General features: G+C 44.5%; 5 protein-coding genes and 1 pseudogene across 6 annotated transcripts in view; 4 read left to right on the forward strand and 2 right to left on the reverse strand.

The window, feature by feature from the left end:
* ccdc30 (coiled-coil domain containing 30) overlaps positions 1-22,715 on the reverse strand; it is a gene marked incomplete at its 3' end in the record, with an annotated part of 22,792 nt that extends 77 nt beyond the window's left edge. The window contains exons 1-27 of the mRNA XM_083641244.1: positions 22,637-22,715; positions 21,288-21,470; positions 20,312-20,432; positions 19,693-19,883; positions 19,225-19,311; positions 18,334-18,411; positions 17,234-17,390; positions 15,929-16,000; positions 15,535-15,647; positions 15,262-15,392; positions 14,929-15,121; positions 13,825-13,920; positions 13,090-13,218; positions 12,499-12,636; positions 11,345-11,523; positions 10,800-11,073; positions 10,437-10,559; positions 9,537-9,707; positions 8,112-8,321; positions 7,347-7,504; positions 6,955-7,120; positions 2,982-3,103; positions 2,630-2,771; positions 2,270-2,406; positions 1,056-1,173; positions 660-724; positions 1-119 (exon numbers count right to left, since the gene is read on the reverse strand). The exon at positions 1-119 is cut by the window's left edge and continues 77 nt beyond it. Of these exons, the coding sequence (XP_083497370.1) occupies positions 1-119; positions 660-724; positions 1,056-1,173; positions 2,270-2,406; positions 2,630-2,771; positions 2,982-3,103; positions 6,955-7,120; positions 7,347-7,504; positions 8,112-8,321; positions 9,537-9,707; positions 10,437-10,559; positions 10,800-11,073; positions 11,345-11,523; positions 12,499-12,636; positions 13,090-13,218; positions 13,825-13,920; positions 14,929-15,121; positions 15,262-15,392; positions 15,535-15,647; positions 15,929-16,000; positions 17,234-17,390; positions 18,334-18,411; positions 19,225-19,311; positions 19,693-19,883; positions 20,312-20,432; positions 21,288-21,470; positions 22,637-22,651 (3,688 nt within the window). The 5' untranslated portion in view covers positions 22,652-22,715. The remainder of the gene's footprint in view (positions 120-659; positions 725-1,055; positions 1,174-2,269; positions 2,407-2,629; positions 2,772-2,981; positions 3,104-6,954; positions 7,121-7,346; positions 7,505-8,111; positions 8,322-9,536; positions 9,708-10,436; positions 10,560-10,799; positions 11,074-11,344; positions 11,524-12,498; positions 12,637-13,089; positions 13,219-13,824; positions 13,921-14,928; positions 15,122-15,261; positions 15,393-15,534; positions 15,648-15,928; positions 16,001-17,233; positions 17,391-18,333; positions 18,412-19,224; positions 19,312-19,692; positions 19,884-20,311; positions 20,433-21,287; positions 21,471-22,636) is intronic.
* LOC310781602 (serine/threonine-protein kinase OSR1 pseudogene) lies at positions 3,688-5,262 on the forward strand (annotated as a pseudogene). The gene has a single exon. The product of its transcript is annotated as a serine/threonine-protein kinase OSR1 pseudogene (transcript).
* A 2,242-nt stretch (positions 22,716-24,957) lies between the features above and the next one.
* Positions 24,958-29,832, forward strand: LOC310781040 (epithelial membrane protein 3-like). Its single transcript, XM_083641574.1, has 5 exons — positions 24,958-25,048; positions 27,364-27,451; positions 27,567-27,669; positions 28,760-28,900; positions 29,192-29,832. The coding sequence occupies exons 2-5, from the start codon at positions 27,374-27,376 to the stop codon at positions 29,365-29,367; spliced, it is 498 nt and encodes a 165-aa protein (XP_083497700.1). The 5' UTR covers positions 24,958-25,048; positions 27,364-27,373; the 3' UTR covers positions 29,368-29,832.
* Positions 29,833-35,372: 5,540 nt separating this feature from the next.
* Positions 35,373-40,950, forward strand: LOC310781009 (epithelial membrane protein 3-like). The gene is made up of 6 exons (XM_083641545.1): positions 35,373-35,482; positions 37,423-37,510; positions 37,626-37,728; positions 38,888-38,980; positions 39,918-40,010; positions 40,310-40,950. Exons 2-6 carry the CDS (start codon positions 37,433-37,435, stop codon positions 40,483-40,485), a joined length of 543 nt encoding a protein of 180 aa, XP_083497671.1. The 5' UTR covers positions 35,373-35,482; positions 37,423-37,432; the 3' UTR covers positions 40,486-40,950.
* A 610-nt stretch (positions 40,951-41,560) lies between these two features.
* On the forward strand, positions 41,561-51,916 carry zmynd12 (zinc finger, MYND-type containing 12; the record flags this gene model as incomplete). The annotated part of the gene is made up of 8 exons (XM_083641245.1): positions 41,561-41,700; positions 43,664-43,805; positions 44,539-44,710; positions 44,933-45,102; positions 45,481-45,603; positions 45,718-45,814; positions 48,492-48,637; positions 51,812-51,916. 8 exons carry the CDS (start codon positions 41,561-41,563, stop codon positions 51,914-51,916), a joined length of 1,095 nt encoding a protein of 364 aa, XP_083497371.1.
* A 7,357-nt stretch (positions 51,917-59,273) lies between these two features.
* The window catches only part of rimkla (ribosomal modification protein rimK-like family member A), a gene marked incomplete at both ends in the record, with an annotated part of 21,466 nt that continues 15,739 nt past the window's right edge, over positions 59,274-65,000 (reverse strand). Inside the window, 3 exons of the mRNA XM_083641576.1 lie at positions 59,274-59,812; positions 61,300-61,503; positions 64,645-64,731. Coding sequence (XP_083497702.1) covers positions 59,274-59,812; positions 61,300-61,503; positions 64,645-64,731 — 830 coding nt within the window. The remainder of the gene's footprint in view (positions 59,813-61,299; positions 61,504-64,644; positions 64,732-65,000) is intronic.

Raw genomic sequence — 65,000 nt, forward strand, 5'->3', positions numbered from 1 at the left:
GGTAGCCCAGCTCTGATGGTTGGGACTGGGGGATGGAGAAAGAGGCTCGGGTGCCGTCCACCTTCGCACGGCAGATGGCATCCAGGATGCCCAGTGTGTCACACATACCTGACGTGAGACTGGGGACAAACGCAGACACACGGTGTGAAATGGCAGAAAGGTCACACGCAGTAGCACTCATGTCCATGCAGTGGAATACTATCAACAGTGTACCATGATAACAGAAACACCTTAAGAGAGAATAAATCCTCTAAAGCAGCGGTTCCCAGCTTTTTCCAACTCAGGGCCCACTTGAAAATCTCAAAACTGTTTGCGGCCCACCTCCGACCCCAATAAAAAAATATAGAGGCCAATATAATGCTTTCTCAGAGCACTTTTTATTTTCCACTGTCACTAAAACAGCATCTCAAACATGTTGCAGCATTTTCAGTGTTACAGTTTTGAAGGAGCTGTCCATGCAGTAATTTAAAAAAAAAAGTTTTAATGTTAAAAAAAAATCTAATGATTTGGCTGCTTGACAAAATTATCGAAATGGGTGTACCAATTTCCCCCCAAAGAATAGAAGAATAGGTAAACCGCATGTAGCATAAATATCAACCAAGTACCGTAATTGTTTCAAACAGAAATCGGAGCCTTCTCAAAACTCCACACTGTCCTACCTCAGAGAAGACGTATGCAGGATCCCGTCACCAAGACTTTCAGAGGGGAACGATTTCTTGACACTCTGTTGAGAAGACAAATATCAACAGAAAAAAATGAGATCAAACCACCTTTTGAGAAGGTATACACCCATTATATACAGTATCATAACCACACATTTGACATTATTTCACACTGGTTCTCTTACCTTCAAAACACCAACTAATAGACAGCAGTGACAGAATCCATCTCGAACCATTTCCAATCAAACGGCTAACATTTAGATTCCCTACAGCAACTGCATAACTTGAAATTCTCAACACAGGCCACTATTGGTATACTAGCTCTTTTAAAATGTATGTGAACTTGTGGAACTATGCAGAATAGGTGGCATGTCCCTTAACAATTACTGGTACCTCTAGGTTGTAGAAGGACTGGACGTTCCTCAGGGCACGCTCCAGGGAACTGACTTGATTGGAGAGCTTCAGGGTTCTGTCCTGCAGCTGTCTGTTCTCCACCTCCAATACATGGACCCTAAAACAGCCGTGCATAGTTACGTCACACGAACGGACCAAAGCCAGCGTTTCCCACCCCATAGACTTTACTTGGGCAGGCCGCCCAGGTATATTAACGGTAGATGTAAAAAAAGAAAAGAAAAAAAAAAGTATTTTTAAATATTTTGCATTTCACAATGCACACAACATTCAGAAGTGAACTAAAATTATCAATAGGATCTTGGGAAGCAACGGTTTTGTACAGTGCTGCAGAGATATAGTCGATATCTACTTTCCTATAATATCGCTTCTATCTCAAGAGATGCTAGTGAGTCACTATAGCATTAGCTTTGAGTCTGCCCTCAGTCCACAAAGAAGAAGAAGTAGAGCTGGGGAGAGCTGGACAGACAGCAAGACTCACAAGGCGGACATTTTTGGACAAATAAACTGTGACGACCATATTGTCACGGCATTTATGAGTTATCAGTGTGTATGATAGATGTGAACAGCCGTTTAACGTTACTGTTCCCTCCCCCCAATTTCCCCCTGCTGCCCCGGTCGCTGATCCACCCCTTCTGCCGATCTGGGGAGAGCCGTAGACTAGCACCATGCTTCCTCCGACGCATGCGCAGTTGCCAGCCGCTTCTTTTCAACTGACAGCGGGGAGCTTCACTGGCAGGACGTAGCACGTGGGAGGATCACGCTATTCCCACCAGTTCCCTTCCACCCCGAACAGGCACCGCAACTGACCAGAGGAGGCGCTAGTACAGCGACCAGGACATATACCCCTAATCCGGCTTCCCACCCGTAGACAGCCAATCCTGCCAGTATGGACGCCCAGCCAAGCCGGAGGTAACACGGGGGCGCGAACCTGCGACCCTCATGTTAGTAGGCAGGGAATCTACCACTACACTACCCGGATGGCCTACTGTGTGTTGTTGACCCTGAGCAACACTAGTCATAATCTTAGAGGTTAAACAAAGAAGTATGGCCCCTTTTCTTTCTCTCTTCCCTCCTCCATGAGGCTAATTTAACCAACTTTCAGCCAAAAGAAAAAAACACAGGTTTGCAGGAATCAAACGGAATGTCCTTAAAAAAATAATTCATGATTCAAAGTGAATTCCAAGCTATAATACCTGTGTTGGACAGTGGAGGCGGTCCTCAGGCCGTTGCTGCCCATCTCCTCTGCCTCGCTCATCTTCCTCAGCAGCTCTCTCTTCTCCGCCAACAGCTTCTCATTTTCCTCCATCACTGTATGGATCCACTCCTTCTCCTGGATGCCAACAGGGAGGAATAGAGAGGAAGAGGGAGACAAAGAGTTATAATGATAGTTATAATGATAGCCCCCTCTCTCTATATTGCATACTGTGGCAATAAAAGTGATTCTGATTCTGATTCTAAATGGAATATTGTGTGCCATTTAGCCAGGGGATCCATCCCCATTGCATCTTTAGAACAGTGACAGGATTGCCTAGTGCCAGAGCCAGGTGTCTGACCTTGTGTGAGAGGTTGGAGGCCAGTGCCAGGTCGTTCTCCAGTTTCTGGATAATTCGGTCTCTCTGTGCTGTGGCCTTCAGGAAGATGTGCTTGGCCTGACGCAGCTTGGTCTTGTGCTGACACTGCTTTTCAATGTACTTCCTGAAGTCAAAGGAAAAGCACCAAAAAGTTAAAACAGGAAAAAGCAAGAAAAAATGGAGGATGTCCCCCCCCCCCCCCCCTCCCATGTTGATCCATTGATCGTCTATGAGACACCGCCTGAATGTATAGACGCATTGGCCACTAGTGGCCACGTCATAAAAACTGAGATCCAGAAGGAAAGAAAGTCTGTGAGTGTGGTGTGATTCTGACCTGATGTGTGTGTCCAGTTGGAGGAGCACCTGCTGCAGTTCCCCCTGTACTCTTTCACACTCCTGCTGACTGGACACCAGCTCCTCCTGCAGCTTGTGGTAGGCCTTGTGAGTGTCCCTCTCCTGGAGGGAATGTAATACAGATTTCAATCTATATTTAGAAAAGATAACGGATAAAACCAATCGTGATTAAATCTGCCTCTGACTGACTCACAACCCTGAGGACAAAGAGTGACATCACTGATGACATGACATCACTCACTGATGACCTCACAATTGCTCGTTACATCACTGAGGATATCACTGCTGACATCACAATCACTCGGCGACAGCTGGCTGCCGGCCTAAATCTGGTGTCAGTGAGTGATGTCATCAGTAATATAATCAGTGAGTGATGTCATCAGTGATGTAACTCGAGCATTTTGAGGGTTTTGAGTCAGCTTCCTTCCGACCTTCAGACAGAGCCAGATGTATGTCGCACTAAGAGCGCATTGAGGAAAAGAAATGCAAACATTTTGTTCACTTGAGAAGTGGAAGGCACTGCCTGTCTAGTAGGAGATACAGTCGAAACATTTGGCAATATTGGTGATATGATCAGTGATTTCTGACAGACACTGATGATGTCATAGACATTGTGACATCATCAGTGATGTCATAAATCCTTCCCTGCAGAGGCTATATACACTCGGTGTCCAAACAGCGAAACAATGGCAGATGACCAGAGCTCTCAACCCTGGTCAATTGACAAGGATGACTATGTCCTTAATGAGGTGATAGGGAGTGGCGCCACAGCAGTGGTGCAGGTAGCATACTGTGTGCCCAGAAAGGAGAAGGTGGCCATCAAACGCATAAAGGCGGAAAAGTGTCAAACTAGCTTGGATGAGCTCACGATAGAGATCCAAGCTATGAGCCATTGCCACCACCCAAACACTGTCTCTTACTACACCTCCTTTGTGGTGAAAGATGAACTCTGGGTGGTGATGAAGCTACTCAGTGGTGGCTCAGTGCTGGACATGATCAAGCATATCATCTCCCGTGGTGAGCACAAGACCGGCGTGCTGGATGAGGCCAGCATAGCCACCATTCTTAAAGAAGTCTTGGAGGCGCTGGACTACCTGCACAAAAACGGGCAGATTCATCGGGATCTGAAGGCTGGAAATATTCTTCTTGGAGATGATGGCTCAGTTCAAATTGCAGACTTCGGTGTGAGTGCCTTTATAGCAGTTCATGGAGACATGACCAGGAAGAGGGTTCGTAAGACGTTTGTGGGGACGCCATGTTGGATGGCCCCTGAGGTCATGGAGTCAGTCCGGGGGTATGATTTCAAAGCAGACATCTGGAGTTTCGGGATAACAGCCATTGAACTGGCCACTGGCTTTGCACCATATCACAAATTCCAACCGATGAAGGTGCTGATGCTGACGTTGAAGAACGTCCCTCCCTGTCTGGAGACGGGCATCACGGACAAGGAGATGGTGAAGAATTATAGCAGGTCCTTCAGGAAGATGATCTTCCTGTGTTTACAGAAAGATCCGGAGAAAAGGCCAACTGCCGCTGAATTGTTGAAGCACAAATTCTTCACAAAAGCCAAGAACAATGAGTACTTGCAGGAGAAGCTTGTACAGAATGGCCCAACAATAACGGAACGATCGAAAAAGGTTCGTCGCGTGCCGGGTTCGAGCGGTCGACTTCACAAGACGGAGGACGGCGAGTGGGAGTGGAGTGACGACGAGCTGGACGAGGAGAGCGAGGAGGCCAAGGCTGCTGTGGCATCTCTCCGGTCACCCAGAGTGAAGGAATTTGGACATTTGGAGATTTTGGACGAGGATTCTGATATTTTGCAGCCCCCTGGTGCAGCACAGCAGAACGTTGATGACATTGACCAGACAGGGGGCGACACTTCATTACAGGTCCACATCCAGACAGACAGCGCTGCACTGGACCCACCTGCAGCCAACGACAACTTTCCCATCAAACTGGTGCTGAGGATGAGGGATCTGTGTACCAACACACTCAATGACATCCTTTTTGAGTTCATGCCTGGCACAGACTCGGCTAACGGCGTTTCGCAGGAGATGGTCTCGGCACGTATGATTGATGGGAGGGACTTAGTCATTGTTGCTGCCAATTTGCAAAAGATCGTTGATGATCCTCAAAACTATCCAAGTGGTGTGACCTTTACACTGGCATTGGGCTTGGATGATTCGGAAATTCCTGATGAGGTCGAATTAAAAGGATTTGCAAAGCTCAGCATCAAAGCAAATGCCACCGAGATGATGTAATACCCACTGATGATATCATGCGTCACAATCGAGTGATGATGTCATATGCACTGATCGATTCAAGATTCACTTTAATAGTAAGTAATCAGATTACAGGGGGCGGGGTAGGCTCTTATTCAGCCTGAGCCTTCACATGCCCCTGCTTGGGAAGTAATTGTGATGTCATCAGTTATGTCACTTATCTGCTAAATGGTAGCTTGATGCCACCATCAGTCAGCCAGTCATTCATAATGTCACGGAAAGGACACTTATCTCACAAGTCCCCAAGCAGGGGCATGTCGAACTTTAGCTGGATGTCACGACTGATGATATCACAATTTATATAACCTCATTAGCATATTGTGGGGGGCCTTGTGTGAAGTGACATCATCGGTCTGTATGAGTTCTCATGTTGTCACAATGGCTCTGTGCATAAGTGATTTATGACAGACATTGATTATTGTCATAGAGATTGTCACATGATCATAAATAATGATCTCATCAGCGATGATCTCATCAGTTATGTCACTTATCCCCTAAAATGGTAGCTGGATGTCACCATTGGTGTTAAGCAATGATGTTATAAACCTCGTAATCATTTATGAAGTCATGATCGTGATGATGTCATGGCGCCATCATGTCATCTCCTTATTTGTTACTCTCATTGTGATGGCATCGCGACTTGTTCCCTTTGTGATGTCATCGGTGCACATCAGTGTATATCCTATATCACTGATGATATCACAATTGTTTCAGTGACATTGTTAGTGATATCACATTTGATCTCTTGGCCGCTCCTCTGTCTCTCTCCCCCATAGACACAGATGGGTCAAACAGCTCACAAAACGCTTTTGACTGATGCGGAAAAAAAAATGCAGAAAATCGAACCTGTTCCGAAAAGTAATGACGGACGAAGGTTTCGGAGTCAGTGTGCAAACGTGAGTGATGAGGTATTTCTTTTTAAACGTGCAACAATTTCGGACGAAATATATGGACTTGGTGTGCAAAAGCCTTAAGGTCTCATTATAGTCGAGCAAGGCAGATCACGTGCGCACTGCACGCTGGGGCCGATGCTTTTATAGTCAGAACGGCAGCCAAGTGATCACAACAGCCCATGAAAAGTCACAATGAAACGCTATTATGTGCAGTACGGAGTGCGCTTTCACTCTCAAACGACCGTGTATCAGCACATGAATGAATCACCAAACTTGTTTTTACTGAATAGCCGTTTCAGTTCTCAGTCCTGATAGCCTGCTTTTAATCTCTCTCAACACAACACATTTACTTGTTGAAATGACTAAAAACGGTTGAAAATCAAGGTTTACCACATGGGTCAAGAAATGTGGCGAAAACACAGCTGTGTTCAGGGCTCAGTGGCTCGAAAGCGTCCATGTTTGGAGAGAAGCCGTGCGGAGTGTCACGCTGCTAGAAAAATCTTCAGGTACACGCTGTGCGGCTGCGGGGGCGTGCCCAACACATTGACGTAATTTTTGTCTCGCGAGTCGCGGCCCTCGCTCCTCCCCCGTGCCTGGCGCGGCGCGGCGGCCATAAAACAAGCTTTAAGCATTTATCAAGTACTAGTATGAACTGAATCACGGCTACCATCGAATATAATGTGAGACAAGCTTAGGAGTTAAAACTGCCTCAAAAATATCCAAATATGGTGTTGCAAAAGCGATAAGGTCTGATGAACCTGTGCAGGGTGTTCCTCACCTCCTCTCTGATCTTGCTGTGTTCGGCCTCCAGTATAGCCAGGCGCGTGTCCAGCTGCTGGGCGCGGTGGCTGAGCTCAGAGTTTGTCCTGGTCAGTGAAGCCTCCTTCAGTCTCAGGGATCGCACCTGTTGCTGCAACTCCTCCTCGCGCTGCTCCAACAGCTTCCTGGGAGAGGAATGGAGAGTGTCAACAATGATGCTTGGCATGATTTGACACCCTTAGAGAGTGTTATATTCTCCAATATCTGTTTGGAAACAACCCGTGACAAAGCTGAACTAGCACAACTTCCAGAGCTCAGGATGAAACGCTAACAAGGGATCTATCTACGGTACTACTGCGGTCAGTAAAACACTTAAGTGCGCGCGGTGTGGCCATTGTAGTTGGTTGTGACCTGGTGATGTGCTCCTCTTGCTGCTGGGCTCTCAGGGCTGACAAGGTGTCAGACAGGTCCCTGCTGTCCCTCTCCAGGCGGATGCTCTCCCCGGCCCGGGCCTCCTCCACACGCACACGGTGCTGGGCATTCTTCAGCTGCTGCTGCAGCTCCAACACCTGGCATGGGATGAATCAGTCAGTCAGTCAGTCAGACAGACAGACAGACAGACAGACAGACAGACAGACAGACAGACCCAGACACACAGACAACACCAGCTTCTTCCCCCCTCAGCTCATAACAGTCGTCATCGCTTTTTTTGTATGATGCTTTATGCACTCATCTCATAGCCGCCGAGCCGGAACTTCCAGTTTTCTTCAGGAAGGTACTTCCGCCATGTATTTGCTTCGTAAATTACAATGTCTTGTAATTAGGTATTCACAGCGAAAGCGAATGCTGGGAAACCTATTGTTCTTATTCTTATACGCTAAACTTTCTTCTTCTAATGGCTTTCTGGCAGACTGAATGCCTTGCGGGCACGCCACACATTCTAATGCAAGCACAGAGAAGAGAAGGGAATCTATCTAACTCGTCTTACTCTCGGGAAGATGGTAAATAGGCGAATCTCCCAAAATGTCTGTGTTTTTCCTTTAAACCACAGTAGGGGAAGTAATCAGTCAAAACACTTTGGGTATAGGTTTTGGTTGGATTGTAAATCCGAGGACTCGGGGCCCTCCATGGCACACGATCGCCTATCCCTGGTCTACGCTTTTCCCCCACACTGACCTTCTTGTCGGCAGCAATGAGCCGCGCCCTCTCGGCTTGCAGCTCCTCCTGCAGGCTGGTGGTGGTGTTGCGGCTTGTGGCGCTGCGTGCCAGCTGCAGCTCCAGCTCCCTCAGTCTGTGCTGCTGCCGCTCACACTCGGCCGCCTGGCCCTGGACGCTCTGCTCCACCTGGACCAGCTTGGTCTGGGCCTGCTTCAGCTCTGCACAAAGCTGAAGGAAGCACATGATACAAGTAAACACTAATAACTGTATAAATATTGAGGACTATATTTAACCGCACTTTCCTTAAAGTGATAATATGGAAGATTTCAGTTTTGCTCTCTTGGGTGACACCTATTGGCAATAAGTGGTAATTGCAGGTGAGATCCAAACAGCGTGATTATGTGACATTACTCTGTTTGTTCGGCCATAGTAACCAACCGTAATGCTAGCAGAGACTGGAAAAAAGTAGCTTGTTATGTTATCCCACTTCGCACAAGAGTTGTCGGGAACCTACAGTAACCGGCAGAGTGAGTCTATTGTGTTAGCTCCGCCCACCCTGTGAACCTACAGTAACCTACAGAGTGAGTCTGTTGTGTTAGCTCCGCCCACCCTGTGAACCTACAGTAACCTACAGAGTGAGTCTGTTGTGTTAGCTCCGCCCACCCTGTGAACCTACAGTAACCTACAGAGTGAGTCTATTGTGTTGGCTCCGCCCACCCTGTGAACCTACAGTAACCTACAGAGTGAGTCTGTTGTGTTAGCTCCGCCCACCCTGTGAACCTACAGTAACCTACAGAGTGAGTCTGTTGTGTTAGCTCCGCCCACCCTGTGAACCTACAGTAACCTACAGAGTGAGTCTATTGTGTTGGCTCCGCCCACCCTGTGTCACCACAGACACCAAGTTCATAAATGCTGCAATACTGAAAATGAAAATGCAAAGGCTTCCATCAATGGGCCATAGGCTCAATCACCCATTGTGTTAACTCACTATCAGATAGAGAGTGACTTAACAGACATTTATTTAGATGAAAATCTTCCGTATTATCACTTTAACAACATTGCAAACGGCTGTAAAATAGAAGGAACTAAACAAACAACAATCTGCTATAACAAATGGGTGATTTGTGCCTATAGCTCAGCAAACTTCAGGGACAAAACACTAATCTTACAGCATAAAAGCAATAAGGTTAATGCAAGTTTATAAGCCCTTGTGTTTTTTATATATGTTTTCTGTTGCATGGTAAAAGAAAGTGGAGAGAGTTGTGTGGTAAAGTAAAATCGACAGGAGAGATATTTCCTCGCGGTTGTTCATAAGTTGATGTAATTCTTTACACATTGGCTGATGCTGATGAACATTCAGAGTGAAGCGGCCGACTCAATGATTAAAGCAATGACCTTCAGTGGCACTCGGGACATCTCAGCCTGCTGGAGTTAAATGCCAACCTTGAGCTTTTCCTGGTCCAGCAGGGTGTTGTGTCTCTTCAGGTCCAGGTTCTTCTCCCTCTCATAGCGCAGCTCTCGCTCTGCCGATGTGAACAGGCTCTGGGCTCTCTGCAGGTCCTGCTTCAGCTGCTTAGCCTCCTCTGCCTTCTGGCTCAGCACTGAGTCCTGGGACTGAGAGAAAAATGCCAAAGGTATTGGCTCGACAGGAGAGAACGCGAGCGAGCTTGATTTGATTAGAAGAAATGTTGAGGTGAACTGTGGCAACACTGAAGCTGTGTTCACACCGAGATATTTATTTTTCGCTCTGTCGCTCGATTCAACCCTTTGGAATCGCTCTGTCGCTGTGTTTAAATCGCTCGTCAACAGGCACACGAATTGACGGGCTTCTGGGGGCTATAACGTTACGCAATGTCATGATGTTTGTCCACTACGAGCCACCGTAGTTGTTTACAAGCTAAGCCTATCAGCGTGCTCCTAACGCGAGCTCTATACCGGTAGTACAGACTTCACTTCATGTCAGCTGTCAGCCTGACAATCAGCTGTCAATGCGGTTTGTTGCCACACAATAAACCAGCGGTTTGTTCCAAGCCAGTGTGATCCTTGACTCGCTCTCACACGGCAGCCAATCAGCGTTGAACAGCGAGCGACTGATGCCAGCGTAATTTCGCTCGAGTTGGGATATTTCATCTCGGGCGACGAGCGAATTTTCTCCCTATCGCTCTGTCTCTGTCGCTCGGACGCCCAGCGATTTTTCTCCTGGGCGATATACGCTCAATCTCTCGTTTGCATTGACTTTGTATGTAAACTCGATGCCAGCGAAAAGCTTTAATAGGTCGGTGTGAACGCAGCTTGAGACCACGTTAGGATGTGTTAAGGATGCGCTGAGATACTTGTAAGGACCTTGGTGCGTGCCTGGGCTTCATTGACCTGTGCCTGCAGGGCCAGTTGGTGCTGAGAGGCCAGCTGCTGCTCCTCCTCCAGAGTGGCCTGCAGATGACTCAGCTCCCGCTTCAGACAGAACAACTAAAAACACAATACAGACAGCCATCAGAAGTCTAGATGGTACGTAATGTCACAACATGCATCAAAACCAATATCAGAAAGTTTTTTAGATTTTTGGTTTAGAAGTAGGAATTCTCTTATCACTTATCCACCCCGCTGCCCTAACTTCTATACATCCGTACAGCTTTGCAGGCGTGCAGGACGATTTCAGATTTGTACCGTTCCAAAAAATGAACCATCTGTACCATGCTCTCCTGTTACCTGATCAAAGCCCTCGTCCTCGCTCCTCCCCGCTGGACTGGGGCTGGACTCTTGGTGAGCCGTGTGTGGTTGGGGGCGGGGCTCCTGGCTGCTGCTGGATGCCTCCAGTCTAGACGAGAGCTGTTCCCGCTGCCACTGGAGCTGCTTGTTGAGGCGCTCCACCTCCAGGCCCATCCTCTCTCTTTCCCCCTCAGCCGCCAGCTTCTCCTGGACACTGCAGCTCAGCTGGGCCTGGAGCTCCGCCTTCTGCCGCCGCTCAGTCACCATCTCGTCCCTGGACAGTACGCACATGTATGGGGGGGGGGGGGGGAGTAAGCAAGTAAGGCTGAAAAAGGCACATTTATATACTGTGAATATGGTATGTGTGAATCTAGTAGAGATAGTTAAAAAAGTGTTTGTCGTCGGAGTAAATCACATGATCAATTAATCCCGCCTTGTTATTGGCTAAGAAGCAAGATAGCTGTGGCGAACCAGTACGCAGCATTGCCATCGCTTCTCTCTCCCATCTCCATGGCAACCCACAACAACGCTGCACTGATCAGCACCTCAGTGTATTGTGCGCTATCTTGAGGCTGGCGAGTTCAGCGGTCAGCCGGTCCGTCTGCTGTCGGAGCTGGTCCGCCTGCAGCCTGCTCTCCCTCAGGTCCTCCTGGGTCCAGCCGCTGTCCTTGTGGCGCTCGAGCTCGCTCTGCAGCCGGGTCTGGGCGCGCTCCAACTGGGCCACCTGAGAGGGGCGGCGGAGGGACAAAGACAGAGGGATGTAGAGGGGAACGGACACATTTTTCACATCCTGTATATATGCTGTAAATTCACATTGCACATAAACGCATTAGGTATTCTCATCCTTTTTTAAGGCCTCATTTGTTTATATTGCATTTATCTTGATGTCGTTACAATGCCAATTTATTTTCACACTACATATTTCATATTTGTCCATCAACTTTTATAATCTATATTTTCTTTGTCTCAGTATGTTCGACAGTTGTTATTTTGCACTCTGCATTCCTGCTGCCATGTATATATTGTCATTTTTGCTTAATTCATATTTCTACTTCAGAGAATGAGAGATTTATTTCACTGGCAAGTTCCATATAAAGATCATGACTAAAAAACTAACCCCCACGCATTTCGGCGTCAGAGTTAAGGCTTTTAAGATCCTTGATGAAAGAAAGATGCCAACCATGTTCTGTTTGTGTAGAGCACTTGCCAATGAAATAAAGGCATTCATTTTTTCCACTTCAAGTTGAGTGCCTTGGCTCCTCTCACCAGCTTAAATGGAGTATTTGTACCCTCTGCCAAAGGGCACCTTCTTGCTCGGCACAGCTGTTAGCTCTCCACTCCTATGGACCCTTCTCACGGGGGCCATTTTTTTGTGTCGAAAAAGCAGGGTAAACACAGGTGCAAGCAAAACACTAATGAGGGTTTCCATCTTCCATGATTGGAAGTTGGAAACCCTCATTAGTGTTTTGCTTGCGCCTGTGTTGATTCTGCCTTTTCGACACAAAATGGCCCCCGTGAAAAGGGTTGATTGGTCTCAAATTCTTCTCTCTTTTTTTTCTACTTAAATATTTCCTGTATGCTATTACTATTTACCGCTGCAACAACACAACTTCCCAAGAGTTTCATCTTATTTTATAAAGGACTCCTATGTAAGGTATATTAGTAACAGCAAGTTCACGCATAAATTCAACATGCAAACCTTTTCCTCGAGAACTGCCTTCTCGCCCTTGACCTGGGTGAGGCTCTTGATGAGAGTTTTCCCTTGTTGGCACTCGGTTTGAAGACTGTTGACCTCCATCCTCAGCTTCTTCAGCTCCCTCTCACCTATCTGCAAAGCCTTTGGTGTGCACAGTCACAATGATGCACAGTCACAATGATGCACAGTCACAATGATGCACAGTCACAATATGACGCACAGTCACAATGATGCACAGTAAGAGAAATAGTGTAGTTAGTAACAGGTTACCATTGACATGATAAATAATATTTATAAATACACGACACGAAACAACATCATAGCGGACGTGCATGAGGTCATGAGGCACTGTTTCCTGTTTTTATGGTCGCTGTTTTGGTTGCAGTCACCACTCTAGTGCATGTTGCAGTGCTGATTTTTTTTTTTACACTTCCAAGCGAAACAGTATTGCTTCACATTATGACTACACTTCCTTGAGTTTTAGACAGAAATTTGGCAAAATAAAAAAATATATATATATCAGCAGTGGTATTGTTCTTGCTCTGGCGAGGCACTACTAAATCAAGAGGAAACACTGGATAAGCATGGACTTACCTCCTTGTCCTTTTTGAGGGCGGCCTGGGCGGCGCCGAGGTCGACCTCCAGCTGTTTCCTCCAGTCCTTCTCCTCGGTCAGACGAGCCTCTAGCAGAGCCACTCTCTCCTGGCTGCCGCCCCTCAGCTGCTCACCACAGACCACAAAACAGTCCAACTTTTTATGTGCAGTATGGAGCCAAACGATTTGAATTATATAACCAATTTTTATGTACCAACATTTAATAACTGTAGCTGATGGTCAATGTTTAATTTAAGATTCCATTTGAAGCCAGATGTGATTCAAGCGGGGGATATTTGGACTGGTGCTTCCTCTCATTTGCAGCAGTGGTGCATGTCCTTCCCTGTCTTGGTTACATTTATAGTTTATAACCTATTTTATCCTAATTTAAAATAAATTTAAGCCTTAGGACTACACAGCTTTTCAGTTTTAGATGGAGGTTTGACTAAATGATAGTGATTTTCATTTGCCATTTTGCCGAGGTGAAGTTGTAGTGTTCTTGTTTTGTGGTGGTGGTGGTGATGTGAAGTTGTAGTGTTCTTGTTCTGTGGTGTTGGTGATGTGAAGTTGTAGTGTTCTTGTTCTGTGGTGGTGGTGATGTGAAGTTGTAGTGTTCTTGTTCTGTGGTGGTGGTGATGTGAAGTTGTAGTGTTCTTGTTCTGTGGTGGTGGTGATGCATCACTATGAAATTAACACAAAGGAAAAACTCATGTTCAAGAGTGAATGTTGGCTAACCTGCTGTAAGTAGCACTCCTCTTTCCCGTCTTCTCCGTTCTTCAATAACTTGTCCTGGATGCCCGGCTTCCTCAGCTCTGCCTCCAGGCTTTTGATCTGCACAGCCATGCAGGTCATTAGAGACACAGTAAGCCTAGCGCCAGACTCAATTATATTGTCAGATGGATTCTAGTCAAGGACTGGGATTATTTCATGTCTGGGAAAGCTGTTTTTCTTCGATTTCTCAAGTATGAACTTGATTTTCTAACACGACTCATATGCTATGTATTGCTCAATTCTCAAAACCAAAATATTTATCAATAAATAATTCATCAACCAAATAATTTGTATTCATTCATTCAGGAACTTTCATACAGATTTTCTCAGCACGGACTTTAAAGGCCGCCTCCAGTCAGTTTTCCTACCTGTATAAGCGTTTGTGTTCTATGAAAACCTTCTAATATTTTTATTATTTGCATATTTGTACCTCATCTGATTTTCGCTCCTTCGTTCCACGACAACATCATGGTTGCACCGCAAAAAAGCAGATGAGCTTCGTCTCTTGCTTTCATTATAGTCTTTGTTTGCGCTACAGCGGGAGGGAACGGAAACAGTATGGCCGTCCTGGCTGTATCTCCTCCTAATCATATTGTTTAGAATCCACAATATTGCTAGATTATCAACAAACCGGCCAACAGATACCAAAGCTGATGGGCTCAATGGAAAGAGCGTGACTCGAACTGGTTAACAGTTACGGTATATCAAATTGGTCATTCAGTGCTGTTTTGAGCACAGCAAACATTGTTACAGCAGCAGGCAGTGGGCTTAGCTAAGGTAACTAACAGCTCGCTAGCTAGCATACCAGGTTGCCCACAGTCTCAGTCTCTGGTCAGACCTGAATTGACATGACGTATCACTAGTGGTCCATTGAGGCATACTGTATGTCATCACCCCTTTTAGCAACAGCTTTTCTTTTCTTTTTTTACTTTGAGCACAAAATTAGGTTATTTGTCAAAGAAATACTGCCAAACAGTGTGGTTAATGAACAGACCAGGACTCAGAAACACATGAAATATCTTAAAAATGACCAAATACACTGGAGGGGGGCCTGAAGCTGCTCCTCACCCTCCTGTGCATTCCCTCCAGCTCTCCGTCGTGGCGCTGCCTCTCCTCCTTGCTGGCGTTCTGGGCCTCTCCCAGCAAGGCCTCCAGCTCCTCGTTCCTCTCCACAAGCTCGTCGTGGTCCTTACGTTGCCTCTGCAGGCGCCGCTGCAGCTCCCGCAGCTGCACCAGCCCATCCTCCACCATCTCACGACACCTGGCCGAGGGACAGCAGAGAAAGGGAGAGAGGACCGGGGAGGTATGGGGAGAGAGATGGTGATTCACGTCAAGAGTAAAGTCAAGCATTCGTTTATCAGACTTTGAACCAGAGAGCAGGTGATGAGGAGGAAGCTTTACCGTTTATGAATGGGATCCTTGTCCTCAGCTGACGAGCCAGCCAGGTTGTTTTGAGGCTCACTGCCAATGCTCTTGTCCTTTTGATCCCCTGCTCTCACTACAGCGTCTCGGTCTGCGTCTTTCTTTGCCAACTACACAAACATAATGTAATGTAATGCACTGACGATTAGGCCAAAGGTATTTATCAGTGCAGTACCAAACAACGCCATGTTGCTACAATAACTTTAAGAGTTTGTATTTATTTAGTACTTATATTCAGTAAATACTAACCACCTCCAGGAGATTTTTCTTCTCAGAGTCTAAGGTGCGCACTCTGTCCCTCAGAGCTCTGATCTCAACATCTAGCCTCTCGTTGCGCTCCTTGGCTCTGTGCAGCTCCACCATATCTGGGGAGGGACATACAGTAAATGAAGATATTAGAACATCTAGTATCAGACATGAGATGTACTCTATCCCCCCCCCCCCCTCCGCCTTTTGCATATTCTTATAGGCATTATGAAGATCATATCTATCCACAGTGGCTGGTAAGTTCCAAAATTCCCCTGGCACTTCTACCATTTTTTTTCAAGCCGACTAGAATTTTAGAATAGAAAAAATAAAAATAACAAATCCAAATAGTGCCTGGTGTTAGCTTCAAATTAATGAATTTAAAGTTGAACTCTCTCACCACAGTGTTTCAGTTTGTCCACCTCCTTCCTCAGTTGCTCCACTTCTTGACCTGTTCGCTCCAGCTCAGGTCCTGAATGAGATTAGAAATATATTTTCAGTTATGTATAATGTTTATGCCTTTGATAGCACCGTTTCTCATGTTTACAATCACTTCCTGCGATTGGCTGTTGTCACAGTCAGATCGCTCATGGATTGGTTAATAATGTCTGTCAATCAAAAGTGGGCGAAGCTTACGTAGATGCCGAAGCCGATATAGAGGCTATAGAAGTTTTGCCCTCCCTCTGACCTCAACCAAAAGTAAAGATGATGACAGCCAGTTGCTATGGTAGAGTCACTATTAAGTTTATTACATGTGTCTATGTTTATAACCGTCTTTTGTTTTCGTGTTGAATCCGCACTAAACTAAAATGAGATCATTCACCGAGACGGAGCGCTGGTGAACCAGAAGTGTGAGCTGGCGAGAGATGAGTTGGCCCACTATAGTCTCGTAGTAGCCAGCCGTAGATACGATACATCTACACTACGTCTGGAACACAACTCTTCAAAAGTGGTTAACGCCCGGCCCCAAGACAAAAAAAAAAGAGGCGTGACAGACATATGAATTGACCAACCACGGATGGCATGCCGGACTTCCATAAATGCTCAGCCAATCAGATTTCGCCGCGGGATTCCTGTTGGCGGAACCTGGAAAATTGACTTGTGATTCCAAACCTCCATCTGACGTAAGGCGCTGGGTCTCACCATGTGAGACTAGGCCTACGCTAATCAGGTAAGCTTTGTTCACTCTAGTCTTGACAGCCTGTTTCATAGTATGTTCAAGGCGACCACGCTTGCTGGAAGCCTAGACGAAAAGAGTGCCTAAATAGTAAATATTGATGCTCAGAGCAATCTGCCTCCTAAATTAATCACAACTAAATCCTGGCAACATTTCAGTCCTGGAAGATGTTGGAGCTCTGTGGACATGAATATGTTTTCTGGACCTGAGACCAAGACAGCAAGCCAGGTATGGAGCTAAGGGACATGAGCTGTGTCTGCAATGGTGGGCTATGATCACCCTAACCCTTAAGTCCACTTTGAAAATGTTTTGACATACAGCTGAATAGGCATTCAATGTCATCTGGAGTGTGTTTTACCCAAAAGTATACAAATTAATCATCCGACAATGTGAACAATGAGTATACAATCATGCCTTCACCTGTGATTGATCTTTAGGCAATAATATTTAAAAATGTTGGATCAAAATCTAAAAATAGACTCATATGTGTTCATCTAATTCTGTTGCTTCAAATCTTTGCAACCTTACCGCTGAGTCCCGGGTTGTTGTTCCTGGCAGCATCCAGTTCGTTGGTGAGCCTGCGGATGTCCTGGTGAGCCATGGCCAGCCTCCTAGATGCCTCCTCCAGGTCCCGCTCCAGCCGCTGGCGCTCACCTCGCTCCTGGGAAACCTCCAGAGTGTGGACCTGATGGAAAAAGAATGAGACAAGAGGCTGGAGTGGGAGGAGTACAGCAATTGAGGAGCTTCTTAGTTAGATTGGGTGATGCAAGTGGCCCAGCGTGCGGTGTTGTCAGGGACATGCGTTTTGAGGTTGAGGTTGTAGGCCTGGAGGAAAAAAAGGGGGTTGCATTCCCATATCTTAGCATTAGGATACACCTGTGAAGAGACAACTGGCCTAGTACTAGGCTACATGCTGTTGCCTGTGACATGCCGTTACCGTTTCTCCCTTCCACCCTTTTCGAGCACTAATCAATATTAGAATATTCAATTGACAGATGCGTTAGTGGGACTAGCAATGCAATATGTTTATATATATATATATATATATATATATATATATATATATATATATATATATATATAGGTCATGCTGATGTCAAAGTACATCGTCAGAGAGGCCATTTACACCTGGCGTTAACATGCGTTTTCTGCCATCAGATTGCAATCAGATTGTACTTGACAACATTAACCTGATTCCATTTACACCTGGCGTTAACATGTGTTTTCTGCCATCAGATTGCAATCTGATGGAAGAAATGGTTGTCCTCTCAATCCGCATAAAGTTGCTGTATCCAGATTGAGAGGACACATTGCATTTACACTTGTGTTCAATGTGTACACAATGCATCCCTGACCACCTCCGGAGGTGGTTTGGCCGATCAGATTGCAATCCTTCTTCAATGCGTTTTGGGGGTGTTTACACCTGGCATTTCAAGTGATAAAACGCAATCTGATTGCAATCTGATCACAGAAAACGCATGTTAGCACCAGGTGTAAATGGCCTCAGAGTGAAATGAATAAAAAAATAAAATAGCATTGCTCAAGCCAATCAATAGTGTCTGAACTCTGAAGACAATCCAAGTTGTGGGTTTTAGTTAGTTAGTATTAGCTGTACAGGGGGAACCTACAGGGGCACCATTGTGTTTGCTCTGACCAGACCTGCGCAGCCCAAAAAGCTTCTTCCATGGACTCTGCGATGAACACTGCTGAGAGGAGAGAATCAGTGTGCATAGAGTAACATCAATACATGTCAAACATACGTGTGCTTTAAACTGGAATCAATTTGGTTGCTCTTTCCTTCACAACTTCAATTCAACCTAAACTAGTCCATACCTGGGGATGCGCATGCCACAACTGTGTGCAGAATTGGGGGGGGAATCTAATAAACGGCTTAATTTGGGAAATTGAAAAACCTGCTTCGTCAGTCCATGTCAATGCCCAATGCCCTTGTGCACTGCAGTTTCATATTGAGTTTCATATGCCGTTTTCTGAGTGAACATTTGTCAAGTGTTGACGTTTATGTGTGAGACTGAGTGCAATCGTGATCCCCCCCCCCCCTTTTTTTCAATCAGATGATCAACAGTGTGTGATGGTTAAGCTTTTATTTTGATGGCAAAACCTCTTCTTCTGTCATTATAGTTAGCTTGATACAATTATGGATGCTGGAAAAACTTTTTCCCCCAGGATGGCGACGGCATGTCCTGCCCGCGGTCTTTTTCCCCCTGATGGCAAAGGCATAAAAAAAATCTGCTTTGTCAGTCCCTGCCTATGCCAATACTCAATACCCATGTGCAGGTTCAGATTGATTGGCCAACCCACTGGGGAGATAAATTGGTTCAGACAGACAGGACAGTTTCCTTCTTTGCAGCGTTTGCTAATACAAACTGCCAGGAAATAAACGGGTCCAAACTGTTCCCTAGCAACAGAACTCCAGTGAAACCGTCGACAGTAGGATAGGATAGATTGAAAGGTGTGAGAGGTTATACAGTAGTACTATGACTAAAGTAGAGCTGCCTCACCTTGGTAATGTTATCTTTGGTCTTCTGCATGTCCTCCCTCTGCTGCCGTAGTTCCTCCCCCATGGTGTGGCGGATGTGCTCCACCTCCTCCTGTCCAAAGATCAGACAGGGACAGCGAGAGTGAATATCAGTTCGCTGAATTTATATGTTCTTTGTATTTGCATTGGATTCCTAAAAAGTCATACATACAGCCTTTGCATATGTTCATTTACATTTTTATGAGACTGACGCTTCAAACCATATTATCTACAATAATTCACTGTTTATGACAGTAGAGGTTTTGAACCATCAGCCGAAACATGATATTCACACTCCAAATGATTGGAATTAACGACACAACAGTATGCACGTTGGCTATTGAAAACATTTCAAACTGGACGTGTATGGTTCTTCATATGAATGCTCTCTCTCTGAAGAATTCACATCCTTGGGAACCCTCCTGTCCTTTGACACAGGCCGGTGCTGTACCTGGAGGTGGACCTCCCTCAAGTTGCCAGTGAGCTCCTGGGGGTCCAGGCTCCTCTCAGCGGCCTCCAGTCTCTCCAGCAGCGTGGCCCTCTCCACCAGCAGGTAAGCCACCTGCTCACTGGGGCTGCTCAGTCCCATCTCCCCTAGGTCCTCCTGTGCCAGCATCTCCGCCAGCTCCTTGCTCTGGTTCTCTGGAAGAGAGCGAACACAACACATTCGATTTGAAATGACACCAATGGTAATAAAAGTGTAGCAACGACTTCACAATCCATTTCATTTGCCAAGCAAACGATGCATTTGGATAATTGATGCTCACACATGATAAGACAGCAGGATTGACACAAGGTAACAACAAGACATCAAGTATAGTGAAGAACAGATGTAATGCATGACACCAGACAACATAAACACAAGTATCCAAATCCCCAGAGCTGATGCAGTGTTAAGAGATTCACAGACAGATGTGACACATTTCAAAACATCTATATCAATATGGCAACTACTAAACAGTTTGAGGCGTATGTTCAAATCCTCCTGCTTAGGACTTCTGGGAGATCAGACTAGGCTGCAACCCAACGGAAATAACGCTAACATGATACTAGTGGTACAGTGTATGCACCTTGCTGGAGTCTGCTGTGTTGGAGCTCCAGTCGCAGCTGCTCATTGTCCTTCTCATACTCTGCAGTCAGACACTCTCGCTCCTCCAGCAGCCCACGGATATGCTCCACATAGCTCTCCACCTTAGACAGACATTAAAGACAGACATTAAAGAGTGACTCAGCTGGGACTGAGATACCAGTCGGCGCTGTCCTTGAGACTCAGATATGAAGAAGGGCAAGTAATGAAAAAGAAAGGTTCTATTCTATTTATACTGCAATGCATTGCAACTAAATATGGACACTCATTTTGTGCACGATGGAAATTAATCAAATACACAATTTGAGCCTAGTTCAGGGACGGGTGTGAAAATCCCTCAACCTGCTATAGTTATGGGCTATAGCACTTTTATTTTTCTGTTGTTTCAATGAGAGAAAGGAGCGTACTATCTCATACTGTCACCGGGCGTTCACACCAACCACGATTTCACAAATCGTGGCGAGATTACATACAAAGTCAGAGGCCATTTCGCTCCGGGCGGCACGAATGAAGCGAAATTCTGTGCCGTGAATGATGCTAAATTAGCCTCAGCTGCTATTCGCTTGAAAAGACCCTTTTCACGGGGGCCATTTTGTGTAAAAAAGGCAGGGTAAACACAGGTGCAAGCAAAACACTAATGAGGGTTGCCAGCTTCCATGAGTCTAAGTTGGAAACCCTCATTAGTGTTTTGTTTTTTGCACCTGTGTTTACCCTGCCTTTTCGACACAAAATGGCCCCCGTGAAAAGGGTATTTTGAAGTTTTTCAACTTGAGCAAATAATTTGCGCGGTCAAACTTGAGCGAGTACCGTTATTTTCGCTATTGTTGTGAACGTACCATTAGACTGGAAGATTGGGAATCTCCCATCATAAACAAAAAGTTCAAAAGGTGATGATAGTATGATGATGATATGATAAGTGTTGCAACAGTTGGCTAACTGGAATATGAAAACTGTCTCACCTCCTTCATCTCACTGGCCTGCTGAGCGCGTACGGTCTGCAGCTCCTGGGTGGCAGAGTGAAGCTTTGCCTCCCTGCAGAGCAGCTGCCGCCACAGGTGGCGCTGCCGCTCCTCAGCGCTGGCACCGGGAGCCAGGCCATCTTCCTGCAGCCGCACAGCAATCTGGTCCAGCTCCGTCTGCACCTGAGGACCCAGAGGAGGTTTGAATATTTTGGGTCTAAATATCAGACATCGGTATAGTGTTGAATGTTATTATGCAGTGAAATATGGTGTTATTGTAAGTCAATAGGGATCTATCTACAAATTAGGGTTGTCTGTGAAAAGCCTGTTGTCACAGAACACGGATAGACTAAAAAATGCAGCTTGAAGCTCATAACTCTCACTTTCAGAAGGATGGAACAAAACACAAACACAAAACTTGTGAGTAGCCGAGGCGAGAAGATATTGCCTACCATCATAAAACTTTGCTTATCATGTCATATGAATATTCAATTGAAGTGTCATTCAGCCAAAAGATGACAGGCATCTTTTGCTCTAACGCCATAGTATATATTGCATGCATTATGCTGTTATAGACTCCTTTTTCAAGGATGTGCCACACCATGTCTGCAATAGAATTTGCTTATTATTTTTGTCCTAATGCTGAACAATGAGCTTAACACATGCAAGCTGCAAATGACAGTGTGTTAAACATCACAGTTGTCAGTCTAGCTGCAAACTGATCCCTTGCGTGACACATGGGAGAAGGACACAACATAAGAGAGGCATGCCAACGCTAAGCACCTGTTGCTGAATTCAATGCTGTAATTTGCAGACCCTGTAACCTGAGTGGGCCCCTAATTCAACGATTAGAGCACTGCGGGAGAGGTCACCACCGCACTGCTCCAACATGCTGGCTATTGTCTCAACCGGCTGCGATCAAGGGCATCAGGTCTCATGTGCCTTTTGCACGATAACATGACACCAAATTGTCGATGCTTGCTCTTGAAGTGGTGAATTACATGATGGGGCAATCACAGGATTTGTCCGCTTTACCAAGCCACTGGCATGTAAGTTGCAACCAACCATCTGTTCTTTTTTTTTTTTTTTTTACAAAATGTTTTACTTGTTTGGCTGGTGAAATAGTGAAATTGCTTTTTTCCATCAGTCACTGTGGGCAGTGGATGGAAAAGTTAATTACCTGCCCTTATTCGACAACCATCCTATGTCGATATGCCTCTGAGAATAACAAACAAGGTCAAAAACTGTAGTAACTTCAGTAAGTTCAATAGTTGGTGACGTGTTGAACTGAAGTGATCTCAAACTGACTGGCAAATATAAATAAGAAAATTAACAGTTAGGGATGTTACCTCTTCATGATCCATGGTCACACATTAGGTTTGAGGAAGTTGCATCTGTGATGAACTTTTCCCTCGGTGGTGAATCTAAAGATTCCAAACAGCAGTCTAGCCTACATGGTATCCCATTGACAACGATATTCAATTCGAAAACATGTCAAAGATGAGTAGATCCTTAAAAGTCAGCGCTCCCATTGTTGCTGTAATCGGCCCATGTCTGCTTCTCTTGCCTGAGCTCCCCTGTAAAAGATGACAGACTTTACACCAATGCTCTGCAAGCAAGTTGAGACCTGCATTCACAAACTACATGTACCTTACCTTCTAAGCTTGAATAGAACAGCTACCTTGATTTACATACTATATATAGGCAGTGGCACAATAGATAGCCTGCAGGTGAGTTACATTACATCACTTGAGGCTATGCAAAGCTTGAAGCCGATTAGCTGTTTGATCGGCTGCTACTGTAAGTTATCATCATGAGACATTTAGCATATTAACCAAGAAGGGCAACGTCTCTAGCAAGCATGCATTATCTTGTCCATTAGGGAGCACTAAGTATTATTTTAGTTATTTAATATTTGCATTGTGCCGTTACGTTACCGTTAGTTATAGTTTGCTTGCCAACAACTGACGAGATTCAGCTTGTAGGGAGTTAAAACTCCTAATTTCTTTTCTGCTATAAACTCCTCTTCCCAAAATGTCTGACGAGGAGGAGCAAGTGAGGTTTTTTTTCTAGCACAACATTCCTTTTGCCACGCTAGTTCACGAGTCAGAAAAATGTGGCTAAATTATCCATAAATCGGCTTACCGTCTAATGTTAATCAGCTACCAAATACCCAAGACGGGCAGCGACAACTAACCGCTAGCTAGTTAGCAAAGTTAGCCCCAAAGTGAGTTTACTGGGCGGTCAGCTAACGCTAGCTCGCTAACGTTGGCTAGCTTTCACCAGTGGCCACTTGACAGCAACTGGTGCGCACTGGACAGAGCTAGCAAGGAACTGCAAGGAACGTATTCCTTGTGGCTGCACTGAGGCTAAAACTACTTCTTTGCAGTAACGAAATGTAGCTTCTGCCAGTTTTACCCATCTTCCAAAAGCTAGTAGAGACGAGTAGGACCAGGTGCAGAGGACAGGCGTGGTGGGGTGAATTGGCTTCTGCAGGTACCTAGGCAACGGACCGTACCATTCAGGTGATGAAGGGGATAATAACGGGAACATCTATCTACTGCGGGAAGGGAGGGGGAAGTACTGCTAGTTTCGTCAGTTTAAACTGTTTGTTTGTTTAGTTATTTGCTTGTTTCTTCAAATGACAAAGTCTAAAATATGTCAGGAGTAATTCGTGGACTTTACCAAAACAGCCTGTCGTGTTGAAGAGATAACAGAAACACTAAACAAACATAAACACAACTTTCTTCTTCGGCAGCCTGCCAGTAAGTAATTTAAATCAATAATGAGCATAATTTTATACCGATACAATCCCTTTCATGTTTATTCAATGTAGCCTACGCATTAATACATTCCTTTATATCGAAGTCCAGCTTTTGTCACTGAGCAATGGAAATAACCACCAGGGGGCGTCAAGGTGACATTTAACTTTCCCTCTGATGGGCCTGGGAGCATGCCTGGGAGGGGAAATATTGACATAATTATGAATTTGTGTAGGAATTTAGTTATGATTTTAGCATTGAAAACACAATTAAAAGTTGTTATATGTTTACTATCTGTAATGCAGGGCCTAGAGCCTTAATAAAGGCCCACTCGCATCCTCCCCCTCCTCCTCACCACTTGGCATTCAGAGACTAAAATTTGTTTAACTGCTTTTTTGTCACTTATTTTTCTTTAATTTGTTGTTTTGCTGGTAAGGTGTATCCCCCCAGTGACCCTGTTAATTAACTCAGACCTCTCTGCGTAATGTCTCCTGGTCCGATTCTCTCTGCGTGGCCAATAATTGCTCTGAATAGTCATTATCTTCAGCAGCAGAGTGTTATAGCTGTGTGTTTATTTTTCGTAATCCACCCTCCCTGTCTAGAATCACAACATGACTGTATGAGGAACGGTGGTATGTTCATTATAGGTACCGAGCAGCACTCCAGATGGACTGTTTACAGAAGGTCTTTTCATGTGGTTTCATGTGGTTCCACTGGCCATGGGTGGCTCTCACTTGGGTCCTGTTTGGATGGTGATTCTGCACTGAGGGAGCATGAGGCAGAGCAAAAGGCAGCTCTGTTCTGCTCAGAGGAAATGGGCGTTTAGAGTTTCTTTTTGGGAACTGCATTCCTCCCCCTGGAAACTGGATGGAGTGGCTGAAAAAATAAAGGGGGTGTGGCAAGAGTAGAAAATGAGAGGACCACCAAGAGGGGCACGATACTGCAGAGTAGTGAGGCTGCTAGTGAACGTCTGATCCAGAGGAAGGAGAAATACCCGAGGTAAGTGGAGATTTACTTTACCTAAAGAATTGATTTGAATATTATGTCAGTCTTGTTGTTTAGCAGTCCACTCTTTCCATTAAGGGTTAATCATTTCAAAACTGAAATGCCATTGTAGTGACTCTGTTGCATCACACCTCGTAACCATGCAAGCTTAAGAAAAAAAAAGATTGCCACCAAAATAGTGCCACCAAAAAGCTCCATGTTTTTACTACCACACCTTGTTTTGTAAGATATCCCACTTTCAAAAACCTGGCAACCGATCATGTCTAAGTGTGGATGCCATGCAGCTACAGTATACTGCTATTGAATTCTCAATGTCAAGGGTTATTTCCCCCCAGAATACTTTTGTTTTAAGCCCATTTCATTGAATTATTATCTTTCATTCACTTTTGCTGTAACCTGGTGTAATGGCATAATTTGACAATGATCATGACTCCACCACCCACCCAGTCAGACCTCTCCTACAGATAAACATCTCTATGGACAATTTCATCCTGTCTCCCTCCCTCCCCCCCCCCCCCCCTATTTATTTTCTGTCCCAATCCACGTCTCCTGTCGTGAACTGAAATGACTGTTTCTTCTGCTACAAACAGCCCCTCTTATGTGGTTTCTTGCTGCCACTGTGTACAATTTCAAACAGCTTTGTAAAATCACATTTCTCTTCTCCAGTCCCCGACTCAAGTTTCCTCCAAGTTTACAAGTGCAAGCGGCTTTAATGAAAACCAAATGTATCTTGAGTCACAAACTATTTACTCTGCGCGGCCGTGGAAAAAACCTGCCATTCACAAGTTTAGAGAGGTTAATTGGATAAATATTTTGACACCATTTTGATTTGAACAGCCTCGCCCACTTGTTCCACTACAGGTTGGCTGTACTGTTGGCAGCACACCGGCCGTTTAGAAAGAACTCATTGCACTCACTGAAGTGTGCTTTTAGAACACAGAGGAGACTTTGTTCGGATCATCAGATTTTCCATTTTATGTTTTTAAGGCAGAACAGGACACCGAATTTCAGTGCGACACCAACACAAAGTGCGAAATTACGACAATGCTTATATTGGACGCTTTTTTTTCTCCAACAGTGTATTTATTATTTTCAATTAACACATTTAAACAACAATATAAAATACAATACAAACATCCCATACATATACCACCTCCCTCCCCTCCCCTCCCCACAATAGCACAACAGAAAAACAAAAACAAAAAACAGACAGAAACATAACAAAAAACACACCAACATACAGGCCTTGTTTCCACTGGGGATTGGACTCATTTAACTTAAATGTTGCTCAGTTATATCTTTACTCTTGTACAGGTTTATAGATTGGAATGTAGAGAGAAAAAAGTATAAAGAAATGCAGAGGAAAACAAAAACAAAAACAGTCGGTCAATCAAACAGTTCCAGTCGCTTCCATCATGTCGGCCACATCTGTCCTCTCTAAATAACAAATGAAAGGGCCCCAAATGCTGTCAAATACTTCCTGTTTACCCCTGATGGCATATGTGATTTTTTCTAAGGGCAGAGTTGTAGTTAATTCAGACATCCATCTACCGATACCCGGCCTACCAACCTGTTTCCATGTTACGGCAATAACTCTTTTGGCCAAAAGTAAACCTATGTCTAAAAACCTTTTCTGTCTCCTTCTGATGTTAAAATGAAATGGGTATAATCCTAAAATAAAGAGCTTTGGATCTAAAGGTATTTGTATGGATAATATGTCCTGGATACACTTTCTTACTGCTTCCCAAAAGGTTTTGATTTGGCTACACTGCCAAAGACAGTGGAAAAGTGTACCTTTTTCTTTTCGGCACTTGAAACATACATCAGGAATGGCACCATTGTATTTATTGATCTTCTCTGGCGTTACATAGACTCTCATCAACCAGTTATACTGCAGCAATTTAAGGCGTGAGTTAAACGTTTGGGATTGTGCTTTGTCACATGCCTCCTCCCGGTCCCCTACAGTGATGTCTTCGTCCTCTAAGTCCTCTCTCCATGCCTCCAGTCTCTCCATGGAAGACTCTGAAGACTGTCCTACCAGAAGATATTATATATCTTAGAAATTATGCCCCTGCCTAAACAGTTAATCAGCATTACCTCTTCTATTGTAAACATAGTGGGAATGGTTAATGATTGATTTTGCTGGTTTCTGATTAAATCTCTCACTTGTAAATAGCCAAAGAACTGTTTGCGGGTTATGTTATATTTATCTATTATTTCATCAAACGACATCATCTGATCCCCATATTGGACACATTTACTCGAGAAGCCTAAATTGTCTAACTCTGTGCTTCTTCTTTTTTTGCCAGGGAATTGAAAATGGCATACTTGCTTATGTTTGTGACCTTAATGCATCTCATCACACTGGCTATGCTGTTCATTGCAACCATGGAGAAGGTAGGCATTATATTTAGGATATCGACACATACTGTATTTTTCATTCACTTTTGACATATTATTCCTTAAATACAACATCTGTGTATTTTATGTTGTTTCTTATCTCTCTTTAAAGTCCTGGTGGGTGTGGGATGGGATGGAGAACTCGGACCTGTGGTACAACTGCAGGTTCGACAACTTCACAGGAACCTGGTTGTGCGCATCCTCCAAAGAGAGTGGTAAGCAACGATTTGAGACATCTCATATTCAATTCATAAGGGGGTTTACATGAACAACCTCCCAACCTGAGAACTTAAGGTGATGATTTCTGGAATTGGGATAGAGTTCCTTATGCCCACAAATATTGTTTAGCCTGTTCTTGACAATAGGAATAACCAGAGTAAAGCAAACAAACAGCTAATTTCAAATGTACTCTATAAGTTGACTTAAAGTAAAGTACAAGTTACGAGTTACTTTTCAGAAACTATAGCGGAATACCCTGTGTGACTGGCCATTTAGTCAGGCCTCGCTCGCAGAGTTGGCATGCAGCTTCTCCTCTCTCTCCCCAGGGGGTTTTCATACTCCACTTCAGTGGCTGATTACAACTCAGCTCATCTGTGTGCTGCTCCAGAGTTCACTGGCTGACTCAAACTGCGCTCACCTGTGTGCACTCCATGGTGCTGAACCTGTGCTGAAGCATTTTGGCCACTAATTAGCCATTTTTGCCCATTTAGTCGGCCCTAATGACCTAATTCTAAAAATTGCAGGGGTGCTCTTTACACTTCCTGAAAGATTCAGCGTGATCACACATAAAATGGCATAGCTGTGGCAGAACACAATTCTGCACACTCTCTCTCTCTCTCTCTCTCTCTCTCTCTCACACACACACACTTTGCATTCTTATTATAGGATGAGGACACTGTGTAGACCATGAAATGATAAAAGAACAAGAGGACATACTTCAAACTTGATCATTCGAAAATATGGAAATTACAAAATAAAGTGCACAAACAAAGCCAGATCACTCTTCTCTTCTTTGTTGGCTCCACAGTTTCTGTTGCTGGTGGACAATCTACAAAGTTTGTACCATGTAAAAAGGATGTCATTTAAAATGTAGCAAACAACAATAAAATATACCTTAAGTAAATGTAAAATTACAGACTTTAAAAAATACTCAAAAAAGCTACCCAATTACAGTAACATGAGGAAATGTAATTAGTTACTTCCACCCTTGGGAATAGCATACATCAACTCTTATTGAACTGAGTGCTCTTTACTTGCTCAGACTGGGTATTTCTGTGATGGGTGATGGTCTTGTTCCTTTCTCAGAGTGGCTTCAGGCGGTCCAGGTCCTGATGGTCCTGTCAGTGGTCTTCTCCTCCGTCTCCTTCCTGGTCTTCCTGGGTCAGCTCTTCACCATGTCCAAGGGCAGACTCTTCTACTTCACTGGGCTGTGCCAATTCTTTGCAGGTAATAGCATCACTGAAGTGAAAGGTGACACCTAAACGATATTACATGACCTAAGTCCATGGTGGGCAAAGAAGATAATTTACAGACTGGACCCTCTATATTTTAAATGACTGAACTTATGGGTGATCATATATTTAGGAGGGTTTTACATTCAATTATTAATCAATATATTTTCATATGTTAGAAAGGATCAGTTTATCGACCAAACCCCATCTAGAGATAAAAAAATATCAGGTTGTAACCTTAGCCTATAAGTTATTTATTTGTTTGTTTGTTCATTCATTCATTTAGGTCTAACAGCATTGGCTGCAGCTCTCATCTACACGTTACACCACAAGGAGATCCTTCAGGACTCCAGAGAGCTGAGTTCAGGACACTTTGGGTACTGCTTCATCTTGGCCTGGGTGTGCGTCCCTCTGCTGCTGTGTGGCGGCGTCACGTACATCCGCCTGCGCAAGAAAGAGTGACTGGAAGGAGGAAGACGACTGCAGCAGTATTGAACAAACTAGCCTTCAACTAGAGCTGATGTCTTGACTCTTTTTCACAGGACTGGTTGGGGAAACTAATATTGGTGCCATAGGAGGCACATCAGAGCTGACTGTGACTATTGTTCAGCCTTGCCCGATGTGATTCTGTTTATGCATTGTAAATATATAGGAAAAATACCAGCAAATAATAGGCTGTCCCATTTAGCAGCCTTGGAACATAAAATCCAATATTTGCTTATCCTATTTTGGATAATGTATTTGCTGACAAATGTTGCCCAGTGTTGACCAAAGAAGCCAAATGCCAAAGAAGTATGTTTTTTTTTCTTGTGTTGTTTAATGTGGCACTTTGAATTATCTCTAGTCTAGAGCAAACTGGAAATATATTTTTGTACCTAAAGCTTATGTGTAGTATCTATTTAGTATAGTTGCACCTCATTTTCTTAATAAACATCACACACAAAAAAAACATTTTTAAATGTCCTTGTCTTCAAGTGTCTTCAAGTTGGTAGGCTAAGGATACCCTAAAATGGCTATATAATGGCTATAGCCTATATGTAGAAACTGCTTGAGGTGTTGGTTAAAGGTATAGCCTCAGCAAGTGGGGCATCGGTAAGAATGAGGACTCAGAGGAACCAAGTGCAAGGGTTTTATTTAGAGCAAATCCCTTTGTGGATGGATAACCACCAAGGTGTAGACCAATAACAGATGGTAGATACAGATGATTTTACCTAAACACAAAAAGGTATTAACAAAGGTTTCAAACAAACAAGGGAAAACTTCAACTGTAAAGTAATAATACATCTAATTCAAATATACAAAGGAAATGACTAACTATAACAAGACTTACTGGCAATGATGCATCTGCACATTGGTGACCATCAAGGGAAGGACAACGCAGCCTCCTCCACTGCTGTCTGGAGCCTACTGAGCCTCACCCAATCAGCCGTCCTTTATTGAGCCCAGGTGCGGCCCAATCAGGGCCCCAGGTGTGGCTGATTGGGTGAGGCTGAGCTGATGGGGGGATTTTGTACAGCCGCCCCTCAAATATACCATTATATTTGATAAATAAACTCAGTTCAGGGTTCAGAAAATCCAGGGTTAGCTGTAGGAGGAAAGGCTGCCATACATCACCCAAGGGAGAGGGGCGTCCCGCCGCCCCATGAAAAACAAGTTTAATGTCACCTTTGCCGGACGTATGGTGGGTCACTGTGCGTTTGGGGTCAGGACAAAGGGATGCACTGCTCCTGGTTCCTCTGCCGATCTGAATGGATAGGGCTGTCGATCTCTCTGGTTCACACGATGAAGGATGCCTATGTGTTTCCTGTTGCAATGGGGGCATGGCTTCCTCAGATTGCAGTCCATAGCCATATGTGGCCCTGCACACCTCCAGCACAGCCTATCGCGCTGAATCCAAGCAATCACCTTCTCTGTTGATAGATCCTTCAGCTCCCTGCATCTGATAATTGAGTGGTCATGTGAATCACAGTACAAGCATAGCTTGGGTCTCATTTGCCGCCCTGGTGAGGAAGAGGGAGAGAAGTTGGTGCTGGTACTGTGTAGGATGGTTGCTGTTGGAGGAGCCGGCCTCGAGGTTGACCTCCTGTTTTCCATAGATGTGTCCATATTCAGATGTCTAACCTGTGCTGCCACAGATTGACACTCTGCCTCACCCTGGAGCCATGCAGCAAAGTGCACCAAGGTGTAGTGGGTCCCTGGCAGGGTTGATCGGGCATACCGTACAAAGTTGGCTACGGAATCCGCTGGCAACTTACTCAAAAGGTGGTGTACGTGGGAGGGACAGTTCAGCTCTGCTGCCCCTGCACTCTGCCCCATGGCCTGCAACATCCCCACTAGGGATTGGACTCTCACTGCAAAAGTATGAAATGCTCTAGAGTCACCAGGTTGAACTTTTGGGAGGTTAATTATATTGGTGATCTCCCTGGTGGCCAGATGGTGGGGCTGTCCATACTGTTGGTCTAAGGCAGCCAAGGACCTAGTGTAAGGCTGTGGGTCATGGGCATATGCTAATGCAATATGTCGAGCAGAGGGCAGCTTAAGGTGGTCTAATAGGATATGATACTTATAAATTTCTAGGTTCCCAGGGGGGTATCAGATTGGTAAGGGCCATCTTAAGCATGGTATACTCATGGGGGTCTTCCTCGTAAAGACTAGGGAAGGTGGGTCCCTCTACCCGTGACCTATACCCAGGCGGGGGCCCTGCATATGGTTGGAAGTTATGTACTGGAGGTAAGGGGGCCAACTGAGGAAGGTAATTACCATATTGGTAAGCCTGGTGGTCATAACGTTGTTGGGGTTGCCTTACTTGGGCTGGCCAACCTAGGGGTGCTGGGCCTACCTGCATAGGATCAGTTGCCGGGGCCCACTGGAATGGAAAAGGCGCTAGCGGAACCTGGAATGAAGGAGGCACCTGGAGCAGAGGAGGTGCGGGTGGCACCTGGAGCTGGGAAGGTGCGGGGAGCACCTGGTACTGATGAGGTGCGGGGACCACCTGAGGCGGAGGTGGCGCAGGGAGCACCTGAGGCGGAGGAGGTGCAGGGAGCACCTGAGGCTGAGGAGGAGGCGCCTGGAACAGCTGAGGCGGAGGAGGTGGCGCCTGGAGCACCTGAGGCTGAGGAGGAGGTGCAGGGAGCACCTGAGGCTGAGGAGGCGCCTGGAACAGCTGAGGCGGAGGAGGTGGCGCCTGGAGCACCTGAGGCTGAGGAGGAGGTGCAGGGAGCACCTGAGGCTGAGGAGGCGCCTGGAACAGCTGAGGCGGAGGAGGTGGCGCAGGGAGCACCTGAGGCTGAGGAGGTGGTGCAGGGAGCACCTGAGGCTGAGGAGGCGCCTGGAACAGCTGAGGCGGAGGAGGTGGCGCAGGGAGCACCTGAGGCTGAGGAGGTGCAGGGAGCACCTGAGGCTGAGGAGGAGGTGCAGGGAGCACCTGGGGCTGAGGAGGCGCCTGGAACAGCTGAGGCGGAGGAGGTGGCGCCTGGAGCACCTGAGGCTGAGGAGGTGCAGGGAGCACCTGAGGCTGAGGAGGCGCCTGGAACAGCTGAGGCGGAGGAGGTGGCGCAGGGAGCACCTGAGGCTGAGGAGGTGGTGCAGGGAGCACCTGAGGCTGAGGAGGCGCCTGGAACACCTGAAGAGACAACTGGGGGTGCAGGTGGCGATGAATAGCAGGATCCGAATATGCTTTCATAGGAAGCCTTATTGTCTCTGTCAGGTGGGTGCAGTGGGCATGCACTCTGGGGCCGGGTTTGGGTATACTTGCACCCGGGTAGAGTGAACATGCCCAAATCCCTGTCTGAATCATACTCACTTCCCCCATAACTCGAGGCATTGGATCTGCCTGAGGCCAGGTATCCCTCCACAGCTTCAAGCCTCCTGACCACCTGCAACAGAATGTCTCTGGTATCGTCATTTGGTGCAGGTTGGCCAGGATGCCGTTCAGGAGTAGGCCCCACTGCTTGAGCATGGTAGTGCAGGGGAGGGGGGTGAAAGGCCTGGCCCAGGAGAGCCGGTTGAAAGGCTTGGTAGTCATAGTCCTGGAGGTATGACGGTGGTCCTCTGGTCCGTGTCCCCCTCCTTGGTTCCTCCTCTTGCTGGTTCCTCTGAGCCATTCCCACTTGCTGAGGCTAATCCGGCTCGAAGGACCATGTAGAAACTGCTTGAGGTGTTGGTTAAAGGTATAGCCTCAGCAAGTGGGGCATCGGTAAGAATGAGGACTCAGAGGAACCAAGTGCAAGGGTTTTATTTAGAGCAAATCCCTTTGTGGATGGATAACCACCAAGGTGTAGACCAATAACAGATGGTAGATACAGATGATTTTACCTAAACACAAAAAGGTATTAACAAAGGTTTCAAACAAACAAGGGAAAACTTCAACTGTAAAGTAATAATACATCTAATTCAAATATACAAAGGAAATGACTAACTATAACAAGACTTACTGGCAATGATGCATCTGCACATTGGTGACCATCAAGGGAAGGACAACGCAGCCTCCTCCACTGCTGTCTGGAGCCTACTGAGCCTCACCCAATCAGCCGTCCTTTATTGAGCCCAGGTGCGGCCCAATCAGGGCCCCAGGTGTGGCTGATTGGGTGAGGCTGAGCTGATGGGGGGATTTTGTACACTATATATATATCATGTTCTCCTATATTTTTCGGATTTTTATAGTAATAAGAGTAAATTGCACATTAGATAGGCTACCAAATTAAAATTTATCAATTGGCTGGTGTAAAATTTTATATATATATATATATATTATTATATATATATATTATTATTATCAATAATAATAATAATAAAAAAAAATAATTGTAATAATAATAAAAAACTTGGTAGAAGCTATTTCCCATCAGACTGCATGGTGTAATCCATAAAACAGTAGCCTATAACTGTAATTATGTGTAGGCCATTGGTGTAGGCCTATATTATTTATGGTATTACTTATTATTAAAAAAAAAATGTGTCTGCCACCAAAGAGGAAGACAAATCAGTCTTCAGTCAGTTCAAAGGTCGTCACCATAGCGACCGTAAACAACAAAAGTTTCTCCGGAACTAGCAGCTCATTTGTTGTTTGTAAAGTAAAAACCGTCGTGTCTTCATCCATCTCAGACTGAGCAGCTTGAGATAATGGCCAGTAAACCTCTTGTTTCCAGGGTGATTGCCAAAATAATTCCTCTTGCAATACCCAAAGGAAGCAAAAAGTTGTGTGAACTTTGTCAAAAACCAGCGCACCTGCAATGCAGCAAGTGTCGAGTCACTTTCTACTGGTGAGTTATGGCCGATTGGCTTTTCACTTATCTAAACCATAACCGGCTCCAATAATGAGTTAAGGTTCGTGGGTTTATTTTTGTGTGGATTTTGGCAAACGTTTCCTCCCAAAGTAACGGAGTTAGTTTGAACGCTAGGTGGCAGTGCTCGCAATATTTTCCAGCAAAATCACAGATGACGTTGGCATGTGAAAATGTCAGTATGATCACAAGGGCCGTTCATATTGAAGTCATTGAGTCACTGGACACATCCAGTTTCATCAATGCCCTCAGGCGTTTCTTCTCCATCCGTGGCCCAGCCAAACACATTCGCTCAGACCGTGGGACCAATTTCATTGGCGCCTGCAAGGAGCTAAGGATCACCTCCAATATCGGCACCACGTCTGTTGAAAAATACCTGACGGATCAAGGCTGCACCTGGACGTTCAACCCCCCTCACGCCTCTCATATGGGCGGGGCTTGGGAAAGGATGATAGGTGTAGCCAGGAAGATTCTGGATTCTATGTTACTTCAGCAAGGACACTCAAAGCTAACCCACGAAGTACTCACCACCTTGATGGCAGAAGTGGCCGCCATCATCAATGCCAGACCACTTGTCCCAGTATCTACAGACCCAGATGACCCCCTACTACTCACGCCTGCTACTCTCCTTACTCAGAAGGTGAGTGCGCCTTCTGCTCCTGCTGGTGACTTTGGAGTACAGGACCTCTTTAAGCGTCAGTGGAGATACGTCCAACATCTGGCACAAACATTCTGGGACAGATGGAGGAAGCAATACCTCTCCTCCCTTCAGATACGAAGAAAGTGGACAACTGACAAACCCAACCTTGAGCCAGGGAGCGTAGTGCTTCTCAAGGACAGTCAAGTCAAGAGACACGAATGGCCCCTGGGACTGGTCACACAGGTCTTTCCAAGTAAAGACGGTAAAGTTCGTAAGGTAGAAGTCAAGATTGCCAAAAAAGATGGCACCAAACTCTTCCTTAGGCCTGTTTCAGAGACTGTTCTTCTCCTTCCCACTGAGGCCTAGATGATCAGACAATAACTGTAATAACTGTATACTAGATAGAGTGGCGTTTGACTACGCCAGACGGGGAGTGTGCTGTTATAGTATTGTTTCAATGTGTTTTGTCTCCCTCTAGTGGACATTTGTATTTTACATCGGTTTGTATCATGTGACTTCAGAGAAACAGAAACCGAAAGTTACTTCAGAGAAACAGAAAGTTAGTTGATGGAGAGGACATGTGCTTCTGAATACTTACCTGCTGGCATTCTACATGAATCTGCTCATCTTCTTCGCCTTTTTGATTGCATTGTCGGTATGTAATGTTGTTTTACTTACTTACCTGCAATTGTGTAGCATTATTTGTGAGATATTGATTTATTTCTGTACATTTTGTGATGTGGCTCTGTTCACCAGCTAGTGTTAATGTTAAGCTTTATGTTAGCTCATCTCATGCCACTTTTGGGTAATATGAATATATACTGTAATAGCTATATTCGACTCATTGTTTGATTGTTAAGTCAATGCAGAAGGAAAGTCAATTTATGTATCCTTTTTGCTCTTTCCAGTTTCACCCTTTCTACATTAAAAAACCTGTGGACAAAACGAAGACTGTCTTCAGAGTCTTGATAGTCCAGGCATTTTACGCAAATATGTGGGTCAACCTCACACTAATTGCAACAAAACCAAACTCAACTGATTTTGTATCCTCAATATGTCCTCAATGAAGGAAAAAAAGTGTTAAGGAAATGTATGAAGGGAAAGTTTTGAAAATGACCTAAATATGATGGTAGCCTATGGAAGCCTATGGAAGCCTTTTTTTTTTTTTTTTATGTGCCATAAATCTCATCACTTATATCCTGTATGTGTTTTTTGCTTCAAGGAGAAAATAAAAATAAAAAATAAAAAAATAAATAAAAAATGTTAAAAAATAAATAAAAAAACGTTTTTGGTAGCATCATATAGGTAATTTTCAAAAATTTCCCTTCATACATTTCCTTAACACTTTTTTTCCTTCATTGAGGACATATTGAGGATACAAAATCAGTTGAGTTTGGTTTTGTTGCAATTAGTGTGAGGTCAAGTGACATTTTTACCGGACTATGATGGCTGAAAGGTGTTTAGCTGACTGTTGAAGTATACAGAGGACGTATATAGAGGACAGTACAAAAACCACACCAACATACAGGCCTTGTTTCCACTGGGGATTGGACTAATTTAACTTAAATGTTGCTCAGTTATATCTTTACTCTTGTACAGGTTTATAGATTGGAATGTAGAGAGAAAAAAGTATAAAGAAATGCAGAGGAAAACAAAAACAAAAACAGTCGGTCAATCAAACAGTTCCAGGCGCTTCCATCATGTCGGCCACATCTGTCCTCTCTAAATAACAAATGAAAGGGCCCCAAATGCTGTCAAATACTTCCTGTTTACCCTTGATGGCATATGTGATTTTTTCTAAGGGCAGAGTTGTAGTTAATTCAGACATCCATCTACCGATACCCGGCCTACCAACCTGTTTCCATGTTACGGCAATAACTCTTTTGGCCAAAAGTAAACCTATGTCTAAAAACCTTTTCTGTCTCCTTCTGATGTTAAAATGAAATGGGTATAATCCTAAAATAAAGAGCTTTGGATCTAAAGGTATTTGTATGGATAATATGTCCTGGATACACTTTCTTACTGCTTCCCAAAAGGTTTTGATTTGGCTACACTGCCAAAGACAGTGGAAAAGTGTACCTTTTTCTTTTCGGCAGTTGAAACATACATCAGGAATGGCACCATTGTATTTATTGATCTTCTCTGGCGTTACATAGACTCTCATCAACCAGTTATACTGCAGCAATTTAAGGCGTGAGTTAAACGTTTGGGATTGTGCTTTGTCACATGCCTCCTCCCAGTCCCCTACAGTGATGTCTTCTTCCTCTAAGTCCTCTCTCCATGCCTCCAGTCTCTCCATGGAAGACTCTGAAGACTGTCCTACCAGAAGATATTATATATCTTAGAAATTATGCCCCTGCCTAAACAGTTAATCAGCATTACCTCTTCTATTGTAAACATAGTGGGAATGATTAATGATTGATTTTGCTGGTTTCTGATGAAATCTCTCACTTGTAAATAGCCAAAAAACTGTTTGCGGGTTATGTTATATTTATCTATTATTTCATCAAACAACATCATCTGATCCCCATATTGTACACATTTACTCGAGAAGCCTAAATTGTTTAACTCTGTGCTTCTTCTTTTTTTTTGCAGGGAATTGAAAATGGCATACTGGCTTATGTTTGTGACCTTAATGCATCTCATCACACTGGCTATGCTGTTCATTGCAACCATGGAGAAGGTAGGCATTATATTTAGGATATCGACACATACTGTATTTTTCATTCACTTTTGACATATTATTCCTTAAATACAACATCTGTGTATTTTATGTTGTTTCTTATCTCTCTTTAAAGTCCTGGTGGGTTTGGGATGGGATGGAGAACTCGGACCTGTGGTACAACTGCAGGTTCGACAACTTCACAGGAACCTGGTTGTGCGCATCCTCCAAAGAGAGTGGTAAGCAACGATTTGAGACATCTCATATTCAATTCATAAGGGGGTTTACATGAACAACCTCCCAACCTGAGAACTTAAGGTGATGATTTCTGGAATTGGGATAGAGTTCCTTATGCCCACAAATATTGTTTAGCCTGTTCTTGACAATAGGAATAACCAGAGTAAAGCAAACAAACAGCTAATTTCAAATGTACTCTATAAGTTGACTTAAAGTAAAGTACAAGTTACGAGTTACTTTTCAGAAACTATAGCGGAATACCCTGTGTGACTGGCCATTTAGTCAGGCCTCGCTCGCAGAGTTGGCATGCAGCTTCTCCTCTCTCTCCCCAGGGGGTTTTCATACTCCACTTCAGTGGCTGATTACAACTCAGCTCATCTGTGTGCTGCTCCAGAGTTCACTGGCTGACTCAAACTGCGCTCACCTGTGTGCACTCCATGGTGCTGAACCTGTGCTGAGGCATTTTGGCCACTAATTAGCCATTTTTGCCCATTTAGTCGGCCCTAATGACCTAATTCTAAAAATTGCAGGGGTGCTCTTTACACTTCCTGAAAGATTCAGCGTGATCACACGTAAAATGGCATAGCTGTGGCCGAACACAATTCTCCACACTCTCTCTCTCTCTCTCTCTCTCACACACAACACACACACACACACACACACACACACACACACACACACACACACACACACACACACACACACACACACACACACACACACTTTGCATTCTTATTATAGGATGAGGACACTGTGTAGACCATGAAATGATAAAAGAACAAGAGGACATACTTCAAACTTGATCATTCGAAAATATGGAAATTACAAAATAAAGTGCACAAACAAAGCCAGATCACTCTTCTCTTCTTTGTTGGCTCCACAGTTTCTGTTGCTGGTGGACAATCTACAAAGTTTGTACCATGTAAAAAGGATGTCATTTAAAATGTAGCAAACAACAATAAAATATACCTTAAGTAAATGTAAAATTACAGACTTTAAAAAATACTCAAAAAAGCTACCCAATTACAGTAACATGAGGAAATGTAATTAGTTACTTCCACCCTTGGGAATAGCATACATCAACTCTTATTGAACTGAGTGCTCTTTACTTGCTCAGACTGGGTATTTCTGTGATGGGTGATGGTCTTGTTCCTTTCTCAGAGTGGCTTCAGGCGGTCCAGGTCCTGATGGTCCTGTCAGTGGTCTTCTCCTCCGTCTCCTTCCTGGTCTTCCTGGGTCAGCTCTTCAAGTCAAGTCAAGTCAAGTTTATTTGTATAGCACATTTCATACACAGAGGCAATTCAAAGTGCTTCACATAAAATGGTTGACAGGAAAAGAAAAGAAAAGAAGAGAGTAAAACGGACATTTAAAAGCATCACAACAAAACTTTAAAAAAAGAGTATAAAAAGTATAAACGAAAAGAAGAAATAAAATGGACATTTAAAAGCATCACAACAAAACTTAAAAAAAAAAAAAAAAAAAAAGAGTATAAAAAAGTGCAATAGGCAGCAGTTGCAGAAAGAGCTAAAACTTATAGAGGACTCATTGGGTTTGCATAGTAGCTGTCAGCAGTTAAAAGCGACGGTAAACATAAAAGTCTTTAGTCTATTTTTAAAAGTAAGTAAGGTTGGGGCAGATCTGAGGTCTTCAGGCAATTTGTTCCAGCTAGCAGAAGCATAGTGGGTAAATGCAGCCTTCCCGTGATTTGATTTGATCCTAGGGACAGTTAATAAGCTGGACCCTGTTGACCTAAGAGTTCTAGACGGTTCGTAGCGTGGGAGCAATTCAGCTATGTATTTTGGGCCTAGGCCATTAAGTGATTTATAGACTAATAACAGTATTTTAAAATCTATTCTCTGACACACTGGCAACCAATGTAAGGACTTAAGAACTGGAGTGATATGATCAGCTTTCTTAGTCTTCGTTAGTACTCTAGCAGCAGCATTCTGAATGAGTTGAAGTTGCCTAAGTTCTTTTTTGGAGAGACCAGAAAAAAGGCTATTGCAGTAGTCTAACCTACTATAAATGAAGGCGTGAATTAGTTTTTCTAGATCCTGTCTGGACATGTATCCCCTAATTCTTGCTATATTTTTAAGATGATAAAAAGCAGATTTTCTAATTGACTTAATGTGGGAGTTAAAGTTGAGATCGGAATCAATAATAACTCCAAGATTTTTGACTTGATCCTTAGGCTTCAGGGATCGAGACTCAAGGCATGCAGTGATTTTCACCATGTCCAAGGGCAGACTCATCTACTTCACTGGGCTGTGCCAATACGTTGCAGGTAATAGCATCACTGAAGTGAAAGGTGACACCTAAACGATATTACATGACCTAAGTCCATGGTGGGCAAAGAAGATAATTTACAGACTGGACCCTCTATATTTTAAATGACTGAACTTATGGGTGATCATATATTTAGGAGGGTTTTACATTCAATTATTAATCAATATATTTTCATATGTTAGAAAGGATCAGTTTATCGACCAAACCCCATCTAGAGATAAAAAAATATCAGGTTGTAACCTTAGCCTATAAGTTATTTATTTATTTATTTGTTTGTTTGTTCATTCATTCATTTAGGTCTAACAGCATTGGCTGCAGCTCTCATCTACACGTTACACCACAAGGAGATCCTTCAGGACTCCAGAGAGCTGAGTTCAGGACACTTTGGGTACTGCTTCATCTTGGCCTGGGTGTGCGTCCCTCTGCTGCTGTGGGGCGGCATCACGTACATCCGCCTGCGCAAGAAAGAGTGACTGGAAGGAGGAAGACGACTGCAGCAGTATTGAACAAACTAGCCTTCAACTAGAGCTGATGTCTTGACTCTTTTTCACAGGACTGGTTGGGGAAACTAATATTGGTGCCATAGGAGGCACATCAGAGCTGACTGTGACTATTGTTCAGCCTTGCCCGATGTGATTCTGTTTATGCATTGTAAATATATAGGAAAAATACCAGCAAATAATAGGCTGTCCCATTTAGCAGCCTTGGAACATAAAATCCAATATTTGCTTATCCTATTTTGGATAATGTATTTGCTGACAAATGTTGCCCAGTGTTGACCAAAGAAGCCAAATGCCAAAGAAGTATGTTTTTTTTTCTTGTGTTGTTTAATGTGGCACTTTGAATTATCTCTAGTCTAGAGCAAACTGGAAATATATTTTTGTACCTAAAGCTTATGTGTAGTATCTATTTAGTATAGTTGCACCTCATTTTCTTAATAAACATCACACACAAAAAAAACATTTTTAAATGTCCTTGTCTTCAAGTGTCTTCAAGTTGGTAGGCTAAGGATACCCTAAAATGGCTATATAATGGCTATAGCCTATATATATATCATGTTCTCCTATATTTTTCGGATTTTTATAGTAATAAGAGTAAATTGCACATTAGATAGGCTACCAAATTAAAATTTATCAATTGGCTGGTGTAAATATATATATATATATATATTATTATATATATATATTATTATTATCAATAATAATAATAAAAATAAAAAAAAATTGTAATAATAATAAAAAACTTGGTAGAAGCTATTTCCCATCAGACTGCATGGTGTAATCCATAAAACAGTAGCCTATAACTGTAATTATGTGTAGGCCATTGGTGTAGGCCTATATTATTTATGGTATTACTTATTATTAAAAAAAAATGTGTCTGCCACCAAAGAGGAAGACAAATCAGTCTTCAGTCAGTTCAAAGGTCGTCACCATAGCGACCGTAAACTTAGAGGAAACAAAAGTTTCTCCGGAACTAGCAGCTCATTTGTTGTTTGTAAAGTAAAACCCGTCGTGTCTTCATCCATCTCAGACTGAGCAGCTTGAGATAATGGCCAGTAAACCTCTTGTTTCCAGGGTGATTGCCAAAATAATTCCTCTTGCAATACCCAAAGGAAGCAAAAAGTTGTGTGAACTTTGTCAAAAACCAGCGCACCTGCAATGCAGCAAGTGTCGAGTCACTTTCTACTGGTGAGTTATGGCCGATTGGCTTTTCACTTATCTAAACCATAACCGGCTCCAATAATGAGTTAAGGTTCGTGGGTTTATTTTTGTGTGGATTTTGGCAAACGTTTCCTCCCAAAGTAACGGAGTTAGTTTGAACGCTAGGTGGCAGTGCTCGCAATATTTTCCAGCAAAATCACAGATGACGTTGGCATGTGAAAATGTCATTATGAGAGAGGAACAGCTGGAAATGAAGTTACCACAAAGGATATTTTCGTGCATGTGACTGTCAGGGAATTATAATATGAATTGGTCAACAGTAACGTTTTTATGCAGGCTATACAGTATAGGCCTACTGGCTAACATATTCACATCAAAGGTCTGTCCTGTAAGATACACATCATTAATACAGTGTAATACAGAACCTATAAGATGGTATATATATATAGGTAAGTTACGATAGAGAAGCGAGAAGAGGAGCATTGTGTAGCATTTGGTGACAGACTTTCCCATCAGGCTTTAAAAGGATGAGCCACTAAACCCAGTGTCTTTAAGAAAGCTTACAGCCACTTCTATCCCCAGCTCTCCACCCCCGTGCTGAGCTGGTTTCTCCCCAAGCTTTTCAAATGCGTGTCATGTGACGCACATTTCTTCAATCAGCTGAACACATATCCCTCAAGTATAACCGCAAAACAGAGTAAAAACATCTGCTAGCAGCTGTCTGGTTTGATTAGTAGGCTACACTTGTCAGTGAGCCAAGATAATATATCAGCTAGCTAACATGCTAAACTCTCTAACCGAAGAGAGGCGGAGGAAATGCCTAAGTTGAACTATAGCTTTGGTTCCCAGCCAGGGCAACATATTTTGACTTATGTCTCTGTAATGGGTAGCGTTAGTCAGGCCCATAATAAACAGCAGTATAACAGCACATTGTTGGGGGCTATCATGGGTGAGACGGTTTATAGCAGACCTAATGAGCCATAACATATTATGAGGCTGTCGACTGGCAAGTATCCAGGATAATGTCCATGCTCGGTGTTTGCTAAGTACTGACTCTGAGTCAGATTCCTGCAAGGCCAGTGGAGTACAGTGTGAACCAGAGAGTGCAGCGCAGTGCCCTGGCCCTGCGCTGAGGAGCTGTTGATGTGTGTGTGTGTGTGTCTGTGTGTGTGTTTGTGTGTGTGTGTGTGTGTGTGTGTGTGAGTGTGTGTGTGTGTGTGAGAGTGTGTGTGGGCGCGCGCGTGCCTGCTGATGTGAAGTGGCCACTGTGTCTGGCTCCATCCCAGAAGAGGGGGGGGGGAATTGAATGAGCACACACATAGGCTACTCAGCAGAAACACACACACACACACACACACACACACACACACACACACACACACACACACACACACACACACACACACACACACACACACACACACACACACACACACACACACACACACACACACACACACACACACACACACACACACACACCAAGCAACTCAAGACAATTTCCACAGCACTGAGATGTAGATGTAGCACCAGATGAGCAAAATGACAGGCCCCTTATGTAATTGCATACAATTGAGCTTTAGCATGCCCTCTGTGCACTCGGAGACACTTCTTAATGGAATTGAAGTTCTGCTATAGAGATGTTAGCTAAATTCAGACCAGCTGATATAGCTGTAACAGCATTTCACAGTTTGATTGATGCTACACGTGATCCCCGTCTGATGCCAAAGTCTGCCTCATCCAAACATGTCAAAGTATTGACCAAGGCTGGGCTGCAGCCTGCACTCCGCCCCACTCCAGTGATTTATATTATGAAAGCCATTTTCACACAAAGCCTTGAGGACAGTGTGGATCCAAGGTGAGAAGGAGGTGGAGAGAAGGACTAGACTAGAGGGCAGGCGCGAGTCAGTTTGGCTGTTGTGAAAGTGCATGCGTGTTGCATTCTTCTTCTTCTTCTTCTTCTTCTTCTTCTTCTTCTTCTCGTCTTCAGTGACACGGAGCACCAGCAGGCTGACTGGGTGGGGATCCATGAGAGGATCTGTCAGCTGCTTGTTCCCATTCGCAGCCCGGTGCCATTTCACTCCCTGCAGGCTGAGCGCGACATCCACCACTCCCAAATGCGCCTCCACCAGGTGAAGATGTTCAGCATGTGGAGCCCCAGAGCCATGTTTGGTTTCGGGTGCCAAGGAGGAACATACCGTGGCGTGGCATGTAGCCAAGTCATTATGCTTTAACTTTCATTATAGTTCATGAAGCCACTGTGTCTCCACGCTCTTAAAAAGCCTGGAAGAGACATGCCATTTGAAAAGTGTGTTATTGGAAATTAAATGATACGATACAAAATGTTTACGAAACTTGTTTGGAATAAAAAAATTTAACTGGTCCAGTGTTCAAGTCAAGTGTTGCTACTTAACCCAAATAAACCAAATACATTTCCTCCTTTTGCTTTATTATTAGTTTTGTGATGTGAAAAAAATCAGAATAATTGGAAGTTGGACTAATGATTTTGTTGCTGAGGAGGAAGAGATGTTCACAGACCAGTCCCAGTTCACCCATTGATGACTCCTCACCTTTTACATGAATGAGATCTGTTTTGAATGTTTTGTGAATTAGTTTGTGATTTCTGTTTTTGCACAAAAACATTGATTTAGTAGCAAGCAACAAGAAAGAAAGCTCCAAAGTGGTCAAAGTTTGGATATTAGTACAATGATATACAGCTCAATTTCTGTTAATAGCCCTGCGCTTAGTCAATATGAGTGGGTGTATTTTTTGTTTTGTTTATTTAATCTTCCTAGGTCATTTCTGCTCACTTGAGGTAGGGTAAAGATCACCTGGAGTGTGTCTTGGTTGTGTTTCCCTGTCCAGGAGCATCTGGTTGAGGTCTCCAGGATGGTGGCACAGAGCAAGCTGGCTGAGGGGAAGCACCAGGACGCGCTGCCTGCCGCCCAGTCCTCCCTGCGCTGTGCCATGGACGTCTATGGCTCCAACGCTGTCCAGCTGGTCCCTGCCTACCTGCTGCTGGCCGAGGCCAACGTGGGTGAGGAACCATCACAAACATCTCTCTTCTCAAATGGATCCATTTCCCCTGCTGTATAGGATGTTTAATGCACGGCTACATGTGTGTGTGTGTGTGTGTGTGTGTGTGTGTGTGTGTGTGTGTGTGTGTGTGTGTGTGTGTGTGTGTGTGTGTGGTGTGTGTGTGTGTGCGCGCGTGTGTGCGCGCGTGTGTGCGTGTGCATGTGTGTGCCCGTGTTTCCAGGTCTGGGTAGTCTAGCCCAGGCGGGGGAGTACTTGTCCCAGGCAGAGTGGGCGGTGCTGAAGAGCCCAGACTGTGGCCAGGCAGTCCGCCAGCAGCTGCATAGGAACCTGGGTCGCCTCTACACCACAACTGGCAACCTGGAGTCAGCCCTGTTCAACTTCGCCAATGACGTCTGTGTCATTATTGTCTAGATTCATCACAAAACAGCTTTGTTATTATGACGTCTCATTCACAACTTTGTCAGCACTGTTTGTGCTGGCTCACTCAGCAGCAAAAGGGATGCCATGACACTTTTTCTGCCATGGAGTTTGCTCACCAACAGTAAAATGAAGCATTCTCACTGATTCTGAATATTTGTAATTGATATATTTGATTGTATATTACATTGTGTGAGGTGTATATTGTCTCATCGCTCACAATATGTACATTGCATATTGATTGTCTATTCATTTTTGCAGTATTTATGTTATGTACACCGACTCAACAAAGCATAATGTAGCTGGTGTTTAAAAGCTGATTCTAGTGACAATCTCCACTCTTGCTTTCAGGTCTACTATGCCAGTGAGGAGTATGGTCTGGATAGCACAGTCACCTGTGGTGGCTACTTTCTCATGGCCAATGTGTTTGCCAAACAGGGGAAGCTGCTCATTGCTCATTCCTTGTACTCTGAGGTAAAAAATTAAAATAAAAATAAAAACACAGTTATTATGTTACTGTTACTGTGGACAAATCTACAATATTAGTTTGTATTATATAATTCATCTTTATTGCTCTTCACATTATAGGTGGCACGTACTTGGCACTCCTATCTGACCAAACTCTTTGAGATCCACACCCAAAATGATCAAAATTCCACCATGTCGTCATCGGAGTCCTCTTTTGGTGCGTCTGCTCACATCACAAATATGTTGAATGTGAATGTGTGCGTTTTGAATTAGACTGAATAGATTGGAACATTAGAATGCTGGTCATTCTTGTAAGGGTGCTTGTATTATAAACAAAGTGGCTCGCATAAGACACTAAATACAGAGAAGCAGACTCACCCTGTAAGACATCACGAACAAAGTCAACATAATAATGCAAAAGACCTATCAGAAATTAGCCACACTCATGTAAAAACTTTAGTTTGTAAACTTTCCCCGCTTAAAAAATATATAGCCTACATACACATGTGACAAAAACTAAAGTTACTGCATATAGATGTGCAGTGAAAAGATTTAAAATTGTGACATTTCATTTGTTAGGACCTTCATCAGACCTGATACACAGCAAATGGCTGACATACAAACCAATACAATACAGCCTAGAAGGCCTAGAGACACAAGGTAGGGTAGGGGCGTGGCAAGGGAGCGAGCTGAGATCTTAATGGCCAAGTTGAGGCTAGTGAGATCGGTGACTACGATAGGGGAAGTTATGTAAGGTCAGGGAAACAAAAAGACAAAAGATGTATTGTTTTTCCCTCTGAAACACAAAAGACACATCAAGATGTATTGCACAAAGGATTTATCTTTTGAGTTTTTGTTCCTTAACCTTGCATAACGTCTCCTATTATAGTCACCCATCTCACACTAGTGTCACCTTTGCCAATTACAGGTGGGTCTGCTCCCCTTGCCACGCCTTGTATCTCTGCTGTATAGAGAGCCAAAGTGAACGTCACTTCCTGCTTCAGCGCTGTACCAGAGATTTTCATCCGCCATTTATTTTCCCATAGACATTTCGTAAAGTGCTTATTTAAAAAATGGTTTTACTTCTTCAAACCAAACGGTTCAGATATATTTAGAAACAGGAGAGATCGCATAACATTTCACTCGGACCAAAACGTAAACAAAAGCGGGTTTAAAGAAAATGTTTTTTCAATGTTGTTGTTTTTTTAGTTTTGGTCTGAGTGAAATGTTCTATGGTCTCTCCCGATTCTAAATATAGCTGAACCATTTGGGCTGACCTAGTAAAACTATTTTTATAGGCATTTTACGAAATGTCTATGGGAAAATAAATGGCGGATGAAAATCTCTGGTACAGTGCTGAAAGCAGGAAGTGGCGTTCACTTTGCCTCTCTATTGTATCATTGTGTGTATATAGCCTATGTCTGAGAGTGTGGCGCCTCATCTTCCATGGGTGAAATAGTTAGTAAGGAACACACACACACACACACACACGCACACACACACACACACACACACACGCACACACACACACACACACGGTTAATTACATCTGAGTTATTACATACTTAAGTAGAAAGGAACCATGCTGTTAAAGCAGCTACGAGCAAGATTTTCGATTGTTATTAAACAGTATACGGTAATTATAATATTGATGCATCACATCTTACCTATAATAGTAGCTGAGACCAAAGCCGTGTCAATCGGAGATTGCTCTCTTGATGATTATAGAGTCTGTGTCTGTCTACCTGCGGGCCGGATAAACCCGGAAGTGAAACGAACGAAACGGTTTACGGCAGCTGCCTGCCTTCAACCGTTTCGCTCTGCCTAGCAACAGACCATAAACACGGAGAACGCCATGCAGGGGCTTGCTACTCTCGCGAACATCTCTCGTTACATTCTAACAGTTTGAAGTAATTTTGTTATTTTGTGGTTATGGCCGAAGTGGCTGCCGCAAACCGTTTCATTTCACTTCCTGATCTGCCCTGGCCACAGACAGAGACAACACTGGCCGATTCACTCGGGGTTCAAGCGAGACTACTCGCCGTTGGTCTCGTCTACTATTAGGGGTAAGATGCGATGCATCGATATCAAATTTAGACTGTTTAATAACAATCGAAAATCTTGCTCGTAGCTGCTTTAATGTTTGTCAATATAGCCAATTTGACCAATATTGCCATGCCTTTACTGTACCATTCAACTACTGGCGCTCTGTGCAGCATCAGATGATGACATCACCACTCCATCATTTCTCCAGCCCCTAAACAGCATAGGGCTCCATGAGTGTATGACTGAGAATAAGGTCAGCAGTGCTATATTTAGCCGTGCTAGCCTGTCGTGCTATCTGACGGCTAAAGCCCAGATTTACGCCGGCATGCTTGGTGCTGACTAAAGACCACCACTGACACATCCTGTGCTACATCCCCGTGACACTACGCTCTCTCATGGCCGCTGCCCTAGATATGATGCTAAGCCTGTTAGCTGCAATGCTATTCCCCATTAAGCTTTCTGGCCGGCTAGCAACTCTGCTGACGTTGGAGTTACTTTACACCTGGATCCTGACGGGACGTCCCTTTGCCCTATGTTTACTGTGTATTTGTGTGTGTGTGTGTGTGTGTGTGTGTGTGTGTGGGGGGGGGGGGGGGGTTGTACCATTGACTGTGGGGGGCAGACAACATTTTATTTTGACATCTCCAAAACCTCACGCATCCAATCTGAGTAGTGTGTGTGTGTGTGTGTGTGTGTGTGTGTGTGTGTGCGTGCGTGTGAGAGAGAGAGAGAGTGTGTGTGTGTGCGTGCGTGTGTGTGTCCAGGTGCGCATACATGCACATGTATTTATGTACACAGCATATCCTAAGGTATAAGGCCTCTTTTGTGTGTCTCCCCTGTTTCCTCAGACGAGGCCCAGCGATTGGAGGTGGATCAGATGCTGAGAACCATGCTGGAGCTTGGAGAGGACGACTCCAGCCAGGACACAGCTCACACTGCCCTGGTGACCCACTGCCTGGCCACGCTGTGCTTCCTGGGAGGAGACCCCCAAAAGGTGAGGCACCTGGCAGGGTGACTCACCACCCTCAGTTTGACACAGTGTGACCCATTTCCCCTTGAAGTGCTGTCTCCAGACAGGATTAGGTCTAATTGGTCAAGCCTTAAGGATGAGGGGAGTTGACTTAGTGGGAGTTGATGTGATTGCCCCGACACTCTGACTCCACATCCTGGTTGCGCCAGACTCTCTCTGTTATGAGGATGCTGCTCATTGGAGGGAATTTGTGTCTGTGTGTAACCTGCACTTCAGTCTGGAATCAATTAGGACACTCGTGCTAAGTGAGAGAATGAGACAGCGATGATGAATGTGAGCAGATCTGCATCAGACAGGTGCCCCGCCCCCAGACTTCAAACCCCGCCCCCAGACTTCAAACCTTGTTGGGTCTTTCACTTTAGTAGGTCAGGGAGGGGCAATAGGAACAGGATCAGATCTAATTAAGGCGTTTAAGGTGACTAGAATAAAACTCTATAGTAACCGGTAAACACTACACACGCTACGCACAACAACACCCTGTAAACACTACACACACACTACGCACAACAACACCCTGTAAACACTACACACACACTACGCACAACAACACCCTGTAAACACTACACACACACTACGCACAACAACACCCTGTCGCACAAATGCAAATGTCAATTTATGGGGATGAATTTCCATCTCATCATTTGTATTTCCAACACCAGAGGGAGTGACTAGTTCCCTGGTAACATGTGAGTTTTTCCTGTTTCCCCCACAAGTGATGAACAAGATTGATATGGACTTGGCTGACTACTGCAGAGCCACATCACCATGGTCCATGCTAGTCTGCACGGTGTCTGACTGTTTCAGTTGAAGCACAGAGACCATTGGGCTGCATTTTTTGACCTGGCTGTTGGGCCTTATAACCCATGGTGGCCATTTTGAATATATACACTTATTGTGTGGTGAGAAACTCTACTTGGAAGATTGGGTATATATTTATACAACTAGCGTTACCTCAACAGATACGTGAGGCCTTCATACAGACATAACAGGTAATAATCGGACTACTATAATAAGGTGAGGGTTCAGCCCACGGTGCACAATTGCTCAACTGAGCAGGTGAGCACGCGAAGCTTTCGAGCTACAAGCGAGCATGCGAAGAAAGTAATTGCAGGTGAGGTGCAAACAGTGTTGCGCATATTATGTGACATTAGTCAGTCTGTTCCGCCGTAGTAACCACCTGTAACGCTAGTAGAGACTGGAAAAAACTAGCGTGTTATCCTACTTCACACAAGAGTTGTGGGGAACCTACAGTAACCTACAGAGTGAGTCTGTTGTGTTAGCTCCGCCCACTCTGTGAACCTACAGCAACCTACAGAGTGAGTCTGTTGTGTTAGCTCCGCCCACCCTGTGAACCTACAGTAACCTACAGAGTGAGTCTGTTGTGTTAGCTCCGCCCACCCTGTGAACCTACAGTAACCTACAGAGTGAGTCTGTTGTGTTAGCTCCGCCCACCCTGTGAACCTACAGTAACCTACAGAGTGAGTCTATTGTGTTAGCTCCGCCCACTCTGTGTCACCACAGACACCAAGTTCATAAATGCTGCAATACTGAAAATGCAAAGGCTTCCATCAATGGGCCATAGGCTCAATCACCATTGTGTTAAGTCACTATCAGATAGATAGTGACTTAACAGACATTTATTTACATGAAAATCTTTGAGATGATAACTTTAAGCAGGGTAGATGTTAACATAGGTGCTGGTATTCTAGTTGAAGGATGGACTCCTTACGTGTCTGCCACAAGTCAACTGTTTATAGTTCTGTCTTACTGTCTCCTGTTCCTTAGATGTACCAAGCAAGAGGGAAAAAACAAGGCGTGGAATTATAATAACAGTTTTTCCTCTTTTTATGTAAGCTACCATTGCGCAAGGGTAATTTTGGTTTTGGTTGGACCTCTGTCCCTGTTCTGGTTCCAAGTTCTGCTCTAGTGTGGGTTGCAGCGCAAGAACTGTTCTTTGGATAGTATTTCATGCATAGTAAACATACCAATTCTAAACATTTGGATGCGCTGTGCTTCAGCTGGAACTCTGCCTAAATACTTTCACTTCTGTGATTGGAGATTGAGAAGAAACAGGCAGGAATTGACTTTTATTTTTCCTTTGCCTATGGCTAATATACGTGTCGCAGCCTTGCAGTGACCACATGGAGAGATGTGTGAAGACTGACTGTGTGGTAGCGGGGGGTAGAGTTATAAATGTGCAATGTAAAGAAGGAGGAGGTCAAGTGCCTACACTGTGGGGGGAATCATGAGGCGGGGGGGTCCGCTCAGTGTCCACGAAGAAAGAAGGAAAGGGAAGTGAACAAGATCAGAGAAGAACAGAAGTTATCATATGCTGAGCTGAGGCTGTTAAGAAGTGGGGTGGGGAAAGAAACGAAGAAAGGATACAAGTGCATAAGGCTCCGGAGAAGAAGGAGGAGGGACCTAGTCGGAGCGATGTGATCTGCATGGACAAGAAGCAATTCATAACCTTCATTGCGGTGGTTAGAAGATGTGCTGCTGCTTTGAGTGGGAAGACGGAGAGGAATGGGAACAGGATTGACGCTGTTAAGGGGTTACTGGATGAGGTGGGCATATCTGAAGCAGAGATAGATGAGGAACCGAGGGATGCGTTTGGGCAAACTCGGACATTTGTGTCTGGGTGAGAAGAGGAATTGTATAAAACACCAAAGAAGAAGTTTGATGGATCCAGAAGAGGGCGGTAATGCAACATTAAGGATGCCAACTGCCATAAAACACCAAAAAGAAGAAGACCACATGGAGTGATGTGGGTAAATGTAACACATTAGAACAGACTATATCATCCATATAATGCATATTGCCTTCAAAATCCTAGAATAGTGTTGAACACGGTAAGAAAGAGCAAGTATTCCATATGGATGAATGCCTCTACAAACCTCATGCTTGGCGTCAAAGCATGTAGGTTTGTCAACAGTCAGTATCAACCAAAGCTTTCTCTCATTCATAAAGTGTAAAGAACAGGGTAGCAGTCAAGCAGATGAAGTGGTCAGGTGGGAAAGTAGGATAAGCTGACCAGGAGGCCGTCCAATTCACACTCATATTATATAAGTCAGCTTTACTCTCCCTGGAGTCTAACAGCTGCAGCCGCTGTGTTTGTTTCCATCTGTGTCTGTGTGCCAGGCGCTGGAATTTGGCAGCAGAGCCCTGCAAGCGAGCCAGCTGACACCAAACCATGATCTGACAGAGTCCATCCAGAGCCTGCTCCAGCTGCTGCAGACAGGCTAACATCCTGCTGCTAATGCTAACCCTAACCCAGAGCCTGCTGCTGCAGACAGGCTAACATCCTGCTGCTAATGCTAACCCTAACCCAGAGCCTGTTACAGCTGCTGCAGACAGGCTAACATCCTGCTGCTAATGCACCCTAACCCTAACCCAGAGCCTGCTCCAGCTGCTGCAGACAGGCTAACATCCTGCTGCTAATGCTAACCCTAACCCTAGCCCAGAGCCTGCTCCAGCTGCTGCAGACAGGCCAACATCCTGCTGCTAATGCTATCCCTAACCCAGAGCCTGCTCCAGCTGCTGCAGACAGGCTAACATCCTGCTGCTAATGCTAACCCTAACCCAGAGCCTGCTCCAGCTGCTGCAGACAGGCCAACATCCTGCTGCTAATGCTAACCCTAACCCAGAGCCTGCTCCAGCTGCTGCAGACAGGCTAACATCCTGCTGCTAATGCACCCTAACCCTAACCCAGAGCCTGTTCCAGCTGCTGCAGACAGGCCAACATCCTGCTGCTAATGCTAACCCTAACCCAGAGCCTGCTCCAGCTGCTGCAGACAGGCCAACATCCTGCTGCTAATGCTAACCCTAACCCAGAGCCTGCTCCAGCTGCTGCAGACAGGCCAACATCCTGCTGCTAATGCTAACCCTAACCCAGAGCCTGCTCCAGCTGCTGCAGACAGGCTAACATCCTGCTGCTACTGCTAACCCTAACCCAGAGCCTGCTCCAGCTGCTGCAGACAGGCCAACATCCTGCTGCTAATGCACCCTAATCCAGAGCCTGCTCCAGCTGCTGCAGACAGGCTAACATCCTGCTGCTAATGCTAACCCTAACCCAGAGCCTGTTCCAGCTGCTACAGACAGGCCAACATCCTGTTGCTAATGCTAACTCTAACCCAGAGCCTGTTACAGCTGCTGATTCCCCAAGGTAAATATGGGGCATAGTTGAATTAACAAATAAAAATGAGTGCAGAGTAAGGTGACCAGATTTCTCAAATGAAAATCGGGGACATTTCCAGTCCGGCAATCAATATATCATTAAAATATCCAATGTTATTACCTATGAAATAAAAAAGGGGGATGATTCCGGTTTCATTTATTTTGCCCATGGCTGTTGTACCGAAGAGGCCCTGATGCCACCCACCCTATTTATGAATAGCCTCAGATCTCAAAATGTATTTTCGGTGGAGTGCTAAGTGCTTTTTCAATGTCTTCCTGGAAGAGCAGGAAGCAGCAAAACTTGTAAACACTTGTTGGATGTCTGGATCAGTGGGCGACATAGACATGAGATGCTTTGATATGCTTTTAATCCGCCTGTAAGCCTCCTGCAACCTTCCTGCTTGAATGGTTGGCCAGTGACGTCTGTAAAGGAGAGACTCATGGGTACTCATAGAATCCATTCTCATTCAGATATCTTTGAAATTGACCATGCCGGTTTTTCAAAATTCATTATTTAGCCTTCCTTCCTTCCCAACAAGGTAGCATGGCATTGTTGGTCCCAATGGATGCTGTAGGTCTTACAGTTTCATAGCCTATAAGTATCTTCACTCTAGATTTAAGAATGAGCCTAATAGAGCTAGAGTAATATCGGCCGCAGACGCCAGTAGAAAATCGGGGACAGCTCCAGCCGGGGACAGGTCACCAAAAACGGGGACTGTCCCTGAAAATCGGGGACGTCTGGTCACCTTAGTGCAGAGCGTATTATGTATTTATATTTTGTCCTGATGACATGAATGAGTTTGGGAAGTGACTTCAAGTGAGGATATTGATTTTATACACTATACTAGTGTCTGGGAGAAATGTGCTAAGTTTGTTTTGTCTTTTAAGAATCAAAACCAAATTCAGAGGCAAATACTGTAAGGATTTCTGGCATACCAAAACATCAGTTTGTAGCTATGTGTTTACGACCATGTCAGCATGTGTCAGAGCTGTGTACTACTTCACATAGGTACGTGTGTGGATATCAGATGTATCTTCAGGGCAAAAGGTCTCTGCTACCCAGCTAAAGATGACCACAGGAGACAGATAAATCACAATCTTGACAACTGCTTGGAGTCTGTGTTCTGAGGCCCTCTTGACTGATAGGAGCCTGGGTCAGCCAAACCCAGAGTGTGGGCAACACGTGGTACACATTTTGGATAATAGTGCTTAATTGGATAACAGAAATTGTTGAAGTTGAGGTCCCACGTCAAGCAAAATTATGTGTTTTAGGTATTTTTCCAGATAATTTTATTGGTAACTCAAAGCAGAGGACTTTGATAGATTTTGGACTCCTGCAGGCCAGGAGGATGATAGCTCTGTCCTGGAAAAAAATGGAAATACCATCAATACAAGTTTGGAAGAGGGAGATGGCAGTCTGTATGGCGCTAGAACGCCTGACTTATATCAGTAGAGGAAGGGCAGAAGATTTTGAGAGGGTATGGGACCCTCTGATATAATTTCTAGCTCGTTGATGTTTTTTGTTTTATTTTAATTTTTATTTTTTTTGTCTTTGTTTGGTTTTGTTTTATTTATTGTTTTGCTTAGTTTAGTTTTGTCTTCTTAATATAATTATGTAGTATGTGAATTTGATTACTATTGTCTGTCTGTATGTGTAATATATGTGGGGAGAAAAATGTGAAACTGAACAAAAATATTGTTAAAATAGTGCTTAATTGTATTTAACTACATAAATTCAGCAGATCAGACTGATCATTCTTCTTCAATACTATCATGAAATGTGTACTCTCTAACAGATACATTGTAATGCAGTGAAAGAAGAGACGGAGTCACTCTTCATTGGTTTTGAATAATGACTCATTTTTATTTTAATCTAAAAAAGAGGGGTATATATTTACATCATTTCGCACATTTGTGAATTACAAATGATTTGGGGGATCTTTTTTTTTTAACACTGTCAAAATGATTCACAGAGGGCATTTGCTGAAACAAGTTCACACAATATGTTGTTGCCTGACTCGTACCTGTGTAGCAACCCAGTCTCTTATCATTTCAGATACTTCATCAATTCATCATACGCAGATAGAATTCAAGATTTTTTTTTCCTGCTGTGATGAATAAGAGCAAACGTGACCTTGTCTACACTCTAACCAACAGAGAGCTGCATCAATTCATTGAACCATAAAGATTGCATTTGCTCATCCTTCAAATCAAGGTATACTGTAAACCTTAAAAGCAAACATCAGGTTCATTTCAGAACACATCGACGGATGAAAGGAACCCAGTGATTGCCGTGAAATCCTACATATTATATACAATTCTGAAACATGTTTGTATTCTTTATATCAAAACAAAGAATCAATGTTAAAATCATCTCACTACTAGTATTATTAGTATTGAATTATACAACAAAATGCTTGTTTTTTTTTGGCATTCAGATTCATTTTCTAGGTGTTGAGAGGCAGCAAAACATGGAAACACTTGGATTTCCTCATATTCCCTTTTAAATATTTGAGCCAAATATACATTAGCAGCAATTCAGAAATAAATAGTAACCATGTGTTGTGTTGTTGACCACAATGACCAGTCCGGAGGTTCCCAGACCTTTGCTCCAGGCTGGCCAGGCACAGCACAGGCCGACATTGTACATCATATCCAACGAGGACCAATTCAAGACTTACAGATGTGTTTTTTCCTTCCTTTGCTGTGTCAGTAATAGGCGGTATCCCCGTTTCTATCCGTAGCTTCCATGCCTTGTCACCCTTTTGTCATGACCAGCCATCTGTAAAGGCCAGGCGGACAACACCAGTGCTGAACTGGGACCTTTCTCAGTTCAACTATGATCCTCATCCCAAAGGAAACCAGACAATGAAAAGGCAATGTAAAAGTCATTAGGGCACAGTTGGACTGGACCTTAATTAGCGAATCAACCCGGCTAGATGTGCTTTGTCTGCTTCTTATGGAGAAATGTAGATGAGACTAAACAGTGGGGGATGTACGGTAAGAGAGAAACGCTTATCATTTCACTCTCTCCTATGGCTGGCTCGTCAAGGTCTAGAGAGGATATGTGATCTTTGATTTACATTTATGTACAAAACGATGAATGTGGAATGGCATGATGACAAGACTTGGGAATGACATGACGAGAGTTGGAAAAAGATTGACAACAAATGGAGATGGGTCTCTTAACCCATTGATACCTGATGCAGCATTTGCGTGTATATCCCTCATTTGTGTGTGTATCCCTTTAAGACAGCGAACCGCGGTCTTAAAGGGATACACACACAAATGCTGCATCAGGTATCAATGGGTTAATATTGAGTGTGGACTCTTTGATAATCATCCCCTCAGCCCTAGCATGTCAAGTCAGAAATGGGGGGGGGGGGGGGAGGGGATTTCACAGTTTGTTTGTCTGAGATCTTTTCGTTATATACCGTATATTGGACAACATCACAGTACTGTAAATGGTGTTAATCTCTCAGTCAGAGCCACTGCGATTACTTGATAACAGACTTTTCAGGAGAAAAAAAAAGTCTGCTTTCCTGTTGTCTGTTTCCTGTTGTCTGGCGTGTTTAGATTTGGCACCCTCGATATTACTGCCCTCAAGCAGGCCCATGTTAGATTCCAGACGGTTAGTAAAATCGCCCACAAAAAAGGAAAAGAAATCAAGCTTCACAGCGGTCTCACTCATTGAGACAAGATTAGTGCACACAAACCACTTTTTTCCTTTAAAAAAAAATACCATAAATTAGGAGGAAAACAAGGAACAATATAAAACAAGCAAGGGAAAAAAGTGCATGTTAACCTTCATGGTATACACCGCATCTTTTTATAGTTTACAACCTTTTTTCATTGTTGTTTGTGTGTCTGTTGGTACGCGTCATGTTTTTTTCCACAGATCTCTAGCTCGGGTGGATATGTCATGCCTTTTGGGGGTGGGTGGGTGGGTGGGTGGGGTGGCTGAGATCCAGGCTGCTTCCCTGAGTTGTGTTCAAGTCGACTTCAACCAAGATTTGATCGTCGACACGACAGAATGGGTTACAAGCCTAAGAACACGGACGTCATCGATGCTAAGCGGCACAACTGAGGGTTTAGTTTGTGCTTTTGATCAGAGCTGTAAATGTTTTTTGGTGAATGGCAGTTACCCCAGAGTTTTCACCTACACTATATGTTGATAGGTATTTCCGAAGGCGTGCAGGAGGTGAATTAAGAAACCAAGAGCTCGAGAAAATAAGCTCTTGGCTACAGAAATCCCTGGAAGATCCCCCCCCCCCCCCCCCCCCTTTTAAGGAAAGAAAAGGTAACATTCTATTCAAACAGACTGCAAAAATATATTCTTTTCCATGTTTTTTTATTTTGTACATCATGCCAACATGGGTTACTTCATTTTCGGTGAAAAAAGAAACAACAACAAAAATAATAGTAAAATTGCCATCTGCAAATAGTATGACTGAGAAATCACATCTAACCAAATCCAGAAGCGTTAGCACCAAATTTCAGTTGAAATCTTTTTATTTTCAACATTGCAGTTCTGTACAAACCAATTTGTACACAGTAGCTTATCAAAATGTTAATGTTGGCAGTTATTTCAGCCCTTCCAGTTTAATCAGCTGGAATCTAGTAAGCATTTAAGCTCGTCCACTACTTTAATATTTACAAAAAGAAAGAAAAAAAAATACACAACTATCTAGCTCCTATTGTAGATATAAACGGAGGGAAAGCCTGGTACATTAGGGGCCATTTTGAAACCACGAGGATCCTGGCTGATATGTATGTTTGAATGTCTCCTCCATCCTATGGCAGTGAGAAGGTTTCTGTTTTGAGGTATATTATGCTCGCAGGTGTCCACGCAGCTTTCACAATCCATCTCACGACGTTTCCCCAAGATGCTGTCTGAGCGGGAAAATCAAAATGAATCTGTTCGTCATAAAGTGCTATATATTAAATGTTTAAAAAAATGCAGCAGACCGACTGCGCTGCTGTTGAAGTGCTGTTCTTATTAAAAAACAAAAAAAAACAAAAACGGAAGCTAATGAAGCTAACCAAAAAATCTATCTATAAAAACATTAAAAATCATTTAAAAAAAAAATTGAGCAGTGGTGCTGAATTCGTTTCTTTTCTATCTCCCAGGGTGTGACATTTCTTAGAAGCTCCGAATCTACGCTTCGAGAGAAAATCCGCCATAAAACAGAACTGCTATTTTGTTATTCCCATTATATTGGACAACTTAGTTTTGGGTGCATGAAAAAGTCCATCCCAACGCGGGAAAGCAAGAGACCCAAGTCTCTAGCCTGCGATGTACTCCAGCAACACTGTTTTGGAGCTAGTCTGTTCACAAAGATGATAAGAATCCTGAGAGGCAGATTTCCTGCTCCTCTGGCTATTATTATCTGGGTTGAAAATATTGTTGTTTACAATTCACTGTTCTGTAGCAGCTCCAGAAAGGGTTTCTGAAAGATCTCACCGATTGGAAAACTATGCTGTTCATGTAAAACTGTCCTTAGGAATAAATTATGTTGTACATACATTCCGTTTTAGGCTGGATTAACAACATATCACATAGTGTACGTTAAACCATCATTAGGGGACGTTCTATAGTGAGGAGGAGTAAATTACACTCCAATTTCAATTCATGAATTATGAATAACAGTGAATTTCACACTGTGTTATTCCATATTGTGTCTAGAATGACCACAGGATGGCCCCCCCATCCTGTACTAAATGTCCTTGAAAGCAGGACTACGTTGCTACATTTCAACTGACGGTACACTGTTCCTAGCTCTGGGTTTGTATCACTCTCCCCATGGAGCTAACCACTTGAAAGAACACTTCACTTCGCCTTCAATCCACCAAACCTGGCTACAGTCTCGGTAGGAAACCCGCTCTAACAACATGCATTCTCCTTCATTCAACATTATAGTATATTGCGCACGAACACCTGGCTGGTGTATGCTTTTATGGGAGTTGGGGGGGGGGCGGGGAACTGTTCAACTCACCCTCACTGTTTTGCAAAAATGAAAACTAGGGATCGGCCGATTTGGCAAGTAGCTGGTGTTCTCTATCCCACTCTCACCACCGTGCTGCAGTGTAAGCTAAGGTTGGATGGTGGGGTTGGTTTGCATTTTAGGAGGAGAGTCAGGGGAGCAGCCTCAGATCTTTGTATTTATGGAGGGAGTTAGTATGAGAAGGCTCACGTGTCTGTACGTCAGTTCTCTGTGGTTGTGATATTGTTGCGTGTGTGTTCTGTTTGTTCAGCTCGTCTTGCAACATCCTGTCTTTTTTCTCTTTTTCTGTTGATGACTGTTTGTGATAGGAATGTCTGTTGCCATGCATACAGGTGTGTGTGTGTGTGTGTGTGTGTGTGTGTGTGTGTGTGTGTTTTCATATGCATCTATAGTGTTTGTGTTTGCATGAAGCTGCTTCCAGCTCACTCAGTCAATAACTTGATCTCGTTGGCGAGGAGGGTCATGTTGAAGTTGTACGCGGGGGGCTCGGGGAGGTCGGGGAGCCCGCAGAGATCGGGCAAGGCGGGGGCCGAGGCCTGGCAGGGGGACGACTGCGAGGGCTCGGCCAGCTCCGGGTCGCTCTCGCTGGAGGTGGAGCCCACGCTCATGTTGCACACGGCCTCGGGCACGTTGGGCACGGGGCACACCTCGGGCTCGCTGCTGGGCTCGCTGCTGGTCTCGCTGGTGCTGGACACCACGGACAGGAGGGACATCTTGCGGGTGAGCTGGCGGCTGGGCAGCAGCGACAGGGCGTAGTCGGCCACGATGCCCGCCACGTCCATGCCGCACGCCTGGTCGAAGGCGATGAAGCCCACGTTGGCGTTGGCCTCGCACACCACGAACGAGCCGTCGTTGAGCTGCAGCAGGTCGATGCCGCACACGTCCATGCCCAGGATGTTGGAGACCTCCGTGGCCAGCTGCTTGCCCTGCTCGCTCAGGGGACACATCATACCCACACCGCCTAGCAGACCCAGGGGACAGGAAGAGACAGCAGGCCGGTTAACTTAACACGCACTGCAATCTGTGGTCCAATTCATTTTCATCCAGATCCAAGATCAACCAACAATATTTCAATTTGTTAGGAACCACAAGCAATGATATAGTATAACAGTAATTAGAAATGTCCATGAATGAAGGGAATGACAGTGCAAGGGTAAGTGTCAACAACATGTTACATAAATGCAGAGTAATCTGATGACTGATGTCCTAAATAGGCCACAGCGCATTATAGCCTTGACTAGGCCACAACTGCACACACCCTGACTGTTCATTTCGGTTGGTTATCAGCTGGAATGCTGTGTCATCATGTCGTGTCTCTGGGTAGATTTCACTGCCCGTCTTTCGGCGGAGATTAAAAACACACTTTTTCAGGCTCCACCACCCACGCCCATCTTGAACTAACATTTTCTCCCTCATCTTAGGGAGGGAAAAAAATCCAACTAATGTTACTTATTCCTTCTCAGACTACTTTCTACAAGTGCTACTCTATTCCTTCAGAAAGTCTGAGCTGTCAGAAGCCACTTTCACACAAAGACTGAGCAATATTGCCGTTCAGAAGGCCCGCAAAGGCCCGCAACGCCACAGAAATTGTGTTCACACAGAACCAAGCAGCGGCACCAAATTTCCGCCCCGGGGTGTGAATTCAGGTTACATCCACCCCTCCCGGATTGAAATGAGGCGAGGGGAGGCATTTCCACCCAGCTCCTCCTAGTAGCCTAAAGTAATATTTTCACGTGTAGGTTATAGTGTAGGCTAGTGTATGATGAACGAATTCATGCAACAACCAAACATTGCCGATTAAGATCAAAGGACAAAAGACGAGATGAGAGCTCACCTTAATATGCCGACAACGCAGAAAGTGAATATCCCCAGACCGACTCGCTAGATGCTAGATGCAGGCTAAGAGACGTCCTTCTGAAGCTTATTATTATATTCGTTAATTTTGCCTACTAATGTCAACATCGTTGGAGCATAAATAGCCTAACCTACTTACTCATGGAGATCAGGACGTCACACCCCCATTTGCACCTCTGCTCCGCGTCACCGCTCCTACGCTTTCAGGTTGAGGCGAGGTGGAGGCTGATTCGGCGCTATGACTACCTCCACTGGCGGAACGAAAGGCGTAACACAATTATCCGTGACTCCGCTTTCGTCACTTTCACATCGGAGACGCGGATTACATATTCCGTAACATTTAACGCTTTCAAGGCCCGTCTGAATGAGGCTATAGAGCTGTGCTGCATAGTTGATTTCTTTACCGTTGACAAAATGTGATATTGTAATTTGCTTTGGCTTGGTAGTGAGGGAAGGGAGTGTTCAGTAGTGCGGGTAGTCCACTTTATCAATCATAACTAGGCTGAAAAGATAGGAGCAACTTGAGAATGTCGTGAGTGAAGCATCAGTCCACTGAGGCAGTAAGCAAGCCTAGTGCGCGGCTTATCTACCTACCCAGGGAGCAGTTGCTCTGCATGCGTCCGTCAGTGGAGCAGCGGAGCATGGAGCCGATGACGCGGCCGCCCACCAGGACCACCCGCACGTCGCGGCCGTGCGACTCCTTGACGTACTCCTGGAATAGATAGGGGGCGTCATGACGGATCAAGTGGCACAGGTCTGCCAAGTGGTGCTTGTCCCGGGCCAGGAACACCGCTTTACCTGGAATAGAGGGAGGGAGAGAGTGTGAGGATTATTTGTTCAGGCTATGCGTCATGATCTTATAGGTCCCATTCCGTGCAAAAGCTGTTTTTACTTATATATTATATATATATATTATATATATATATATATACACTGTATATTGCATATATACTGCTATCATCCCTCCCTGTAATGAGTGGTCACAAGCTCAGAACTGCCACAGTTGGATTTGTCCCTATCCAGCTTCCCCCTGCAGTCTCCTCCAAGCCACACCCCCAAACGCTCTGTTCCCCCAGACGGGTTAATGTGATGTCACTCGAGTCCTTAAACATACTGCGCGCGGTCTCTCTCACACAAGCTACCTGCACCATTTTGTCTATAGCCACAAAATTAACACTTCTAGCTGGAGCGACGCCAACTGTACGTGATCCAGCAACTGCGGAGGTGCATTCGGTAAGTCTAGGCATTTTGAGATGTCCTCTTTAGCGTAGCAACCGTTAAGTTAGCGATAGCTCGTTGCTAACGTTAGTTGTGGACACAACCTAGCGTGCTGGTCCACAGACGCTAATCTGATTGGCCGCTGGGAGCCTGGGGCGGGCTCTCTCTCAGCGGCCAATGGGAACTGTTAGTTCTGAATATATTATAGAAACAGACCATTCTCGGGACGCAATGAGATGAGGAAGTGACAACTCCGTCAGAACAAACAGGGTTACTATATTTTCGACAAATTAATCCAGAATCATGTTTTATGGACCAGAGACACACGTTTTTAAGAGGTTACAGCTGCATGAATTGGGACCTTTAAGGTTTCCTGAATTGAGACAAGATAAAAAAAAAAATATAGACATTTTTGCAATTAATATCTTTATGACCTGTAATTGTAGCCCGTCGTCTTCAACGTTTGACAGATGTTTTTATATGGCAAAACAAGCCCCATGCTTGGCTCTGACATTTGCGTAGCTTTAACTGAGGTTAGGGAACGTCTTCATAGGATTTGCTCACACCTAGCTGCTTCTGCTGACCCAAGTCTCCCTCAAAGACGACCACCTTAATTCACATCAGTTCCTGTTGCTCAACGTATTGGCTGGGACACTTCTCTGGGGCGGAACACAAGTGTCTCTCACCGAGGCTAGAAGATGCCTGTTTTAATTAGCACCGTTTGGCTCTGTCTGCTGCTCGTCGCGCCCTCTGACCCCTGTTCCAGCAGCACGGAGGAAAACATGTGAGTGCTGCGTGTGTGTGTGTGTGTGTGTGTGTGCGCGCGCCCACGCACGTGTGTGTGTGTGTGTGCGCGCGCCCACGCACGTGTGTGTGTGTGTGTGTGTGTGTGTGTGTGTGTGTGTGTGTGTACGTGCATCCACGTCTTTGTGTGTGTGAATGATGAGTGAATGACTGTCCAAACAATGAGATGACAAGGCTATCCCAATTGGTCACACCATGAAGATGTGAAGATGGACCGTTTGCAGGCATGAGGCAACACCTCACGACTCAAAAACAAGACAAGCAACAAGTGGTGTTCCTGCGGCTCATTGAGTCGAGCGTCAGGGTCAGGTCAGGGTTGGGGGTTTGATCCCACTGGGGGGGCCACCCATGCTAAAAAGGTATACTCTAATGGTACTAATACTGTTAAGAATGACAAAAAATATATTAAGACTATCTCCTCAGAGTCAGTCAGTACATTTACATGTACTTAAAAAAATCGAATTATTGCCTTAGTCCGCCTAAAACCGGACTTTTGAAATGCAAGTAAACATGTTAGCTCGACTGAAATCGAAGTGATAAAAGTCTGACTAACACACCCAGATAATGCGATTGGGAGTCGATTTACTCCTGCATGTATAGGCTACAGGCCAGTCGGACTGGAACCGGACGAGGCGATCAGCAAAGTCCCCGTGCCAGGCTTTGACCCGGAAGTCGAACGCATAAAACGTAAACAGAGGGTGCATCTCAAAAGAGGATGCATCCCAAAAGTAGAGCGTACAACACCAAAGACGATGGGATTTCAAGCAAGACTGCCTCTTCTGAATATTCCGACACTGCATTTTTCAGACAGAAAGAAATTGAACTTGTTCAAGACCCGTCTCTGTCTCAGCAACACACTCGCGAGATTTGGCAACAGGAACTTATGTTAGCGATTAGCTAAAGCTAAATGTGAAGTTTGTTGATGTAGTAGCTAAATCTGTGACTAGATGTTTTTTTTTATGGAATATCTTAGTTTCAACTGTATTGAGCTAACAAGGGGCAGCTTTGTGTTTATATGTGTGGTTTATGTGCATTTTGGGAACTATCACAATCACTATTTCAAGTTAGCTTGCTAGGTCAGCACTAAACCCGCTTAAAGCCTGCTTGAAGAAGCAAACAAGTAGGGGCGGGGAGGGAGTGACGATTTCCCACCCGTGTTTGTATACTGGGACAAGTACAGTAGTCCGAGTAAATAGCCTAATGAAGCTATAACCATAGCTCGACTTAACTGTGCATGTAAACGTACTTAGTGGTCTTAATAAGTGTTTGTTCAACAGAACGAAGACTAGCTGGACTTCGGCCAGAGTCAACGGTCAGCCACAAGAGGAGACGAAAACAACCCCCGATGCTGATCTCCATAAAAAGGGGTCAAGTTATGTTTGACCAACGGCTGCTTTCCTTAACAAAGCCTTGTGATGGCGGGCTGAGGCTAACTGAAGTCCTTTGTACTGGCTCGACACAATGGCAGAGCCAGTCAAGTGTTGATAACTGTGAATAGGAAAGAGCTAATGGGTCAGAAGAGCCCAGTCCGTCTCAAGGAAACATCACATTAATGACAAATGCTCAAACTTTCCAGGAAAAAGCCCTGTGAGGGATTCAGAAAAATCAATCAGTAAACTCAATTAGTAAACTGGGATCCACTATGATTAACCTAGCACTAGCAGACAGGAAAATACAATACAATTATGATTATTATGAGCACGCCGATGTTTCTGTGTTTGCTTGTTGCAACACCACGGTCCTAATCATTTAACACTCCGTCGATGAATGTCTTATAAGGGTGGACGAGGCTGTCATTTTAGCGACGTCGTGCGGTGTGCAGATCGCTAGTGGAGCCGTGAGAGATTTTCTTCGAGGCGTGGTGTAATTGAATAGTGTCGCTTCATCATCATGGGAGAGACAGATCCACTGTCTTACCTCTGTGACCACGTGCGTTCTTCACCACCACCGGGTACCCCAGCGGCTCCGCCTCATCGATCATCTTACGGAAGTTGTCGTGCCCTCCTGGGAGAGAATACCCGCGCACACACACACACACACACACACACACACACAGACAACAACATGCACAAACACACACACACACACGTACGCAAACACAAACACACACACAAACGCCGAGGTGTGAAATATGCTGGAAGTTGTATTAGCATGGTTCACACATGGCAGATGACGAGCAGGCTGGGGGGGTGGCCACCCGGTGGGGGAGGGGGAGATGACCGAGCAGGGTCTGGGGTGGCGGGTGGGTGGGGGAGGGGGAGTGTAGTTTCTTG

The sequence above is a fragment of the Poromitra crassiceps genome (assembly GCF_964638095.1).
Source record: "Poromitra crassiceps genome assembly, chromosome: 8".
Lineage (NCBI taxonomy): Eukaryota > Metazoa > Chordata > Actinopteri > Beryciformes > Melamphaidae > Poromitra > Poromitra crassiceps.

Excerpts from the sequence above, each read along its gene's own strand:
- LOC310781009 (XM_083641545.1), top strand. The coding sequence starts at position 37,433 with ATGGCATACTGGCTTATGTTTGTGACCTTAATGCATCTCATCACACTG. Across the intron at positions 37,729-38,887 it reads CGCATCCTCCAAAGAGAGTG|AGTGGCTTCAGGCGGTCCAG; the intron begins GTAAGCAACGAT and ends TTCCTTTCTCAG. Across the intron at positions 40,011-40,309 it reads GCTGTGCCAATACGTTGCAG|GTCTAACAGCATTGGCTGCA; the intron begins GTAATAGCATCA and ends TCATTCATTTAG.
- LOC310781040 (XM_083641574.1), top strand. The coding sequence starts at position 27,374 with ATGGCATACTTGCTTATGTTTGTGACCTTAATGCATCTCATCACACTG. Across the intron at positions 27,670-28,759 it reads CGCATCCTCCAAAGAGAGTG|AGTGGCTTCAGGCGGTCCAG; the intron begins GTAAGCAACGAT and ends TTCCTTTCTCAG. Across the intron at positions 28,901-29,191 it reads GCTGTGCCAATTCTTTGCAG|GTCTAACAGCATTGGCTGCA; the intron begins GTAATAGCATCA and ends TCATTCATTTAG.